The sequence below is a fragment of the Pipistrellus hanaki genome, assembly GCF_964339955.1.
Source record: "Pipistrellus hanaki genome assembly, chromosome: 9".
Taxonomy (NCBI): domain Eukaryota; kingdom Metazoa; phylum Chordata; class Mammalia; order Chiroptera; family Vespertilionidae; genus Pipistrellus; species Pipistrellus hanaki.
The window spans coordinates 64293780-64365868 of NC_140511.1; the positions used below are offsets into that span (position 1 = coordinate 64293780).

The 72089-nt window shown below is 38.6% G+C and overlaps 5 protein-coding genes and 1 pseudogene across 6 annotated transcripts in view; 5 read left to right on the forward strand and 1 right to left on the reverse strand.

Moving 5' to 3' along the window:
* OR10W1 (olfactory receptor family 10 subfamily W member 1) overlaps positions 1-283 on the forward strand; it is a gene marked incomplete at both ends in the record, with an annotated part of 945 nt that extends 662 nt beyond the window's left edge. The window contains one exon of the mRNA XM_084894916.1: positions 1-283. This exon is cut by the window's left edge and continues 662 nt beyond it. Coding sequence (XP_084751042.1) covers positions 1-283 — 283 coding nt within the window.
* Positions 284-21905: 21622 nt separating this feature from the next.
* OR10Q1 (olfactory receptor family 10 subfamily Q member 1) lies at positions 21906-22865 on the forward strand (the record flags this gene model as incomplete). The annotated part of the gene is made up of 1 exon (XM_084894897.1): positions 21906-22865. One exon carries the CDS (start codon positions 21906-21908, stop codon positions 22863-22865), a length of 960 nt encoding a protein of 319 aa, XP_084751023.1.
* A 5250-nt stretch (positions 22866-28115) lies between these two features.
* Positions 28116-28601, forward strand: LOC311628111 (U6 snRNA-associated Sm-like protein LSm7). Its single transcript, XM_084894995.1, has one exon. It carries the CDS (start codon positions 28133-28135, stop codon positions 28433-28435), a length of 303 nt encoding a protein of 100 aa, XP_084751121.1. The 5' UTR covers positions 28116-28132; the 3' UTR covers positions 28436-28601.
* A 4088-nt stretch (positions 28602-32689) lies between these two features.
* LOC311628053 (olfactory receptor 1S1-like) lies at positions 32690-33628 on the forward strand (the record flags this gene model as incomplete). The annotated part of the gene is made up of 1 exon (XM_084894930.1): positions 32690-33628. The coding sequence occupies one exon, from the start codon at positions 32690-32692 to the stop codon at positions 33626-33628; it is 939 nt and encodes a 312-aa protein (XP_084751056.1).
* Positions 33629-38345: 4717 nt separating this feature from the next.
* On the forward strand, positions 38346-38928 carry LOC311628470 (ferritin light chain-like; annotated as a pseudogene). Its single transcript has one exon. The product of its transcript is annotated as a ferritin light chain-like (transcript).
* A 6453-nt stretch (positions 38929-45381) lies between these two features.
* Positions 45382-52585, reverse strand: LOC311628471 (uncharacterized protein; the record flags this gene model as incomplete). Its single annotated transcript, XM_084895691.1, has 4 exons — positions 45382-46367; positions 47242-47278; positions 48718-48907; positions 51660-52585. The coding sequence occupies 4 exons, from the start codon at positions 52583-52585 to the stop codon at positions 45382-45384; spliced, it is 2139 nt and encodes a 712-aa protein (XP_084751817.1).
* Positions 52586-72089: the final 19504 nt, after the last annotated feature.

The window sequence follows — 72089 nt, forward strand, 5'->3', positions numbered from 1 at the left end:
CGTGGCTGCTGTGCTCAGGATCCATTCAGGAGCCGGCCGCCACCGGGCCTTCTCCACCTGCTCCTCTCACCTCACTGTGGTCCTCCTGCAGTATGGCTGTTGCGCCTTCATGTACCTCCGCCCCAGCTCCAGCTACTCCCCCAAACAGGATCAGTTCATCTCACTGGTGTACACATTAGGAACCCCACTGCTCAACCCGCTTATCTATACTCTGAGGAATAGTGAGATGAAGGGAGCCATAGGAAGAGTTCTTACCAGGAGTTGTCTCTCTCAGATAAACTAGGGGAGAGGACAACCTATCAGGCAAGGGTTTGGTTCCAACCCAGCAAATCCCCATACAACTAAGATTTCTCTCAGTTGATGTTAAAACTGACCTTTAAAAATAGGATAGGTTGTCTGTATACTGTTTAGCTATGGGTACCAGAGACCTTTAAAATGTTTCTACCTTTTAGTAGACTCGGTAATTTTTCTTCTAGAAAAAAAAAATTAACAAATGAGCATAACATAATAGAACATGACAAATATAAGACTGCATCTCAGGTATCAACTGGAAGCAGATATGTCATTCAGTAGATTTTAATTTAAAAAATGTAATAAAGAGATTATATACCAAAGTATTAGAGTGGGAACTAATAAGAGGTGGCAGCACTCTTACCTACTACCAATAGCAGGGGGGCCATTATAACCCCTAGACTTCACGGGCAAAAAGAAGGTACAGTATTATTGGAGACCAGTGAAGGCTATATCTATCAAGAGAAAACATTTGGTCAGAACTGTGACTTTAGAACAATAAAAAAGCAACTATGGGCAAAACTATGACCATGCAAAGAGATACAGGGAGATAACTACCCCAACCTCTCTCTGCTTGTTTCCTCCCATCTCTTGCCCTGTCTCCCATTGGCCAGATCCAACTAGAAAAAGAGGGCAGGGGAGACTGAATGATTCAGTTCTCAGAAGCTAGTATTTTTGGACAGGACAGAGAAGAAAAGGACCTTGAGAGTTGTGACAAACAGAGAATAACCAGAAAAAGATATGTTAACAATCTAATTTCCCCAAAATAAGGTATTTGCTAAACAATGATTGCATGAAGGAATTTTTTTCCTCTGTGGCAATTCTTACATTTATTCATTTATTCAGTAAATTTTGAGCATTTAAATATGCCAGGCATTAATCTTCCAAGAAACCATATAAAAGGGTTTATGTCTATGAACTTCCTTCATTCTGGCTCATTCACCTTGGATTTCTTTAGCCTTAAATTTACGTTCTCAAATTTTAGCTGTTTGTAATGACTAGCATTAAGTACTTATTGTGAATCATAAATATATATTTTTTCTAATCTTCAAAAATTTGATGAAGTAGGGTTGATATTATTATATTTTCAAGGATGAAACTAAATGAGAGTTTAAGCAACTGGTGTGAGTTCATGAATATGTTATGGAGTTCAAATTTGGAATTTGAACCCAGAGATTCCCGCTTCTGAGGCAATGTTTATTTATACTTTCTGCATAAAATGGTGATGAGTATCTTTTCATAGACTTACTGGCCATTTAGCTATCTTCAGTGTGAAGTATTATTTTAAGAATTTACCAATTTTGCCCTAGCCAATTTGGCTCAGTGGATAGAGTCTTGGCTGTAGATTAAGGGGTCCCAGGTTCATTTCCAGTCAAGGGCATGTACCTTAGTTGCAGGCTTCTGCCTGGCCAGCCCCGGCTCTGGTTATGGCTCGTGCAGGAGGCAACAAATCAATATGCTTCTCTTACATCAATACTTCTCTCTCTTTCCCTCTCTTTCCCACTTTCTCTAAAAAATCAATGGGAAAACATCCTCAGGTGAGGATTAGCAGCAGCAACAACAGCAGCAACAAAAATAAATTTACCAATTGTAATTGGACTATTTTCTTTTTCTGAGTTTACTGTGTATTCTGGAGATAAATCCTTTGACAAATGTATTTATTGTTACTTTCTTCCTAATTTTGACTTAAACTTCTCATTGGTATCTTTTGTTCAGAAAAAAAAAATTTTAATGAAGTCCACTTTATCATTGTTTTTCTTTTAGGTAAAGACTTTTGGATCCTATTTTAGAAATACCTCCCTTCCCCAAGTCTGTCCAGATGCTTTCTTCTAAAAGCTTCATAGTTTCAGCGAACACATTCATGTCTATGACATATCACATTAATTTTACGTATTTTTCAGAGTACATATAACTATTCCAGTACTGTTTTGTTTTCTTGTTGAATTTTTATACTTTTGTGGAAAATCAACTGAACATGGTCTATGTTGTGCACGTGTGTATGTGTGAGTTTAATTCTGCACCCTCTATTCTTGTCCACTTTTCTTTTTTAAAATGTTTAATATTATTTTATTTGGCCTTTTTGTTTGTTTAAACAAAACATGTTATTGTCATGCCTTCTGTGGTTTCCAAATTTGCTGGAATGATTGAAGAAGTAGATTAAGCTTTCAGGAATAATTTTTAGCCACAGCATTTTACTGCTTCTGCCAAAATCAAAAAGCCACCAGACCAAGAAGCTCCTTACTATAAAAATCTTAATCCCTGAGAGTTGCGACAAACAGAAAATAACCAGAAAAATATATGTTAACAATCTAATTTCCCCAAAATAAGGTATTTGCTAAACAATGACTGCATGAAGGAAATTTCTTTTTCATGATCCTTGCCAGCAAAATAGGTGCCTAACTCCTTTCCTTATTCCCCTCTTTAAATTTTTTATTGAGGTACAATTTAATATTATAACTAATTTATATTACATTTATATTTATACCTTATAAGTATTACAACATTATTTCATTTTAGATGTATACATAATGATTTGATATTTGTTTATATTGCAAAATGATAATTATACCAAGCTTAGTGAACATCGGTCATCATACTAAATTTTTCTTGTGATGAGAATTAAGATTTGCTCTCTTAGCAACCTTTACATATACAATACAGTATTAACTATAGTTGTTATAATGTACATTATATCCTCATGACTTATTTATTTTATAACTGAAAGTTTGCAACTTTTTACTCCCTCTCTTTCTTTCATTTTAATTGTGATAACTCTTAATATGAGATCTGCCCTCTTAAACTTTTTTTTAAATATATTTTTATTTATTTCAGAGAGGAAAGAAGAGGGAAAGATAGAAACTTCAATGATGAGAAAGGATCATTGACCGGCTGCCTCCTGTATCCCCAATACTGGTTATCGAGCCTGCAACCCCAGTATATGCCCTGACCAGGAATTGAACCATGACCTCCTGGTTCATAGGTCAATGCTCAATCACTGAGCCACATCAGCCAGGATTACCCTTTTAAACTTTAAAGTGCAGAGTACGGTATTGTTAACTATAGGCACAATGTTATATAGCAGATCTCTAGAACTCATTCTCTTTATATTACAGAAATTTTATGCCCATTGAATAACAACTTTCCATTTTTTCCTGCCTCTGGACACTGGCAACCAGCAATTTCATTCTCTCTTTCAATGAGTATGACTATTTTAGGAACCTCATATAAGTGGAATCATGCAGTATCTGCCCAAATAAGCAATTGGCTTATTTTACTTAGCATAATATTTTCCAAGCTCCTCCAGGTTGTCACACATGAGAAGATTCCCATCTTTTTAAGGGCTGAATAATATTCCATGATATGTAAATATAGCACATTTCCTTTATCCAATCATCCATTGATGGGCATTTACATTGTTTCCATACCTCTGCTATTGTAAGTAATGCTGCAGTGAACATGGAAGTTTAGATATTTCTCTGAGCTGTTGTTGCAGAAGTCCCCCACTCTCCCCCATTTGCCCACCTCCTCCCAGTCCCCACACCCCCTCTCTTGGCCCTTGCTCCACTATTGGCTGTGTCCATGGGCTACGCATATATGTTCTTTAGCTAATCCTTTCACCTTCTTTTATCCAATCCCTCCACACCACTCCCCTGATATTTGTCAGTCTGTTCCATCAAAATATTCTTTCTATACTTTTTTAAGTACAATATGATAAAAAAAACAAAACACTTAACATGAGATCTATGTTAAGTGTACAATACATTATAATTATCTTCTAAATGATACAAAAATATCCAAGTAAATTAAATATAAGGGCAATAAGAAAGTAGACATTTTTGAAATGTAATATAGAATTACTAACAGAATCAAGTCATCTAAATTAGCTGTATTTTTATCTAAACTCATTTATAATCCCAAATATCCAATGTTAAGGAATAGTTTAATAAATTGTGGGACATTAACACTATGCATATTATGTAGTCACAAAAAGTATAACTATGAACACTACATTTAAAAAGAAAAACATTTGCCCTACCTGCTTTGGCTCAGTAGATAGAGTAACAGCCTGCGGACTGAAGGGTCCCAGGTTCAATTCCGGTCAAGGGCACATGCCAGGCTCAGTCCGTAGTACGGGGTGTGCAGGAGGCAGCTGATCAATGATTCTCTCTCATCATTGATGTTTCTATCTTCCTCTTCCTTCCTCTCTGAAATAAATAAAAATATATTTTTTAGAATTTATTTAAATTTTTAAAAATGTATACCCTAACTGTTACATAGAAATACCATAGTTTCTCATTGCAAGAATGAAAAGTACATTTGTAGAAATGAAGTCATCTGAACAAATAAATATATCTGGGTGAGGGGAAGGAAAATAAGTCTGCATATAGTCTCCATATGCACTTAACCACCCATTCAATTATAAGCACAGACTCTTTTAATTGACCATTGCGAGGAACATAAAAAAGCAAGCTGTCTTCATTCACATGGATTTTAGATATTTTGGACCTTTATGGAAACATCTGCATAAATCTGGATAAATTATATATGTTTATTTTGGCTTCAGAAAAGACATTTTTATGTGCTTCTGCCTCTGCCATAAAACATTTTCTTTCCCCTCTCCTGCCGGCTTGTCAGCTATTAGATCACCATTGGACCATCACCTCAGAGAGGACTTCGCAGAACACAAAACAGCCTCTGCACCTGCTGTATCTGTCACAACACTTCCTCACACTCACTTTCCCAGTGCCCTTACCATGTTCTACCTTTATTTCATAGCACTCACCCCTTTGAACAAATTATTAAATGTTCCTATTCTCATATTATCTTCCCCCCTCCCAGAATATATTCTCTATATGGGCAAAATTATTGTCTGTTTTAAAGTATCTTAAGCATTGGAAATAGATCCTGGCTCATAATAGGAATTCAATATATATTTGTTACTATTGAACAAAGATTTTATTATTGATAATGGACACGAGACAGGGAAACTAAAGATGGCTAAAAATGAATGGCAGCAATGAGGAAAAAGTATGTGATTTTAAGTTTGTGAGGTCTGGAAGGAGTTGGAAAGGTAGAAAGATTAAAAAATATGATTAGGCTAAGAGTTGGGAATATAAATATACATACACACACACACACACACACACACACGCACACACACACACACGCACACATACACACATATGGCTTGTTTTTTATATTCATGGTTATGGTATATATATATAGACCATTACAACCGAACGACTGAAATGACCAGAATGGCCGGTCGACCAGTCACTATGATGTGCACTGACCATGAGGGGGCAGACAGTCAATGCAGGAACTGCCCCCCCTGGTGGTCATATGCTCCCATAGCCAACCTCCTGCAGCCCCTCATCCCTTATCCCCCCACCATCAGCCAGCCCCCCTCCCCTGATTGGCCCCAATCCAGGGGGGGTGGTACGGCCAGCCAACCTCCTACTGTCCCTCTCCCTGGCTGACTGCCCCCCTACCCATAGGCCTCAATCACCGGGCAGACCCAGGGACCCTACCTGTGCATGAATTCGTGCACCAGGCTTCTAGTGTGTGTGTGTGGGGGGGGGGGGGGGGGGTATCAGCAGAAAGAAAATTTGATCAAGAGATAGAAATAAATAGAATAAGGAAAACTGAAACCAGAAATCAGAATGGATAATTATGGAAAATTCTTCTTCTTCTAAAGAAAATAACACAATTCACAGAATTTTATAGCTAGAAGGATCTGTGGAGTCCAGGTAATCAATACCTCATATCACAGATAGCCCACATTAGAGCTTCCCTAGTTACCTGAGGTCAACTGTTACCACATGGCAGAACCATAACTAGACTCCAAATCTCCAGATGCCTAGGCTACTGACGTTTCATGAGCTTAAGCTAAAAATAAATGTTTTCCTCTAACAGCGCTCACTGACAGACTGTCTGGAGCACAAACTAGTAAGTTCCCTGTGCATATAGGAAAGGAATGAGAACATCCCCCTGAAATCTCCAGATAATAATTGTCTATGGTGACCACACAGTAAAGTTGCCCATTAATCCTTATTAGCTGGTCAACTAGGGAAATTTTTCTCAAATATTTTCCTTAGTTGGCTTTAGTTTAAGGGAAATCACTAGGGATATTTCTCCTGTGTGGAGGCCAATTAATTTTAAAGAGATATCATAATCAACATGAAATAATCTGACAAATTCAGGCAAGACTGGACTCTTGGTGGATGTATCAGAGTTTGTTTTCTGTTGTAAAGGAGAAGACAGGTCTCATTCAGGACTTGATTTAGGATTATTCCATAATATCAAATGACATGCCTCTCACCCTGCACCAACCTAACCACACATTTCTAAAAGGTGTCTTTTCTTCTGAATATTAGCTCCCAATGGACACTTCTCCATTCTCATCTGGATATTATGCAGGTATCATATACTGTCTACTTGTCCTTTCCAAGATGGACTGCTCAAAGTGTGTGGATCCTCGTTCCATTTTATCCTATTAGAAGAAGATAGAGGGGTTAGTGAGCTCTCTGGCAGAGCTCCTTGAGTATCTTTGGCAGAAACTCTTAGTATCTCAGCAAAAAGTTAACCTGGTCTTAGGTGGCTGATGGAATGAAGCATATTTTCAAATTGGTAAGAAAATATCTCAATAAACATAAATTGTTTGATTGATTGAATTTTTGTTTTATTTCTAAAAATAATAGTAAGACACATTTCTACAATGCTTTACAATTAGGGATAATATTTTTATATAGCAATATTAAATTGTAGAAAACAAATGAGTTATCAGAGTAGATATTACTATTCACTTTTATGGATATAGAAAATGAAACTTTGACAAATGACTGAATTACCCAGTAGCATATATGTAATGAGTGTAAAGTTAGGATGAAACATTGATCTTATTCCTTTTCTTTGAGTATTCCCTGCACAGAACTAGCTTGAAGAGTATGGTATGGTTCTCACTTTTTTTTCAAGTAGCATTATTAAGTCATAAGTATTTTATAGTGTTATGTGGGGGGGGGGGGATATTCTGTGATGAAATAGACTTGGAATTTTTTTGAAGTAAAATTAAGCTGTTTGTTTTACAACAGGACTTCAGAGAACTTTACTGTGCTCAAGTTCTTGATGCATTGTGAATCTTGAAAAACAAATGTGGATGTTTTCTAATTTGACCATGAAAAATTTCATTTCTGAAGTGTCATGAAGAATTCTGTTCTAAGAAACACAATTTAGGAGTTAGCTTCTCAGATGATGTTTAAATTCTCTTCCTGTGTCATGTTCTTTTATGAGGCTAAAGTCTTATAATTACCTTATATTCCCCCACAGAGCTGAGACCAAGACTTGAGTTCATAAAAGATATTCAATAACTATTTCTCTTCTTGATTTATGGATTGATAAGGAACAGCAGTCTTTTGGTTGAGGTGAGGAGGTTTTCCAAAAGTTTATGGAAGGAATACCTATCCTTAGAGTTTGGGAAAGGTAAGAATCAGAGAAAACTTTCTGGGGGAGATGAAATCTGAATTGATCTATGAAGGAGGAGTAAGATGTAGTTAAGGAATGGGAGGAAACGAGTGTCCAGGGCAGACAGAAGAGATAATGCATAGTCTCAAGAGGAAGAGAGACTGGGGAACTAAAAGTGATTCAGTAGAGCTGGTACAGAGATTGCAATCAGAAACACAGTGAAATCTGGCATTTGATTTTGTTGGAGAAGAGCACTCATGTGGTGCAGAACTCTTCTGAGCCAAAAGGAATCAAACAAAGCTAAAGCCTCTTTTGAGTTTTGTCTATGCTTTGTAAAATAATTTCTGAAAAAATTTAATAATGACCCATGAATACCAGTGACAAGAAAAATCAAATTCCCATGGATTTTGGTACAGTTTATGAATTTATCAATGCTACTGGAATCCACGTTCTGAGCTGACATAATTGATCTTGTGCCAAAACCATCACAAGCTGGAGAAACAAGATTCTCAGTCAGGAAATTGAGAAACCTTTTTAGTCAATAAATTATTGCATTTTCATTATAATATAATAATATTTTTATTATAAAATTAAAAAATCATCATAAGAAATAAATTGCTTCTAAAAAATAATTCATTCATTCACGCAAAAAAGTGAGAAAATATCTACTAAAAGTCAGGCAGAGACTTGATGTAGAGTATTGTAAATTCTCACAATATCCTGTAAGATAATTATAGCATACCATTTATAGCTAAAAATCTGAGATTCATAGAAGTAGGTAACTGTCCATGGTTCTACAACTAGTAAATGGCAGATACAGATCCCATACGCTTGAGAAATTTACTGTCTCTTGAAGGTGAAAATACCTTGGGAATGGTATAGTGGTTACTAGAGGAAACAATTTAGATTAGGAGAAGTTTTGAAGAGTTCTCAAATTATTCTACAAAAGATTTTGCTTCTCTTATCTGTGCACATTAGCACCAGACTAAGTTTGGGTATGTTTCTCAGCAGCACTGCAGAATCAGATGAAATGTTATTTCTGCATAGAACTTTACACTCCCTTAAGACTTTACATAGTCTTTGATGTAAATGAAAAATGCGTGTGTAAACTCCACACTGCTAACTAATCAAATAGAATGTGGATTCTGGCCTCAGGTGTGCACATAATTAGCCATATGCTTTGGACAAGGCTTAACCTTGGTGGACTTCAGGTTTTGCAGGATATGAGAGGATAGGACTAGATGCCTCTTGAGTTCACTTACAATTACTAGATATTGATATTTAATATCTAGGAATTGATTAAATATGATATAAATATGATATAAATATCATATTTAATATGATATTTAATATCATATGTTTTCTAAATGATCACACATTTGACCTATGACTGGGCTTTGCTATTGGTTTCATGGCTCCCTGACATTTTCAAAACTGGTTTGGTTTTATATATGCACTGTGATTATGGGTTAGCACTATGCACATATTACACATTGTAATACTGCTTCATAACTATTAAGGACTAACTACTACCTAGATGAGTATCCCAACATTATCAAACTTATTGCTGCCCACAATCCAATATCAACTGAATCTATTTCACCCACATCTTCCTTTACTGCATTTAGCAGACAAATAGAGTCAAAATAATCATTGGGCTGAGGAATTTCCAATCTATGTGGGGCTAAAGAAATTACAGCATAATGGGGATTTCATTACAAAGTATTCAATCTGTTCAAAACAAATCAATTGTGGTTGGGATATAGTGGTGAACAAGACAGGCTTTCTTGCCTATGTAGAGCTTAGATAGAGCCCTAATTGAAATGTTAATCAAACTGGCATTGCCAAAACTTGAGTGCTTTAAGCATCAGCTCCTCAAGGAAGAAACATGGGAACCCAGAAGTCAAGTGAATTGCATGGGTAGTGATAATAACAGCTTTGAGAAGACTGAGAATAATAAATATAGTTTTTGGCTTTGCGTGGACAGTTAGGTGACACAGAAATGAAGTTTTGAATACGTCACACTATGCAATAGGATGATAAAGACTCAGAACAGAGAAAAGAACTTTTTTAGATGTGAAATAAAGAGCTGGCACTGGGAAGATGTCTAATAATAACTTTTAAAAATGCAATCAACTTCTCACCCATTAGCCAGATGAAAATGTTGAAATGGTCAGACATTCCATTTGTGCCAGTGGACAGGTTATTTCAAGGTCAAAGAATTGAAATTGAATGATGGAATCCGTTATTTAGGGTCGAAAACATGAATATGAAGGAAATTTATACTTTGCCACACATCTTGCTTAATAAACCTAATGACAATGATATTTATGTTTATGTGTCATAAAAGCTGGGGGGGAACATTTTTCATGCTTTTAAAAAATATATATTTTATTGATTTTTTTTTTTTTTTTACAAAGAGGAAGGGAGAGGGGTAGAGAGTTACAGAGGAACATCAATTGGCTGCCTCCTGCACACTTTCTACTGGGTGTGTGCCCACAACCAAGGTACATGCCCTTGACGGGAATCAAACCTGGGACACTTGAGTCTGCAGGCCAACGCTCTATCCACTGAGCCAAACCAGTTAGGGCCATTTTTCATGTTTTTTACAATACAATAATATTAGCCTCACAAACTTCTATTTTGAGCAAAATTTATAGTGAAGAATGTGACCACCTAAATTATTCACTGTATTTCATCTCACTGTACCTTCTTCAATGTTTTGCTACTAGTTTTATGTTCTCCAAGTATGAGCATATATCACAGCTGATGACATTCAAGAAAATGTGCAGAGTCTTTGAAAATAATCCCAGAGGAGCTCCAGATATGATTTGAAAGAAACAACACCATTAAGAATTAAAAAAAAAAAAATTTTACAAGTTTTGAAGTACAAATTCTGTTGCATTTGATTTTTTAAATATGTTATAACCTCACCTTGGGTATATGTGCTAGTTCTTTCTTTGAAATCAACCTTGCTTGCCTGTCCCAGCAGACATCAGATTTCAGTACTACATACCATGTTTTAGCCACAGATTAAGAATGTTTTACACAAAAATTTGGTTGTTCCTAGTTAGGTATAATGCTGCTCATTTGATGTTCATATCTAATAAGATAGAATCACTTTTTAAAGTTTTCCTAAGTCAAGGTCTATTTTATTTGGTTTTGATGATATATAATTAGAATCATTTTCCTGAAATCTCCCTTTAATTTTACTTTTTCTTATTCCCTTCCTCCTTTACTCTTCTAATTATTCAAGGTTCAGCAGAGCAACTGTAAGGCCTCCAAAGAATCAGCTCTAGAGGAGCCTCATTACCTACACTGGAAAAGATAAGGCCTAAAAGGTAAATATCCAGCTGAAACTGGTTTGGCTCAGTAGATAGAGCGTCATCCTGCGGAATGAAAGGTCCCAGGTTCGATTCTGGTCAAGGGCATGTACCTTGGTTGCGGGCACATCCTCAGTAGGGGGTGTGCAGGAGGCAGTTGATCAATGTTTCTCTCTCATTGATGTTTCTAACTATCTCCCTTCCTCTCTATGAAAAATCAATAAAATATATATATATATTTTTTAAAAAGTAAATATCCAAGTGAAACTCACCATTGTGAGGGAAAGAAAGGGGAGGACAATTATGCTCACTGGACACCTGCCATATCTTGGGCACATTATACACCTGACACATTTAATCTTTATAAATTCTTTATAAGGCTCTATATTCACATCCCCAATCATTAAAGAACCAAAGCTCAGCAATTAACATAATTAGTAGGAAAATTAAATTAGCAAATAAGGGGACCAGGTTTCAAACTACAAAAATCCATGTTATTGACATTCTACTATCCTTCCTTCTCAGCATTAGGTTTAAATATCAAAGATAGGGGGCGGAGCTTGAAGATGGCGACCGAACAGATGGACTTGTTCTGACCCCGGTCCCAAAACAGATAGAAGCAACATCTGAGTCGCTCAGGGAATGTTGATTAGCAGCTAAGGGGCAGCGGATCACTCTAGGAAGGTAAGGAAGTGTCCGCTGGACAATTTTTCCTGACCAAGCGGCCAGCACTCCCGACTTCTCCCGGAGCTCCGGGCTCGGCGCAAAGGCGGCGCCACCCTACCAGGAAGGGAGCAGCTTCTCTGAGGCCTGGAAAACCCACAGCCGAGGAGTCCATCGAGCACCTGTGGCGCCCCGATCGGAGCAAGCACGTGGATTCAAGGAAGCTCTTCAACCACCCACAGAAAGGTCAGAGTTTGCGTGGCTAGGCTGAGAGTTCAGGCTGCGATAGCCCCATTGCTCCCGCGAGGCCCCGCCCCCAGTGCGGCCCTGAGCGCCACGGCCCCACCTATTGATATATTGTAGCACCAAAGCGCCGCAAGGCCCTGCCCCCAGTGCGGCCCTGAGCGCTGCGCCCCGGAGCGCCGCGAGGCCCCGCCCCCAGTGCGGCCGCGGCCCCGCCTATATTGTAGCCCAGGAGAGCTGCGAGGGCCCGCCCCCAGAGAGAAAGAAGGCCAGAGCAACCAAAGTCTGGGAGGTCAAACCAGTAACACTGACACCTAAGGGCTGAACTACAAACTGCCTTTTTTTTTTTTTTTTTCTTTTTTCTTTTTCTTTTAATTAATCAAAAATAAATGGACACAAATAACTAAGATATAGCCTACCTAAAATTAAGGACTACCTTACAAAACTGAGGTGCAGTGGAAAGCTGGGAACCGCAAGACTCTCTGATCCAAGAACCAGGCATACCAAATACAATAACAGAGGAAGTGATTGAACTCTACTGGACAATTTTATGCTAATTATACTATTCTTTATTTTATTTTCATTTTTTACATTTTTTATTTAATTTTCATTTTTTACATCTTTTACTTCAGAAACGATTTTTTTTCTTTTTTCCTTACTTGATTTTACCTTTTCAATTATTACATTTTTCAATCTCTATCTTCACTATTACTACTGCTATTTTGCAATTTTTTTTTTCTTTTTCTTTTCCTCCCCAGTACCATTTTACTTCGTCTTTATTTTACATTGGGAGTAACCTTCATTCTATTTTAATCTCTACTATAGCATCATTCAACCCTATCTCAATTCGACCTTTACCCCATCACTCTCTTACTAAACTTTAACCTTTTAGTCTCCAGTTTATCCTATCCCTTTCCGGCTTTAGTTTTTCCTCTATTCTTTCTGTATACCCCCTGCTAAAGCTCTCACTATACTCATAGACCTAAGTTCCAACCCCTGATACAAGTGTATAAATATCACTCTCTGCACTATATTAACTAGTTAAAAAAAAAAAAAAAAAAAACGGTTCTACTTTCTATCCTTTTCTCATTGTTTGAGTGAAGGTTGATTATTGTGAATATTTGTGCTTTTCAGTGAAATTGTTATGCTTATTCCAGTGTTGTTATTGTTGCTTTGTATTTTTTTTTAAATCCTCTGTTTTTGTTTGTTTCTTTGACTTCTGTATATCATAACCTTACTTAATAATAGTGGATATTGTATTGTAGTTTGTATTAATCTCCAAGTATTGTTACCGGCATTGGCTGGGCTCAGTGGTTGATCTATGGCAATTTTCTCCACATATATATAGTTTGTTTCCCATTTTTTTAGTTTGCTTCTTCTCTCTCTCTCTCTCTCTCTCTCTCTCTCTCTCTCTCTCTTTCTCTCTCTCTCTCTTACTCTCTCTTCTTTTTCTCCCTGTTTTCTAACTTCATTTTGTCATTACTTTATTTCTTCTTTGACTTTTTTTTTTTTTTAATTTTTCTTTATTTTATTTTTACCTTCCTTCCTTCCTTCTCTCCTATACCCTAATTTGCCTATCGCTAGGGGTTACCTTTATTAGAGGTTATTAATATTGTAAATACATTCCTGTTAAGTGCCTCTCGTGTTGTACCTGGTAGTGTTGTATTTTGCACCTATAAATTAACGCAAGAGAAAGAACACCACATAACCAGACATCCTGAAAAGAGATACCATGGGAAGACAAAGAAACACCCCACAAATGAAAGAAAAGCAGGCATCACCAGAAAAGGAAGTAAACGAGCCAGAGGCAAGCAGCCTACCAGAGCAAGAGTTCAGAATAATGATTATTGGTTGGCTAAAAAGAATGGAAGAGAAATTTGACAATAACCAAGAAGAAATGAGGAAGAACCATCAGGAATTGAGGAAGAACCAAGAAGAAATGAAAAATGACATCGCTACCATGAAGAACTCAATAGAAAGCATCAAGAGTAGACTAGATGAAGCGGAAGACCGCATCAGTGAGCTAGAAGACAAGATGGAAAAAAATACCCAATTAGAGCAGCTTCTAGAAAAAAAGATTAAAAAGCAGGAGGAGAGCCTACGGGAGCTTTGGGACATTACAAAACAAAATAATATTCGAATAATAGGGGTTCCAGAAGGAAAGGAAACTGAGGTAGACGTGGAAAAAGTATTTCAAGAAATAATGACAGAAAACTTTCCTGAGATAGAGAAGAAAAAACCCACACAAATCCAAGATGCTCGCAGAGTCCCAAGCAAAATGAATCCCAGAAGACAGACGCCAAGGCACATTATAATTAAAGTGGCAAACAACAACGACAAAGTAAGAATCTTAAAAGCAGCCAGAGAGAGACAGAAAGTTACTTACAAAGGAACCCCCATCAGACTAGCAACTGATTTCTCAACAGAAACATATCAGGCCAGAAGGGAATGGGATGAAATATACAAAGTCATGCAAAGGAAGGGTTTGAATCCAAGAATACTGTACCCAGCAAGACTATCAATCAAAATTGAAGGGGAAATCAGGAGCTTCACAGACAAAAAAAGACTGAAGGAATTTATCTCCACCAAACCAGCAATGCAAGAAATGCTAAAGGGTCTACTGTAAAAATAAAGAAATAGGAATTGAAGAAGGAACATGGGTATAGAATAAAAATGCCATCAAATGAGTACCTATCAATAATAACCTTAAATGTAAATGGATTAAATGCTCCAATCAAAAGACATAGGGTGTCAGATTGGATAAGAAAACAAGACCCTTACATCTGTTGCCTACAAGAAACCCACCTCAGAAAAAAAGATGCACACAGACTGAGGGTGAAGGGATGGAAAAAAGTTTTCCAGGCAAATGGAAAGGAAAGAAAAGCTGGGGTAGCAATACTTATATCTGACAAATTAGATCTCAGAGTGAAGGACATAAAAAGAGATAATGAAGGCCACTTCATAATACTAAAGGGTACAATCCAACAAGAAGAAATAACCCTGGTAAATATATATGCACCCAATACAGGAGCACCCAAATACATAAAAAAACTGCTGGAGGACATTAAGGGAGAGATTAATAGCAATACAATCATAGTAGGAGATTTTAATACCCCACTGTCACCCTTCGACAAATCATCTAAACAAAAAATCAGCAAAGAAATATCAATCCTAAACGACTCACTAGACCAGATGGAATTAATTGACATCTTTAGAACATTCCACCCCAAAGCCACAGAATATACATTCTTCTCAAGTGCACATGGGACATTCTCAAAGATAGACCACATTTTGGGACATAGGCAAAGTCTCTTCAAATTCAAGAAGATAGAAATCATATCAAGCATCTTCTCAGACCATAGTGGCATAAAACTGGAAATTAATTACAATAAAAATAATCCAAAGAAATCAAATACATGGAGACTAAACAACATGCTATTAAACAAGGACTGGGTTACCAGAGAAATCAAGGAAGAAATTAAAAACATCCTGGCAACAAATGACAATGAAAACACAACAATCCAAAATCTATGGGACACAGCAAAAGCAGTTTTGAGAGGGAAGTTCATATCCTTACAAGCCTATTGCAAAAAACTAGAAAAAATGGTAACAGATGAACTAACTCTACAACTCAAAGAGTTAGAAAAAGAGCAACAAGAAAAGCCCAGTGTAAGCAGAAGGAAGGAAATAACAAAAATCAGAGCACAGATAAATGACATAGAGACCAAAGAAACAATACATAAGATCAACAAAACCAAGAGCTGGTTCTTCGAAAGGATAAACAAGATTGATGGACCTCTAGCCAGGCTAACCAAGAAACAAAGAGAGAGGACCCAAATAAACAAAATCAGAAATGAAAGAGGTGAAATAACAACAGACCCCACTGAAATACAACAGATTGTTACAAAATACTACGAACAACTCTATTCCAACAAACTAAACAACCTGGAGGAAATGGACATATTCCTAGAAAAATACAAATTGCCAAAACTCAATCAGGAAGAATCTAAAAATCTCAATAGACCAGTGACGTGGGAAGAAATTGAAACCGTCATCAAAAAGCTTCCAGCAAACAAAAGCCCAGGGCCAGATGGCTTCACAGGAGAGTTTTACCAAACATTCAAGGAAGAACTAAAACCTATCCTCCTCAGACTATTCCAAAAAATCCAAGAGGAAGGAACACTTCCGAACTCCTTCTATGAAGCCAACATCACCCTAATACCAAAACCAGATAAAGACAACTCAATGAAAGAGAATTACAGGCCAATATCCCTCATGAACATAGATGCCAAAATCCTCAACAAAATTCTAGCAAATCGACTCCAGAAGAACATCACAAAGATCATACACCATGACCAAGTAGGATTTATTCCAGGAATGCAAGGATGGTACAATATCCGCAAATCAATAAACGTGATACATCACATAAACAAATTGAAAGATAAAAATCATATAGTCATATCAATTGACGCAGAAAAAGCATTTGACAAAATCCAACACCCTTTCCTGTTAAAAACTCTTAAAAAGGTGGGAGTACAAGGATCATACCTCAACATAATAAAAGCTATATATGATAAACCCACAGCCAACATTATACTCAATGGGCAAAAACTAAAACCATTCCCTCTAAGAACAGGAACAAGACAGGGATGCCCACTCTCGCCACTCTTGTTTGACATAGTTCTGGAAGTACTAGCCATTGCAATTAGACAAGAGGAGGAAATAAAAGGCATCCAAATTGGAAAAGAAGAAGTAAAGTTATCCTTATTTGCAGATGACATGATATTGTACATAAAAAACCCAAAAGACTCCATTAAAAAACTAATTGACTTAATAAATGAATTTGGCAACGTAGCAGGATATAAAATTAATGCCAAGAAATCCATGGCATTTCTATACACCAACAGTGAAACTACAGAAACAGAGGCTAAAAAAGCAATTCCATTCACCATCGCACCAAAAAAATTAAGATACCTAGGAATAAATTTAACTAAAGAAATAAAGGACCTATTTGCGGAAAACTACACGACACTGAAAAAAGAGATAGAGGAAGATGTAAGGAGATGGAAGAACATACCATGTTCATGGATTGGTAGAATCAACATCATCAAAATGTCCATACTTCCTAAAGCAATCTATAGGTTCAATGCACTCCCCATTAAAATACCAACGACATATTTCACTGACCTAGAAAGAACTCTCCAAAAGTTCATTTGGAACAATAAAAGACCCCGAATAGCCACAGCAATTCTGAGAAAGAAGAGTAAAGTAGGAGGGATCTCAATACCAGACTTCAAACTATACTACAAAGCCACTGTTCTCAAAACAGCCTGGTACTGGCACAAGAACAGACAAATAGATCAATGGAATAGAATTGAGAACCCAGATATCAACCCAAATCACTATGCTCAATTAATATTTGACAAAGGAGGCACGAATATACAATGGAGTCAAGACAGTCTCTTCAATAAATGGTGTTGGGAAAATTGGACAGACACATGCAAAAGAATGAAACTAGATCACCAACTTACACCATTCACAAGGATAAACTCAAAATGGATACAGGACTTAAACATCAGACGGGAAACCATAAAAATACTAGAAGCATCCACAGGTAGCAAAATCTCAGACGTATGCCAAAATAACTTCTTCACTGATACTGCCCCTAGGGCAATGGAAGCTAAAGAGAAAATAAACAAATGGGACTACTTCAAAATAAAAAGCTTTTTTACAGCAAAAGAAACCATCAATAAAACAACAAGAAAGCCCACGGTGTGGGAGATCATATTTGCAAATATTACCACTGATAAAGGTTTAATCTCCAACATTTACAGACAGCTTATACAACTAAATAAAAGGAAGATGAATGATCCAATTAAAAAATGGGCAATGGACCTAAACAGAATATTTTCAAAAGAAGACAGAAGGAAGGCCAAAAGGCACATGAAAACATGCTCAAAGTCACTAATTATCCGAGAGGTGCAAATCAAAACAACAATGCGGTACCATCTCACACCTGTCAGAATGGCCAACATCAACAAATCAACAAACGACAAGTGTTGGCGAGGTTGCGGAGAAAAAGGAACCCTCGTGCACTGCTGGTGGGAATGCAGACTGGTGCAACCACTGTGGAGAACAGTGTGGAGTTTCCTCAAAAAACTGAAAATGGAACTCCCATTTGACCCAGTAATCCCACTTCTAGGAATATATCCCAAGAAACTAGAAACACCAATCAGAAAGGATATATGCACCCCTATGTTCATAGCAGCACAATCTACAATAGCCAGAATTTGGAAACAGCCTAGGTGCCCGTCAGCAGATGATTGGATCAAAAAACTTTGGTACATCTACACAATGGAATACTATGCTGCCATAAAGAAGAAGGAATTCTCATCATTTGCAGCAACCTGGATGGAATTGGAGAGCATCATGCTGAGTGAAATAAGCCAATCAACGAAAGAGAAACACCACATGACCTCACACATCGGTGGATGATAAAGATCTTTATAAACTGATGAACCAAGAGACAGATATAGAGAAAGTAAAGCAACAGGCAGACTGTCAAATTACAGTGGGGAGGGTAGGGATATCAGGGGGAGATAATAGATCAACCGAAGGACTTGTATAAATGCATATAAGTACAACCAATGGACATAAAACTATGGGGAGGGAGGGGATGTGTGGGAGGGAGGGAGGGGGGCAATAAAAAAAAATCAAGAAAATATGTAAAAAATAAATAAATAAATAAATAAATAAATAAATAAATAAAATTAAAAAAAATAAAAAAAACAAAAAAAACAAAAAAAAAAATAAATAAATAAATAAATATCAAAGATAAAGAAAAACTTAACATTTATTATATGATTGTAAAATTATGTATATTCACTGTAAAACTTTTAAATACAGAAAAACATAGAAATACATAAAGGTCCACAATCCCACCAACTTGGTATGACTCACTATTAACATTTTAAGGTAAGTTTTTTTTATTAATATAATTATTTTTAAATGGAACTATGATATAATACTTATAATCTGCTTTTTCATGAGCCTTCCAAATCTTATTAAATGTTTTTCTATAACATAATTTTTAAATGATTGGAATGTTCATCACTGTACCTTTTGCTACTAGTTTTATGGATAAGCCATAATTAGCATTTTCTTACTATTTATATTTAAGAATTTTTAGCCATTATATTAAAAACTGTGGTGGACATTCCTGTGAATCATTTTATGCATCTACTCGTGGTTGATTTATTTAAAAATTTTCCTTAAAATAATATTGCTGAATTAAATGTTATGCATTTCTTCAAGTCTTTTATTGTATACTAGAGGCCTGTTGCACAAAATTTGTGCACTCAAGTGGGGATCCCCTCAGCCCAGCCTGCATCCTGTCGCAGTCTGGGAGTCCTTAAGGGATGCAGGCCTAAGCCAGCAGTCAGACATCCTTAGCACTGCCACAGCCGCTGCACACACCTGCGTTCTGGCTGAGTGGGGTTCCCCCTGTTGCAGCTCACTGACCACCTGGTGTTGAGCATTTGCTCCCTGGTGGTCAGTGCATGTTATAGCCACCAGTCATTCCACCATTTGGTTGATTTGCATTTTAGCCTTTTATTATATGGATTATCGGTTTGCATTCCACACATTTTTACAGCACTTTATATTTCCAATAGTAATATTTGGGAATATTATCTCTCCTTGCAACTTTAACTACACCAGTATTATCTTTTTCCATTATTCTCAGTATGAAAACGGAAAATAGTACCAAATTTTGTCTAATTTTATATTAATTTGAATACTATTTAAATTGAATTTTTATATACTTGTTAGCCTTTGCATATTTTTTTTTGAATTGCCTATTTTCCTAATGATGGAGTTTATTTTTTTGCTGGGTTAAAATTTTTCATTTTCTCTTCAGTTTGCTTATTGTTTTTTTCCCCACAGACCTTGACTTTTTTTCTGTCAAAATATTTTTATGGACTCTGCTCATTTGGTTATAATTTGGTTACACCCTGAGATCTGAAAAAAAATCTTTTTGTTTTCTTCCATTTATAAAAGTATTTGAATCTAAGTCAATCAAAAATAAATTTTGATGTATAATGTATTGACTTTACTAAATTTTATATTTTATATTATGTATGTTTTCAAGAATTATTTTTGGAGAGTTATTTTGCTTTTAACAATATTTGTATTTAACCATTCAGTATTAAATACATATTTTACTATTTGATCCTTCAAATTCAGTTTTTATACAATTTCCTCAATCTTGAATTATATATTCTAATTAATCACCCAGCAACCAAGAGTCTTTGTTGAGGAATTCTTTTAACTGTGTTTGGAATTAACTGTATTTTTTAAGTGTTTATAAATCTGAGAAATCCTATTCTTTTTAACATAAATCACTAAATCCTGGTTACCAAGTTATTTCACAAGAATTTTTCTTAAAATTCTGTAGACATTTTTCTATTGTTTCTTAAGTTTTTATATTGAAAATAAAGTTGTTTCCAAACCAAAATTGCCTAATTTATAGGTATTTTTCCCTTCCCAGGTGCCTTAAAGCTCTTTCTTATTCATGTAACTATTTTGATGCCTGTTTCAATTCTGCTACTGCATTTATAGTTTTCTTATGGTCTTTTCTTATCTCATGCAACTCCACTCCACCACTCCACTTTCATTTTTACCTGAATCCCTTACCTTTTTCTTTCATTTGAACCTGAGTTATAAAGTTCAAGTTAATTATTAAAAACTTAGAAAAAAAATACTTAAAAGAGAGAAAATAAAGAGTATATATCAAGAAGGATTAGAATGAGAGGTGGTTTGTTTTTAGTTTTTTATGGAATCCAAATAACTGACTGAAAAGTGAACCACCCAGGAATAAATCATTGGATAGCCATAAAATGGGACAACACAAAACCAATGAAAAGAACAAAGTCTTGTTAGAACAGCAAGCAAGAATGACCTTTGCACACATCATGATGAGGCCAGTTACAATACAGTACATGCTTTGTCATTACACATATAAATTGAAACATAAACTAATTTCCAGTCATAACATTCAAAAAAGTAGTTACCTTTGGGAGGAATAATACTGAGAGGAGGTACAAAAGATGCTTGTAGGTTATTAGAATTGTTTTATTTCTTAATTTTGGCAGTGGTTATACTAGTGCTTTTACTGTGTGAAAAAATAAATCAAGCTTTACACTTAAGATCTGTAAAAGTTTCTCTGTGTGTGTCATATTTCAATAATAATTTCCCAAAATAGTTAGCTACACACCCATTTAGCTAATTTTAAAAATATCTACAACTATACAACTTTTTAGGTTTATTAAATGCAAGAAAATAATTAGCCCTTATCAATTTGATTTAAAATGCCAGAGTTAAAAAAAAAAAAAAGGTGAAGTGACTGAGAAATTCAGATTCATAGTTACAAAGTAGTCATGAGGATGTAACATTCAGCATAGGAAATACAGTCAATAATATTGTAATATGGTGCCAGTTGGGTACTGGAAATATCTGAGGATATTTGTAACCTATATGATTGTCCAACCACTATGCTATACACCTGAGACTAATACAAAATAATACTGAATGTAAATTGTAATTGAAAAAAAATATATATCTTTAAAAGACAAGATGGTCATAATAAAATATATCAAAATAAAAAAAAAATTGCACCAGGAATATCTACACATCTTTGTGACCAGAAATGTCTAGAGATGAGTATATATCCCATTCATTAGCTTTCCATGGAAGCACATACCATACTGTCTATGAACCTTTATTCCAAGCATTGATATTGGCAACTGGATGCTAAATAGGTAATTCTAAATCAAAAACTGAAGTTAAAGTCACTTATTTTCCTCAGGCAATAGATGAACTCAGCAGAGGAAGATTCAGCACTTCCTGTTCTTTTTTGCAGGAGACATGTTTGCGAGGAGCCCTGTCCTCAACCAGTCCGGCCCCACTGAGTTTGTGTTCCGAGTATTCACTGCTGTCCCTGAATTCCAGGCTCTCCTCTTCCTCCTCTTCCTCCTCCTCTACCTGATGATCCTCTGTGGCAACACAGCCATCATCTGGGCGGTGTGCACACACAGCTCCCTGCGCACCCCAATGTATTTCTTCCTGTCCAACTTGTCCTTCATAGAGATCAGCTACACCACCGCGGTGGTGCCCTTGATGCTTTCCAACATCTTTGGAGCCCGGAAGCCCATTTCTCTGGCTGGATGTGGGGCCCAAATGTTCTTTTTTGTCACACTTGGTAGCGCTGACTGTTTTCTCTTGGCAATCATGGCATATGATCGCTATGTGGCCATCTGCCACCCACTGCACTACACCCTCATCATGACCCAGAAGCTGTGCATCCAGATGGTGGGCTGTGCCATGGCTCTGGCGCTCTACCTGTCCCTGCAGCTCACATCCTTAATCTTCACCTTGCCCTTCTGTGGCCGCCTCCGGGAAATCAACCACTTCCTCTGTGATGTGCCTCCGGTCCTGAGGCTGGCCTGCGCTGACATCCACGTGCACCAGGCCGTCCTCTATGTCGTGAGCATCCTCGTGCTGATTGTCCCCTTTATCCTTATTTCTGTCTCCTACCTGTTCATCACCTTGGCCATCCTGCGCATCCGTTCTGCTGAGGGCCGCCGCCGGGCCTTCTCAACCTGCTCCTCCCACCTCACCGTGGTCTTGCTGCAGTATGGCTTCTGTGCCTTGGTCTACCTGCGTCCCCAGTCTAGCTCTTCCGTGGATGAGGACCGCCAATTTGCCCTCATTTACACCTTTGTCACCCCCTTACTCAATCCCCTGATTTACACCCTTAGGAACAAGGATGTCAAAGGTGCCCTCAGGAGTGCCATCATCAGCAAAGCAGCCTCGCGCAATGATTGAAAGCTTAGGGAAACTAGGGTGGGTGTCTGTAGGTCTCCATGACAATGAACTGTAAACAACAAATATAAAATTATAACGCTGACTTACTCACACTTTGCAGTTAACATTTCTCTTTTGCCATATTTGCTCCATGTCTATAATCCACATTTTCTTGAAAACTTGGACAAACCTTTCTATGGAGGAGCTGTAGTCTGCTAGTCTTAACTGAAAGATTCTCAGCTCAGACATGGCATTAGCTCTATCAGGGAACCCTCACCCCATACACGCTGTGAGTAAAGGTTACTACCTCTAGATGATCTGTCTCCTGAGGAGGCAATGATATTAACTTATCCTCAAATAAGGACTATTCACTAAGACATTTATTTCGCTCAAATAAATACATTTTATTATTGCTTTAGTTATGAGTATAATTAATTTAATGCATCCATATCCTTTACATCATGCATCCCAACTGGTCACCTTCATTTCCTTTCATTCTTCCATGCAGGGAGCTGTCAGAATTAGCATTCACTGACAAGGCTCTCACACTATGTGTCGTCTATGCGAGAGTATGAAAGACAGCTTGGTGTTGATGCCAGCACTGCTTTCATGAGCTGCCTATGCTGGTGGATTCAGGTAGCCTTGTTCTTACCCCTTTGTCACCTTTTCCTGTGCCCTCATAATGGCTGCTGTTTAGATATCCACTCAGCAGGTGGCACTACTGTTCCTCCCTCCTCAGCAAGGTCCTGCTGCAGGATGGTTGCTACACCTTCCTGTCCCTGTACCCCAACCACAGGAAAACCCTCAAGTAGAATGGGCTTCCCTCTCTGGTGTTCCTTGCTGGTACCATACTGTTCAACTCATTTACACCCTGAGGAACAAAGAGGTGAAGAGGACTCTAGGAATAGTTTTCAATAGGAATGTCCTCGCCCAGAGCAACTATCAGGCAGGGGTCTGGATCCAGCCCCTGAAGCTGATGTTATTGAGCAGCAACTCCAGGAGGAAGAGTGAGAGTGCCCTCCAGTGAATATTAAAAGTGGTGGAAGGAATTGGTGTAACCCCTCCTGAAAGTAATACAACTAGGTATACCAAAGCCTAGAAAGGTTCTATTCTTTGATTCAATGATTCCTTTTCTAAAATCATAACTTCAAAAAAGTAAGGATCAAAGTTGAAAATATACAGTGGTTTCTCATTTTTATAAACTGAAAAGCTATTAAAATCTAACTTGCATCCCTGAAGAGTGTGTTGTTATCTGTGGTTTGTAGAATTATAAATACTTTTCTTCTTTATTAATTTATTCATTTTTCATGTTTTTAATAATAAGACTGTTTCTCTTATAATAAAAAAATAATGATTTCTAAAAAGAATCTGACATGCATATAGATTTATTGGGCACATAAACTTCCCATCATCACAGCACCATGATCCTTCTCCACTTGTCACACTTTTCCTAGATTAGCACTTCTTTTTTTTTTTTTTTTGTTACTTCTTTTTTCCTTCAAATCTACTGTTGATGCTTTAAATTTTTTTAAGCTGATAATATGAGGATAAGGAAAATTAATTACAAAGTATTACTTATTCTGGAAAGAGTTATGGATTTAACAATATATTAGAAATGTCTTTGTTTCCAAATGTAGGAAAAGAACAAAACTCTCTGGTTGGCAGTTTGCTTATTATCAAATGCAGACCAAGTCACATCAGACTATATGAATCAATTAAATGTACATAGTGTGCTAGGCATTGTCTGGAATGCCAATAAAAGGTAAGTTTGGCTCTGACCGATTTGACTCAGTGGATAGAGCATCAGCCTGTGGACTGAAGGGTCCTGAGTTTGATACTGGTCAAGTGCATGTACCTTGGTTGTGGGCTCAATCCCCAGTAGGGGGTGTACATGAGGCAGTTGATGGACGTTCCTTTGTCATCAATGTTTCTCTCTATCCCTCTCCCTTCCTCTCCATAAAAAATCAATAAAAAATATTTTTTAAATGTAAGCTTGCACGCATTTCCATGCCTCCTTTCATTTCTATTTAATGCCACAAATCATTTAGAAGATTAACTTGGAACTCAAAAAGAAGAGGGTGAAATATTATTCTATTGGGAAGAAAGCCCTGAAGGGTCTATCAGTACTTTCAAATGAATTACTGGGCTCCCTTAGTTACTTTCCTGTACCTATTTTAGCTAAATAAAAATAGCTTCTCTTTCTTAATGAAAAATTGGCCCTTTAATATAATATTGTCCCCATGAAATTGTTAGATCCTGGAATTAGAACATTGAGTGGAGTATATCAGGAGACAAATGATGGAAATGTCAATCAAAGATGTTTCCCTTGAGAACATGATGATCTCCCTGGTTTCCCTAACTGGTAGCTTTCTGGTAGCATAAGTGGAAGTCAGAACTTGTAAAACTGTTTTATGTTTCCTCCACTTTTCCTCTCCTGCATCTTTAGCACTTCTTTTAAAATTCTATTCCTCCTTTCAAAACTCTGCTCATCCCCTTCATGAAGCCTTTTGGGTTTGTTTGTTCTTTGTATTAACTGACTTACAGAGAAGTACTTGCCCAGGAAGTAACCTCTCCATCAATGAACATTCTCTATTTACACCACTCTTGTTGAAATTTATTAAAATACATTTTATCATGTAGGGTAATTAATCGAGTATATGTCTCCCTACAAATCAATAAGCAACTTGAGTCCAGACAAGTTGGCAAAATCATCACTGGTATGATATATTGTCATAGTGGATTTCTCCAACTCTTTCCTTAGAATTTAATTGGTGGATGATAGGAAGGGTTAGTCACAGTGATGGGAGTAGTACTTCTATGTGGAAATTTCTTCCCAGCATTTCCCCAAAATATATTTATTTATTATTTATTTGTATGTTTGTTTGTTTATTATTTTTAAACACAAAATCTGAGAAAAAGTAGTTGAGATATCAAGAAAAAGGGGGGAAATATTATAATTACCCTGCATGAATTACAGCATAATGATCAACACAAAGAAGCAACAGGTTCAGAGGAGTCATGTCAAGGGGAAAGCAAGAAACATGGCCACAGTCAGAGGTTAAGTCTGCATTTCTGGAATCTGGACAAGAAGCATTGGAAGAGGAGCAGTCACGATCTAATAAGTCACTCTTGCTAATAGCTGCTTCTGAGTAAGTCTACATGGTCCAATCTGCTGCCAACATGAGTTATTCTTGCAAGTAAAATTAACATTTGTAAGTTTATATGCATAGTATATTATACAAATCCTATGAGTGATGTTCCAAGAAATAAATTTTGGAAGCAAATTTAACTCCTTAAATTGGAAATTTTGACATGTGGTTTTGTGTAGTGCTATTCATCTTACTGGGAGATCTAAATGCTTAGTTATTAAAATATCACCTAATAATACTCATGGGCATATTCCAGTATTTGGCTATTCACTGTAGTCTACATACGTGATCTATATTAATACACCTAGTATTTATAGTTATTAAACAAATTTAGATACTTATAATAATAAGTAAAGTGTATAAAGAATGTTGAAGAGAAACCAAGATGGCAGCATAGGTAAACACCTAAACAGCTGCCTCACACAACAATTTTAAAACTACAACTAAAAGACAAAATGGACATCATCCAGAACCACAGGAAGGCTGGCTGAGTGGAAGTTCTACAACTAGAAGGATAGAGAAAAGCACACTGAGACTTACAGGAGTTGCAGAAGGCAGAGGTACAGAAGCGCAGCAAGGAGAGGGATAGAAACTGAGTACGCAGCTGGCTTTCTCAAGTGGGAGGGAGACACAAGCTCCCGATTGCTCTGAACTCCAGTTCCAGGGGAGACTCTGGGGACCCAGATTCATACAGGGAGAAACTGGATTGTCTGGCAGCGAGCAAAACTCAAGGGCAGCTTTCTCTCAGAGGTGCTTGCAGCGATTACCACAGAACACTGTGATCCGAGGGCCTCATAGGGCAGGGCTGACAGGAAGCCATCACTGTTTTCTCTGCCCTGAGATTCCACCCCAGGAAGCCATTGTTGATTGCTCCACCCTGAAACTCAGTCCCATCCAAGCTGAGTGCAGAGGCTTTTGCATATGAATGGCCTGGTCCTTTGAATTTTACAAACTGCAGTTGAGTCAGTGAGACACAGAGCATCCAAAAGAAGGCCCAAGGCCCTGCAGCAACTTGCATTGCTTCACAGCTGAGCCTAATCTGGGCACCTCCAAAACCCAAACAAAGAAGAGAAATTTGCAGATCTCTCTGTAACTCCTACTGGTTGGCCTCAGGCATAGGCTAAATTAGCACATTCTTGGAGATCCAAGAGCCAGTGTACCCAGGAGTCAGAATGGGACCATCCAGATTACAACTCCTCAGATCCATAAGGAATACATAAGGGGGCAGATTCAGTGAGAACCAAAGCCCCACTGAAGCAAGTCTTGTCTCATAAGGGTGTCTCCAGCACAGAAGTTTTCCCAATGTAGACACAGCTGATCATCACAGCCAATTGGCGTGGAGGTCAATTCCTCCCAGTGATACCGACAACAATCAAGGTTTAACTACAACAAGACTGTCCACACAGCAAACAAAAGGGTGCACGAAGAGTGTCCACCTAAGGTAACTTGGGAGGCTGAGCCACTGGGCACTATAGGATACCTAGCACATAAAGCCACTCTGTCAACTCAGGGAAGCAGCCAAAATGCAGAGGCAAAGAAAAAGTTCATAAATGACAGAAATAGAGGAAAGCAAACAACTGGATGTAGAGTTCAAAACCACGGTTATAATGTTTTTCAAGAATTTTTTAGAAAAGGCCGATAAATTTAGCGCGATCCTCAAGGATATGAAAAAGGATCAACTAGAAATTAAGCATACACTGACTAAAATTAAAAATAATATACAGAGACCCAACAACAGAGTAGAGGATCGTAAGAATCAAGTCAAAGATTTAAAATACAAAGAAGCAAAAAACACCCAACTGGAAAAGAAAAAAGAAAAAAGAATCCAAAAAGTTGAAGATAGTGTAAAGAGCCTCTGGGACAACTTCAAGCATACCAACATCAGAATTATGGGGGTACCAGAAGAAGAGATGGAGCAAGATGCTGAAAACCTATTTGAAGAAATAATTACAGAAAACTTCCCCTACCTGGTGGAAAAAAAAAAATAGCATTACAAGTCCAGGAAGCTCAGAGAACCCCAAACAAAAGGAATCCAAAGAGGACCACACCAAGACACATCATAATTAAAATGCCAAGAGCAAAAGACAAAGAGAGAATATTAAAAGCAGCAAGAGAGGCGGAGCGGCGCGGCACGGCAAGATGGTGGACAAAGAGAAGAAGAAGAAGGAGAGCATCTTGGACTTGTCCAAGTACATCGACAAGATGATCCGGGTGAAGTTTCAGGGGGGCCATGAAGCCAGTGGAATCCTGAAAGGGTTTGACCCACTCCTCACCCTTGTGCTTGATGGCACCACCGAATACATGAGAGACCCCGATGACCAATACAAGCTCACAGAGGACACCCGCCAGCTGGGCCTGGTGGTGTGCAGGGGCACCTCAGTGGTGCTCATCTGCCCGCAGGACAGCATGGAGGCCATTCCCAGCCCCCTCATCCAGCAGTAGGAGGCCTAGCAGGCGGAGGGCGTGGACCAGGATGCCGGCAGCCTGGATCTGTCCCCCTGCCTTAAGTGCTGCCCGCAGAAATGGAGCTTTCCTTTTTGTATAGGTTATTTTTTGTTTTCTTAATAAAATTGCAAATCTCTCAACAAAAAAAATAAATAAAATAAAAGCAGCAAGAGAAAAAGTTAGTTACCTACAAGGGAGCACCCATATGACTGTCAGCTGATTTCTCAACAGAAACTATGGAGGCCAGATGGGAGTGGCAAGAAATATTCAAAGTGATGAATAGCAAGAATCTACAACCAAGATTACTCTACCCAGCAAAGCTATCATTCAGAATTGAAGGTCAGATAAAGAGTTTCACAGATAAGAAAAAGTTAAGAGTTCATCACCACCAAATCAGTATTATATGAAATGCTGAAGGGTAATCTTTAAGAAGAGGAAGAAGAAGAAAAAGGTAAAGATAAAAATTATGAACAACAAATACATATCTATCAACAAGTGAATCTAAAAATCAAGTGAATAAAAAATCTGATGAACAGAATAAACTGGTGAACATAATAGAATCAGGGGCATAGAAAGAAAGTGGACTGACAATTCTCAAGGGAAAAGGTGTGGGTGGTGCGGGAAGAGACTGGACAAAAATCGTACACCTATGGATGAGGACAGTGCGGGGGGGCGGGTTGCCAGTAAGGGCAGAGGGTGGGGTGGGAACCGGGTGGAGGGGAGCTATGGGAGGAAAAAAGAGGAACAATTGTAATAATCTGAACAATAAAGATTTATTTTAAATAAGAATGTTGAAATATTTTCAGAATCACATAAGTTTATGCATTCCTAAAAATTCCTAGGGATTTCAATTTCTCACTCTCACATGTTGAATTCCAAGGAAAACATATAGGAAGTGTGTGTTTGTTCATGTCTGTGTTGTCTAATTACAACTAATAATTGTAGTTAGAGAGATGGCTAGATAAGGAAATGATTGAATGAAATAGATTAGACAACACATCCTGGGCAGTCAACTTGTCTTATGGATATGGGATGGATCAGAATTACCCAGAGTACCACATCATCAAGAATCTCAAAATGTGAAGGGGGCAGGAATTTAGGATAAGAAGAATATTGAGATACAGTGACTCGGAGATGAAGGGAACATTTTATGTGTCAGACTTGAATTTATAGACAGAAACACAAGATATTTGTTTTCAAAGAGTTCAGACTATTGGGAAAGTGAACATACAATTATGAGTCTTTTTTTTTTTAATCTAGAGTAGAAGAGAACAACATATGCCAGATGACAATAGTGTCACATAGGCCAGTGTCTTCCTCAACATAAGTTTTGGTAAGTTTTCTCCAAGAAGGATTTACTTATTTTTTTTTCCCCATGACTAAGGAGTTCTCAGAAGCCCTAGCTTCAAAATGTCTAAATCGACAGCTCCCTTCTACCTGCCTTTATGAGGACAGCAAATCCATGTAATTATACATAAGTGCCTCCCACTTACTTGTTCTATCTGGGTCTTATTTCTGAGTAAATGCCACATACCTGGTCTTTCCCTCTTGCCTAATGTGGATTAACTTCCTATGCAACTAGGAGGATGACTCTTCATTCTGAATATTATCATATGTAGGAGCATCCTTGGCTCCACTCTGTCTCCCAGAATCTGCTTCCAGAATTCCAGCAAAGATTTAACATCTCCACCTCTGCTTATCCGGGAGAAAAGATAAGGCAAGAAAATATTTTTCCATTGATTCTGGTGTGATAATAGATTCAAATTCCATTTGAAGCAAAAAGAAAAAGTGGGAGCTTATTTTGCTCCTATTATAATGTAATCAAAGTGTAAATGGCATACAATAAAATACATAGATCTCAACTGGTTCAGGTTGATGTGTTTGGACAATTGTACTCAGTAATGAAATATTTTTATCACCCCAGAAAGTACTCTTGTGCCCCTTTCCAATCAAGTCCTCCCCAGCCCAATAAACCACTGCACTGTTTTGGCTTCTATCACTCATATTTCCCTCCTAGATGTGGGTAGATATATAAATGATAGATAGATAGATAGATAGATAGATAGATAGATGATAGATAGATAGATGATGGATATATGACAGAAAAACTTGCTTTTGCTCTTTTTTCCCATTGCCCATTATTTTAAATATTAGTCATGAATAACTATACAGTTAGTCCATAGATGAATTTTCTTCCTGCTGAGGAGGGGGAGAGTGCTCTTGGTTTGAGTGAGAAACAACTGTACTATAAGGCATATATAAACATTAGAAGAAGGAATGTACTGATTTGGACTATGTCTCTGGTTATACATCCTCCCTTACTCCTATCCATTTCAGGGTCTGTTTTATGTTGTGTTTTGTTTTTTTTGTTTTTTTTGTTTTGTTTTTCAGCTTTCCCAATATATCTGTAATACACTCAATATTATTTCAATATGTTTCTTTTCAATGTTAAAAACCCAGAGTTTATTTCTTTTATTTCCAACTAAGAGTACTGAGTGCTAAATCAAGGGGTCCCTGGATCCCCTTTCTATGCTGACTTTCATTCAAGTGATACAGAGGCCGTAGCCTATCCTTTCCACTAGAGATAGCATCTCTTGGGACTCATTGCCCCTCTTGCAGGAATTAAGGCAATTCTTGAGATATTTACTAATTGTTCTTCCTCTACTAGGCAGTAGAGGGTAAACACAGAAGAAATTCTCAAATTGCTTATTATTGTCTCACTGGGAACATGAGACCACAACAAACAATTCACTCTCTATGAAAAGCAGTAACCAACTAAGTTACAAACAGGAAATCACAGGTAGGAAAAGGTACCAAAAGATGAACAAATAAAAAAAAAGCAGAGTTAACTGTCTAATCCCCATTTACCTCATAGAGACTGGGATGTGAAAACAACTGTTTGTCTTGAGGAAAACACCTTTGGGATACAATCTCAAAGGACTTAGAAGGTGCTAATGTCCTATGTGAGCCCAGCAGGATGACTATTAACTCCTGTTCTTGGGGAAATAGTCTGATTCTGAAAAACACATAAGAGCTGCTCTTAGTCACTCCACTGCTACCCTGCCAACAAGTTAAACTATTGAGTCTAGAGTCCAATCACTTTCTGAGATCCTACCATCTTTCAAAGGTGAGCTTTTTTAATTTTAGTGCTGCTCTTAACCAGTGAGGCAGATGCCTTGGGAACTCAGCAAAATTTGTACAGTGTGGCTGGTTGGTGGGATAGGCAGAACAGGAAGGTGAGATTAGAGATTGTCCTTCAAAAATATACAGTTCTACATTCTGGTTAAGCCCAAGCCATTTTGGCATAGTGAATTTTCATCCTCTTCTTCCTATGACTTTTTTCCCTAAAAGACCCACTCCATGACCTCCTACTGCTATAATCTCCTCTACTCCAGCAGGCTGCTTCTTGGTTAGAGTCCCAGTAACATGGTTTGAATCCAATAACCTCCTGCAGCATCTACTTGGTCTATAAGAAAATCACATATTCATTCTACGCCATGAATGAGGAAGCATTGTCCTACAATGCTTTTCCCTGCCTTACCGGGCTGATCCAGTGAGTCTTCTCATTTAGAAGTGAGAGGCAAACACAAGTCTTTAGATCTTTATGTGTCCTCCAAACTGTCTTTGTTCACCCAACATCTAGCCATGAGTAAAGTAAAATTCTGGTCTCCCTTCTTGTACACATTCTCCAAGAGCAGTTCTTTTGGAGTCCCCCCTAAGTTGAGGAGCAATGAGTATATACCCATAAGTATTCTTAACCCTCAATTGTTTCTCCTTCCCCAACTATTCCCTTTAATGACTCTTCAAAATTCTATCTTTTTCAATTTAAAGGATGAGGATGGATGGTGGGAAAAGTCTTAGAACTAAGTTATTCATTTTTGAATAATTCCTTCAGAGAGGGGTATCTAGCATCTTTAGAATATGGCAAATACCTCAAATATTATCTTAATTTGGGGCATTTGACTATAGTTGGAGCCCACTCTAAAAATCACAGTCAGAATCATGTTGGAGTTTAAAACATGTTCATTGAGAAATATCTGTCAGGACGTATCTTTTCTTTGTGAGGCATTTATTGGAGCTCTGCACTGCTGACACAGTTCCTTATTAAGTAATCTTTCTCCATCCTTCATTGCCCTTCAGCCTAAAGGAAGTGCCCACCTCCCTGCAATGGCTGTAACTAATTGGTACTATATTGAGGTTCCTTGTGGGGATAAGAAGACCTTGTGTTCCTTTCTTCAGATCAACAGAAATATGCATCAAGTAAACCAAACCAGCATCTCTGAATTCCTCCTCCTGGGACTCTCCAATGAAACTGAGAAGCAGAATCTCCTCTATGTGCTTTTCCTTGGAATGTACCTGGTCACTGTGGTGGGAAATGGCCTCATCATTCTGGCCATCAGCTTGGACTCTTACCTTCACACCCCAATGTATCTCTTTCTTGCTAATCTATCCTTTGCTGATATTTCCTCCATTTCCACCTCAGTCCCCAAAATGCTGATGAATATCCAGACCAAGAGTCAATCCATCTCCTATGAGAGCTGCATCACACAGATGTACTTTTCTATTGTGTTTGTTGTCATTGACAATTTCCTCTTGGGAGTCATGGCCTATGACCGTTTTGTGGCTATCTGCCACCCTCTGAACTATGCGACCATCATGCAACCCAGGCTCTGCATTTTACTGACAATTATTCCATGGGTCCTCAGTAATATTGTTGCCCTGACACACACTCTTCTGCTCCTTGAATTGTGCTTCTGTGACAACAACACTCTTTCACACTTCTTCTGTGACTTGGCCTCTCTGCTCAAACTATCCTGCTCAGACACAATGATCAATGAGCTTGTGTTATTCATCGTGGGCTTATCAGTCATCACATTCCCTTTTGCCCTTATCCTCTTCTCCTACATCTGCATTGTCAGGGCTATCCTGATAATCTCATCCACAGAGGGAAAGTGGAAAGCCTTCTCCACCTGTGCCTCTCACCTGACAGTTGTATTGCTCTTCTATGGGACCATTGTAGGGGTTTATTTCTTCCCCTCATCCGCTCACCCTGATGACAGAGATAAAATTGGTGCAGTACTATTCACTGTGGTGACACCCATGATGAACCCCTTCATCTATAGCCTGAGGAATAAGGATATAAAAGGCACCCTGAAGAAGCTCATCAATAGGAAAAGTTCCTGCCTTTGATGTCCCAGGTATCTGAATTCCTTTTATTCCCATAACCAGATGGATGATTCTGTCCAAAGTTGGTGGTGTAGTTGTGATAGTTCAGCTTTTAATAAGCTTTAGGGTATCTGCCTTCTATTCTAACCTCTGAAGAGTTGGGGCTTTTTCATGTTTCTCTGATCTTGGAAACAAACCCCTTAATTCCCTTAAGTCACAACCATAAATCACATCTGATTATAATGTGTATTACTATAAACTTTGACACAAATTGTACATAACTTAGATAATAAGCTCGTGCATGTGGTACCTACAGTCTAGCTTTTGCAGCTTTGAATATGTTTATTAGTAATTCCTTTATTCAACCTGGTTTTCTCTGTATTGCCTTTCCTGTTTTGCCAAGTTACCATTCAGTGAGATGTTTAATAGCTGTAAAAAGAAGGGTCCATGTTCAAACAATTTTGGACCACTCAGAGTCAAGTAAAACAAAATGTTTTAATTAGACAACTTCTCAAAGCTTTTAGTATAGAATATAATAAATCTCCAGAAGGGTGATATGGTTTGCAGTATTTCTCAAAACTAAACATGTTCAATCATACAGGACCTGATTCATCACAGACTAGTTCATAGGTCTAGTGTTGTGCAAAATACACTTTGGGAAATGTATTTAGATGGAAAACCAGAGAGTGTGCACATAGAAGCCATCAATTCTTATCCTGACTCTGTGCCCAAGTAGCTGTGAGATTTTAGGCATATCAGTTCACTTTATTGAGCCTATTTTCTCATCTATAAAATGAGGCTATTGGTCCCAGTTGTTTCCAACTGTATGTGTACATCAGAATTACTTGGGGTACTCATCTTTATCTGTAAAATGAAAATAATAATCACAACATCTTAAAGCTGTTTGTTGCTAAATGAACATGTATATTATACAACTACCATTCTTTTTTAATGTATTTTATTGATTTTTTACAGAGGAAGGGAGAGGGATAAAGCATTATAAACATCGACCAGCTGCCTTCTGATCGCAACCAATGTACATGCCCTTGACCGAAAACGAACCTGGGACCTTCAGTCTACAGACCAACGCTCTAGCCACTGAGCCAAACCGGTTTCTGCAAAACTACCATTCTATTTAGTATACCATAGACACTAAAATAAAATTTTAAAGGTATTTCTTTTTTTATTACTGTCCCATGGCTTCCAACTTTAATATGCCTTCTCTCCTAAATTAGGTTTTTCTGTCTACAGTCTAAGCTGAATTCTATTTTGTCTAAACATAAAATCCAACTTTAAGAGAAACTATAATATCATCCACCTGCTTTTCTCTGTGGCACCTCTTAAACTTTTATGTTTCATGTGCATTTTCATTATAAATGTAAAACCACCTGTTTTTATATGGGTTACCAACTAGCCTCTTCACTTTCTTTCACTAGCTTTCTTCAAGTGCCTCAACATCTACTGTATTCTACCCATAGCTTCAACATGAAGCATCACAGAGCTCCGCTTTCATTTTTCCACTTAGAATAGCAGAGAGTCCTAGATTTGTAATCAAGAGACATGGAATCTGGCCCAACTTCGCAGCTAACTCATCATATGACAAGCCATGTTACTAATCTCAGTTTCTTTTTCTATAATAAGATCACTGGTCTAATATAACAGCAGGTTCTATAAGAGCATGTTTCACGAAAACCCATTTACATAAAATAGAAAGAAATGCCTAGGAGGAGAGTCAATAAAATATTAACAGTAGTTGTGGCAGATTATATTGTCCAAAGATGCTCACAACATTTTCCATTCCACATGCTCTTGAAGAACTTGGCCATTTCCCCATATGAAATGGAGGTTGTGTTCCTCCCCTTTCAACCTGGAGGGTTTGGGGGACTCCTTTCACAAATAGAGTACCCCAGAAGTGGTACTGCATGGTTTTCAAGAACCATCTAAGAAAAGTCAACACAGCTTCCACCTGGCACTTTATGAACATGCACCTCTGGAACCATGAGTTACCATGTAAAAGGTCCCACTGCTCTGGAGCCACCATGCTGGAAAGGACATGTGGAGAGACCACAAAGACTTAGAGAGATGCCCAAGGAGCCCTAGCTGTTTCAGACTACAAGTCTCTGAGTCCCCCTAGTCAGTCATCCAACTTATGAGCAAGTGAAACTTAAGCTGATCTGTCTCTGCTCTGTCTCCAAGTGAAAACTGCCTACCAAAATCCAGCCAACTTCTAGAACTGTGAGAGATAGCAATAAAATGATTATTACTGTTTTTAAGTCACTCCATTTGGGGCTGATTTGTAATATAGCAATATGTAATCAAAACAGTGGGTTTTATTTCAAAGAATAGAGTGATTCATATTATACCCTGTTATTGCTTTAAATTTTTAGAATAACTATCACATTAGGAAGAAAATAACTTGTTGTTGTTGTTAATCCTCACCCGAGGATATTTTTCCCATTGATTTTTAGAGAAAGTATACAGGGAGAGACAGAGAGAGAGAAACATTGATAGGTTGCCTCCTGCACACACCCTGATCAGGGCTGGGGATCAAACCTGCAACCCAGGTCCATGCTCTTGAATTGAACCTGAGACGCTTCTGTCTGTGGCTGACACTCTAACTACTGTGCAGCAAAACCAACTAGGGTGAAAATAACTTTTTTTATTTTAAGGAAAATAAACTCTCTTGCCTATTAAATCTATTAAACCAGCATGTACCAGAATCTTCTCAGTTACATAAACATCAGTTGGGCCAATATGCAATTTGCACTGTTTATTCTGGTTTCATCTAGCCCATATTTGATATAAGAAGCAGCAGGTTAAACCAAAGTCATTTAATTTAATTTGGTTGCCATCCCTGTGGACCTGTCCTGGCCCTCTATTACTTCCAACTTGTAGAGTCTATAAGAGGCTGTATCCATACTGAGTTATAGCTCCATCTGCAGTGAGTAATGGGAAGTTGATTTGGCTAGGAATAGACTTGTATGCAAATTGGGAGTTTGCCTGACAAAGTGAATTAGGATTAAGTTTGGGACACAAAGAGCAACTGATTAAGAAAATGAGGGATCACAAACTTTTATAAAAACCTTGATAAGTTTTCACAGAAGAGAAGCATAAATCTGTACCTAGATGCTTGTACTTCCCTAAATCCTTCTCCTATTTGTCATTTTCAACAAACATCTATTGTAAACCTTCACTTTACTAGGCTCTGAGTCTGGCCCTGAGACTAAAAGGGTGAATGATTCACATTCCATGCCCTCAATGCACTCACAAACTAGAGAGAAACTGACACAAAAATAATTTTTAAGACCAGATAATCAAAAGACAATATTTAACATGAAATTTAGAAAGCATAAAATGTGCAAGACACATTCAACTGAGTTTTATGCTATCCTTGTTCTTTTGTGTTAACCAACTTGTGATCTTATAAGTAAATGAGCAGAAACCCTTGTCATCTTAGCATAGGTAACTTAAATTCAAAAGAAATGCCTAGAAAAACAAACCAAAAATACACTATGCACTGGGTAGAATTTACTTGTTCAACCTAACATATAAAATATGTCAGTAAAATATCCACTTATTTATTCACTAAACAAATCTTTTTTGAGAACCTAGTGAGAGTTAAAATGAAAGATCCTGGCTCTTCTATCACAGTGCAGAGCACAGACAATGAACATATAGATAGATAAATAAATAAGCAATGGCCACAAATATGAAGGAGCAAGAAGGTTATGATTTAAAAAAAAAAAATCAAGCAAGGTCAGAGTACAGACGATAACATAGGGTGGATAGCTATTGTAGGTAGGAGGGTTTAGCAGTTGCGAAGGCCTCTCAGTTATTTGACTGAGAACTGAATAAAATAAGGAAGTGAGCCATGAGAAGATCTGGGGAAACACACCCCAAGAAAATGAAAAGCAGGTGTAAAGATCCTAATATGGGAACTGGTTGGCTTGAACTAGACGGAAGTAGAGGACGAGATAATCAAGAAGGCAGTTGGGAACCCAAACTGGCTAAATATCATAGTTGATGGCAAGAACTTTGAATTTTATATAGATACTTTAAGTAAATATTTAAACCCATGGGACTGGATGAAATTAGCCTAAGGAATGACTTCATAGGGAAAGACCTATGACTAAGCCCTGGGTAACTCACATTTAGAAATAAGAACCCAACATGGAAGTCTGAGAAGCTGCAATGAAAGAGGGAGGAAACTAGAACAATTGGTGTCTAGAAGGTGGAGGAAGAAACTGAAAAGTCTGCCGATGAAAAGAAGGTACCAACTGTTTTAAATACCACTGGAGCCAAATCATCACTCCTGAAATCACGATTTCTAATCTGCCCTCTTTAAATCTTGCAGCTATCACTCCTAGTAATTTCTCAACCAGTCCTTCATCCTCAGGGTTAAATTCTAAGTAAAATTGTCTAATTCAGAACATATTTCTTAGAAGATTAAAATATCCTTAATTTCCTTTTTCCCTCCATCTTCCTTTTACTGACTCCCTCTTATTCTCTTTTTAATAGAGAAATTTAGAGGACTCAAAACTACAAATCCAGTGCCCTCAGTAGTCTCGGATCTGACTCTTGCTTCAACCATGTTTGGAATGAACAGACCCAGGGACACCCCTTCTTCCAGCCTCTGACCACTCTCCTGTGTCTTATCCAGTCACCACCTTCAGAACCACCTCCCGGATCAGTCAACACACCAGGGTTTTTTTCTACCTTAACTTCTTATTGCCGAACAACCATGAGCTCCCAAATTCGTCAGGATTATTCCAGGTGTAGGCTGCGGTCAACCGCCTGGCCAACCTGCATCTGCAGGCCCTGGCACCTACCTCTCTCAGGGCTTCTATGGATGATGTGGCTCTCGAGGGTGTGGGCTACTTCTGTGAGTTGGCAGAGAAGAAGCAAGAGAGCGCTGAGCATCTCTCAAAGCTGCAAAACCAGCGCGATGGCCGCATTCTCTTTCAGGACGTACTGAGGCCTCCCAGGATGAGTGGGCAAAACTCAGGACGCCAGGGAAGCCGCCCTGGCCTTGGAAAGGAACCTGAACCAGGCCCTTCTGGAGCTGCGAGCCCCGGGTTCTACCCGCGCAGACACTCAGCTCTGTGACTTCCGGGAGAACCACTTCCTGGGTGAGGAGGTGAAACTCATCAAGAAGATGGGCGACACCTGACTCACCTCTGCAGGCTGCCGGCCCACAGGCTGGGCTGGACGAGTATCTCTTCAAAAGGCTCACCCTCAACAGGACTAGGAGCCTTTGGAGCCCAGAAGCCTTTGAGGGAGTCCTCTGTCTCCCCTGTCTCCCCTGGTGTCTGGCTTTTTCCTGAGCCTCTCCCTGAAACTACTAGCCATTCTTTTAACCACCCTGAAGGCCACTCCCATGCATTGAAACAATAAAACTTTTTACAACAAAAAAAAACTACAAACCCCTTTTAAAATTGGCATATGGTGTTAGAAAATACCATCTGTGACTTTAACCAACCAAGAAGTCTCAGGAACATCTTCTACTTTCTTTGATAATAAAAAGAACACTAGACAGCCTGACGGACCTAGAAAATATTATGCTAAATATTTCATTTAGTATAATATTTTCCAGGTCCATCATGCTGTCTAGCCAAACTGAGAAAGACAAACATCACATGATCTCACCTGTTTGTGGAATCTAATGAACAAAATGAATTGATAACAAAATAAGACCAGAAGCATGAAGAGATAAACCAAAGAACTTATATATTTATATGCATAGTCCATAGGCACAAGCAATAGGATAGTGAAGACCTGGGACAGAGGTTAGGAGAGGGGGATAAGGAGTGGTGGACATGGGAGATATCTGTAATATTATCAACAATAAAATATATTTAAAAAATAAAATAAAATAAAATAAAAAGAATATGGTACTACATGAAACTAAGCGTGGTTTATCCTGGGATAAACCAATCATCCAAGAGATGCAAATCAAAGCAATAAAGTACCACCTCACACCTGTCAGAATGACTATCATCAACAAATAAACAAATGTCTCTCCCCTTCCCTTCCACTCTCTCTAAAGATCAATGGAAAAAATATCCTCAGGAGAGGATTAACAAAAGAAAAGAAGAAAGAATAGATGTGACAAAAACTTGAAAAGCTACATACACTGAAAAACACAAAGCAATGATGAGATAACTTAAAGAAGACCTAAATAAAAAAAGAGAAATATTCAATACATTAAGTATACATTAAGTTCATGGATCAAAAAAGTCAATTTGTCAGTTTTCCCCAAATAGATCAATAAAAATCAATACAATCCCAACCAAAATATAATAAACATTCTTATGGACATTGGAAAATTGTATTTTTTAATTATATAAAAATTTAAAGGGCCTTAAGTAATAAAAATGGGTGAAGTTGAAGTACTAGCCCTACCTGATCTCTAGACTTATTCGTATTCAAGACTGTGTGGTATTGGCATAACAGCAGACAAATAGAGCATTGAGATCGAATTGAGTTCAGAAATAGGCCCAAATATATGGAAAATATATTTCCAACATATCTGGATAATTAATTTTCAACAAAGATGCGAAGACAACTTAGTGGAAAAAAAGATAATCTTTTCAACAAATGGTGCTGAAATAATTGGATATGCATGTGCAAAAATATTTATTTTGACCCATACCTGGTTCCATCTATAAAACACAACTCAAAATAGTTCCTAAACTTAAATGTAAAAACCTAAAACTATAAACTTCTAGATGAAAACAGAGGAGAAAATCTTTGTGAACATGAGGATAAGCAAAGATTTCTTAAATATAACAATAAAAGCACAAGCCATAAATGGCAAAATTGATAAGTAGGACTTTATCAAAATTAAAATATTTGTTCTTTGAAGGACACTGCTAAGAGCAACAGAAGACAGTGCAAGAACTGGGAGGAAATATTTGCAGATCACATATCTGATAAAGAACTTGTATTCAGAAATATAAAGAACTTTCAATATGTTAATTATAAGAAAATACAAAGTCCACTTAAATTTGAGCAACAGATTTAAACAGACACTTCATCAAAGATTTACTAGTGGCAGCTGAGCACATTAAAAGATTAAGTATCAACATTATTACAAACTAAAACCACAGTGAGGTAGCTATTAGAATGCTAACATTAAAAAGGTTGGCCATAACAAGTGTTGACGGGGATGTGGAAGACCTAAAATGTTCATGTGTTGCTGGTGGAAATGTTAAGTAATACAACCACTTTGCAGAACAGTTTAGTAGTTTCTTTAAAAATTAATCATATACTTACTATATGATCCAACCATACTACCCCTAGATAGTTAACTAAGAGAAATGGAAGTATAAATTCATACAAAGATTTCAGGAATGTCTATAGCAGCATTATTTAAAATAACCAAAAACTAGAAACTACCCAAATTCCAATTGACATGTGAATGAATAAACAAATTATGGTATATCCATTAAATGAAAAAACACCCAGCAATAAGCAATCAACTACTGATAACTGCAATAACATGAATGAACCTCAGAATCATTATGCTAAGTGAAAGAAGTCAGATGTAATTCTATTTGTATAAAATTTATATTAAATTCTAACTAACGTATAGTAAAAATCAGATTAGTGTTCTGAAGGGGAGGGTGGTGGAAGGGGCATGTAGGAGAAAATACAGTAGAATAAAGGAAACTTTTGGAAGTGATGTATATGTTATTATCCTGATTGTGGTGATGGTTTCATGGGTGTGTGCATATGTTAAAACTTACCAAATAGTGCATTTAAATGTGTGCAGTTTATGCATGTCAATTGTACTTCAGTGAAGCTGTTTTTTTGAAAGAGAAGAGATTTCAGACACATCCTTTGAGTAATCTTATGATAGGTTATAGATGACATATGATTAGATAGATAGATAGATAGATAGATAGATAGATAATAGATAGATAGATAGATAGATAGATAGATAGATAGATAGATAGATAGATAGAACAAAATAATGTTATGTATATTTTTAAAGGTAACAAAGTCTGAAAAAGAATCTTGACTTCTCAGGCAATCGCTGAAAGTTGAAAAAGAAGATACAAAGGCAAGGTTGGTGACTGCTTGGAGGCACCTTATGGATGAAATATTTATTGGAGGGAGCTTTGACTCAGAGATAGATGCTCTTGAAGGACTTCAGAAGGCAATAGTTCATCTGAGTAACCCTGCTCTTCCTGATGGAGTTGTAAATTCCCTCATATCCTCCTCATTGACCTACAAGAGGGCAAAGGTAAATTCCATGAACTTCACATTTATGTCTGGCCATAAGATGCACCCAACCCAGCCTAGACCTATCAAATATTTAGACCAAGAATACAGTTGAAATCCAGACACTTCCAAGGCAGACTTCAACTGAGAATTGGGACTCGGTAGAGAAGGGAGAAAATGCAGAAGGGCAGATAGCAGGTAAAAATATATACTTCTACTAGAATTATGGGGGGACTGCTCCCTAAGGCATATAAATGTCTAATCACGGTGTAGTCCACCTGAAACTAACATAATATTGTATACCAACTGCAATTTAAAAATTTTGTAATTTTTAAAAAGAGTACATACTTTGGAGTAAGAAAGGCGAGATCGGATCCTCCCTGGACTGCCATTTTCTTGATGAATAAACTTGGGCAAGTTACGTAACTTCTTTGGGTCTTATTTCTTCCTTTCGCTAAAAGAGGTCAATAATAATTACTTTCTGTTAAAGTTGTTAGGAGAGCTAAAATAAATGATTCATGTAAAGCTTTTAGCATAGTGATTAATATTTATTTAAGTGTTTATTTAGGTGTGCATGAGTTTAAGAATTAAGTTTAAATTATTAGCGAACTCTCCATTTCTGGAGATGTCTGGATTCAAGGCTGATCTCAGTCCTGGAGAGATAATTCCAAAAGTTCTGAAGTGAAGAGGTCCACTGATCAGCTGTGGGTCCCTATGCCTATCAATGCTTATTTGGTGTGGATCCTGAGATAGTTACCATAACAACACTAATTAATGTTTGCGTAATTCACCCAGCATCTTCCCATTCTCCATGGTCACCAAGCTGTTGTGAGAATAAATGAGATACATATAAAACCTGGTCCAGAGTAAATGCTCTATAACTTTTTTATTTCACTGTTGAGAAAGCAGGCTGAAAGGCACTAACCAACTTGAAGCTCTATAGCTGAGAAGCAATAAACTGCACACTTTGGTGTCAAATTCTGAGCTGGTTCTACAACACAAATGCCTCTATCGCCTGCTACAGAAGTTGATGTTGTATTAGAAGGACATTTGCATGGCAGTTACTATTTGTAAAATGGCCCCCAGATGTACTCTTTAGAGTTTATTGTTCCACCCATATTCTGCACTTTTTAAGTGATTTGTGCAAAAACAATAATAAAAGTTGATGTGTGGACCCAAATCTCTTTGGCCACCAGTGCAGTTTTTTCCATGAATCTTTTTGTAGACATGCTCACCCAATTCTTTCCTAAATTTTTGTCATATGTCCTTAAAAAGAAAGTTCCTAGAGTCCAGAAACTGCCATTTATTGAATCTACACACATTAGCTTCTCATATACAACTACATGCACACATACATACACACACATACACACAAACCAACATGCTCTGTCACATTACACAATACTAGCACACATACGGAAGTGATTGTTTTTTACTGCCTCAGACCTCTACAGATTGGACTTTTACCATTAGAGCATAGAGAATATAGTCAATAATAATGTAATAACTATATATGGTATCAGATGGGTACTAGACTTATTGGGGTGATCACTTTATACGGTGCATAAATGTCTGATCATTATGTTGTACACCTGAAACTAATATAATAGTGTATGTCAACTTTAAATGAGACATAAATTACTTTTTTTTAAGTTTGAACTTTTGCCTTTTCTTCGCCAGGTAAAAGGAATAAAAGAAATGCAATAACAATGAATTCCAAAGGAGTGACTGCACAGAGTAGACAGTAGATCATAGCAGGAGATTGTGCGTATGGCAATTAAGTGCTCAGGCTCTGATTGGGTGGAAACTCCACTCTACCACTTACATGTTTGCTGACCTTGGGAAAATTGCTGGACCTTTCTAAGTCTCAGGTGCCTCATCTACCAATGAAGCAGGGATAATAGAACAGACTTCATAAGGTTATGGTGAGAATTAAATCAGATAATTCCTCTAGCAAACATCACAATTCCTGGAAGGTGATAACTGCCTAGTAAATGTTAGTTTCTATATGTCATCATCATCATTGTCATTCAAAACCACAGAAACAATAAGAAAGAAAACAATTAAAGAATAAATGAAGAATTAAAGAATAAATATTTTCCAAATATTAAAAAAACTTTGGAAAAAGAGTAGTTGTTGCATTTGTAGATAACTTTTGTATTTTCCAAAATATTTTTGCTCAGTTCATCTAGTATTTGTTGTGCCATGCAATGTATTGTACTTCATTCAACAGACACTAATGAATAAGACAGATGTCACCCCTTCCCATTTATGCACTGAATCCCCCAAACATAGTCCTATAAAGTAGATAAACTCACTTGGCAGATTAAAAAAAAAAATGAGGACTGAAGAAGTTAGAACTCAAAAGTAGACACTGGAACCTGATGTTAATTTATTCATTCAACAAATACTGGAGCCTTTATGTGCTAAGTGCTTTGCTAGGCACTGGCATACAAAAATGAATTGCACAGGTAAAAATGCTTACTCATGTAATTTACACAATATTAAATACGTAAAACATAGTACATCCAATGGTGAAAAGCATTACATAGATTAATAAATTAATAAGTGGAAGTGGGAAGTTTGGATGCAATTTTAAGTACGGCTGGGAAAGTCTTCCCATGTAGGTGATATTTGAAGAAAAACAGAGGATGGGGAAACTAAGGAATGACATATTTGCTAAGGATCCACAGGGCAAGCATGTCAAACTCAAAGGCTAACACGGGCCAAATAAATAAGATTTGAGTTTATGTGGGCCGTTAAAAAAAAAAAAACCTTCAAATTTTCATGGAAGCATAGGTTTATTTCAATAGACATGCTGAATACAAAGGGATGAAATAAATGTATATTCATTAACATAAAATAATAGAACATTTTAATAAAAATTAATATTTTTCTTAAATATTAACTTATCAGACACTGAATAACTGCACAAATTAATAAGTATAACACAAATAAACCTATTTTTCTTGTTCTCCAAAAGCAAAATATTTCCTGTGCACACATCAAACAAGTCAATCCAAGACTAATGACATGGCAATTGGCTACTAAAATATTTGCTGCTATGCCGAAACCAGTTTGGCTCAGTGGATAGAGCGTCGGTCTGTGGACTGAAAGGTCCCAGGTTCGATTCCGGTCAAGGGCATGTACATTGGTTGTGGGCACATCCCCAGTGGGTGGTGTGCAGGAGGCAGCTGGTCGATGTTTCTCTCTCATCGATGTTTCTAGCTCTCTATCCCTCTCCCTTCCTCTCTGTGGAAAATCAATAAAAAAAATTTTTTTTAAATATTCACTGCTAGAATTAGTGGAGAGAAATGGTGCACCTACGGGTAAAGCACCTAAGGGAAATGAATACAACATGATTATAGTAACCAGTCATTAGTGACTGTTGTAGTTCGTTATTAATAATTATGTATAACAGGATATTGAACAAATTAAGTTACAAAATTTTTATTAAAACATTTCTTACATATCATTATGTTGGCTGGGCTGCAAAAATATTCATTATGGGCCACATGCAGCCTGCAGGCCATCAGTTTGACATGCTTGATCTAGGGCCTTCCAGGAGCCTCTGATCTGCTCAGGGCTTTCCTGACAGCTGCCTTTACCTCCTTATTCCTCAGGCTGTATATGAAGGGGTTCAGCATTGGGGTCACCACTGTGTAGAGTACAGACACCACTCGGTCCCCCTCTGAGGACTGGCCTGAGTTATCCCGCAGATACATGAAGATGAGGGTGCCAAAGAACAGTGACACAGCCATGAGGTGGGAAGCACAGGTAGAGAAGGTCTTGGCCCGACCCCCAGCAGAGCGGATCTGCATGATGGCCACGATGATAAACAGATAGGACACCAAGATCACCACTATACAAGCAGGCATGACAAAAATGGCAAACACTATAATCACCACCTCCTGAGTGAAGCTTTCCCCACAAGTGAGTTTTAACAGAGGAGGGAGGTCACAGAAAATAAAGTCGATCTCATTGTTTCCACAAAAGGAGAGCGTGAAGGCTGTGACCGTTCGCACAAAGGCACTGGAAAAACCAGCAATGTAGGCCCCAGCTACTGAGCCCCAGCGGGCCTTCTCAGTCATGATGGTGACATAAAGCAGAGGTTGGCAAACGGCCACATAGCGATCATAGGCCATGATGGCCAGGAAGTAACAGTCGATGGACGCAAAGAAGGTGAAGAGGAAGAACTGAGCTGCACAGCGAGCCTGTGAGATGGCTGTGCCGTGGTCCAGCAGCACAGCCAGCAGCTGAGGGACGATGACAGAGGAGTAGCACATGTCCACGAAGGAAAGGTGACCGAGGAAGAAGTACATGGGGGTGTGGAGCTGGTGATCTTTGTGGATCAGGATGATCATCCCCGCGTTCCCCAGCAGAGTGACAAAATAGAAACTCAGAAATAATAGGAAGAGAGGCAGTCCCCACTGGGGATGTTCGGTGAATGCAATAAGGAGGAATTCGGTCACTACGGTTCGATTCCTCCCAGCCATCCATTCGGCGGTGTATGTGAGAGGGCTAAGACAAGGGCCAGCTGGAGGGGAACATTCAAGTCATTGCAAGTAGTAAAGCTCTAAATTGGGTGACATGTAGGTAGTACTTGACTTCAACAAGCTGCAGTCTGATGTGGAAGTAGGTGAATATAGATCTCACTGTAACATAAGGTAAAAAGTGGTGAATGCTTCTCTTAATGCTAAGAATGGAAGGCCAATGATTCCCTGCCTTACAAGTCGGCCCTTGTTTTTGCAAATCTGACCCCAATTAGCTGTTTGATCTTACATAAGGCACTTAACCTCTCTGAACTTCAATTTCCTCCTCTGCCAAAAGGGAATCATAACATCCGCTCTGCTCTATGAGATAAGGTTAATGACTAGATTAAAACAGATGAGAAAATGCTTTAGAAAGCTAAAGGCACTCCACATAGATATGGTGGCTATTTAAATTTTTAAATGAACATTTTAAAGAAGGAAAATGTATATGCTATGAACAAAAGAGCATGAACCCCCCCCCAAAAAAAAAAAAAAAAAAACATTAGCAATCAGCAATGGGCTCTGCTTTTAGAAATATTTCTATTTTCAATCAACATGAATGTTTAACAAACAGCTGTTATACTAATTAGAGCTGGCTGGCTTGTGTTTGTTTTTTTGTTTTTTGAAAATTCTAGCATTAACCTTGAAATCAAGAGCAAACATTAGCTCATTTTAGCCCCTAACAAAGCTCCATAATCATAGCCTGGGTGTCCTCGCAGAATTAATAAAAGCAGTAGTATGATGAGAAATGGCATCTGAATTTGAAAGCAGAGATAGCTCTGGTGGTGTTTTTGGAGGAACCTGAGCTAATGGATCTGTAGGTCCTAATAGAGTTCTATAATAGGCTGTAAAAAAAATGTTTTGATCAAGTTTCATTACCTGATAGAACATCAGTCAGATCAATACCAGCTAACACCTTAAGGGTAACAAATAAAAGAAATTAGATCTGGAAGCCATGAGCTGGGCATGAACCATCCTCACCTGGATTTCACTTTGTTAGTGGTTTCCTCGTTTGTTTAGCGTTTCTTCTGCTGGTGACCTGCTGACCCAGGGGAGACCTGGATTCTATATCACCCACACTAGACGTGTGAGCCTGGACAAATCACTTTTCCTCTCTGGACTTCAGCTGCGTTATCTCTGTTCCCTTTCAATAAAGAACAATGCAGCATGAGATGTTCATCATAGCAATCTGCTTGAGATGGGGTCACTCCCAGAACCTCTATGTTCTATTCTCACTTCATGGAGTCCCTCTCTTTCTTCTCACCCTTCACAAAACAGTACATCCCTGACACTAGAGTTCCCTGGGATCTTTTTTTCTTTCTATTTTTTTTTCCAGACTCAGCCCAGGATCATAGGGCTAGGGACCCAGCTTCTTTCACTGAGCTTCTGATTCAGCACTAGACCTTGCTGGTGGTGCTTCTTATAGTAACTGCACCAGCACTGCTCACTAATTGGTTCCTAAGGTGAGTCTCCAAGGACAGGCAATTTATCTTCATGTGACTTCCAAACAAGTCATCTAATATCTTTGGATTTTATACTCTTTTATTTCAAACTCCCAAAGCCCCCATCCCATGTCCTGTCATCACTCAGCAGGGCCTCATGGGGCTAGTTCCTACTTTTGGCTTATCTCTGCCTTGTGCCAAAAGAAATGAATTTCTTTGATGTTTTCTATATCTTGCTTGGAAATTTAGTCAACGGTTTTGCACAATGGTGCCCTGGCTGGCACAAATGGATCCCAAAAGGAGGCTGTTTTATTGGCAGAAGCTTTTGCTTCTCATTATTGAGACACACTGTAATGGGTAATTCCAAAAGTTCACCATTTGGCAGAAACATGATGGTGCAAGTGCAGGAGTCATGAGATGAAATGATGGAAAGGCAGGTGTGAGCAGGTAATGAACAGACTTCTACCAGGCAAACTGCCCAAATTCTTTTTTTGTTTTGTTCGTATGTGTCCTTATTCCCCTATTACCTCCCTACCCCCCCCCTCATACTCTCACACACCCCTTCCCACCCCCCCACCCCCGTTGTCTTTGTCCATGGTTAGGCTTATATGCATGCATACAAGTCCTTTGGTTGATCTCTTCCCCTTATCCCCACCCTTCCCTACCTTCCTTCTGAGTTTAATGGTCTAGTTGATGTTTCTCTGCCTCTGGATCTATTTTTGTTCATCAGTTTATGTTGTTCCTTATATTCCATAAATGAGTGAGATCATGTGATATTTATTTTTCTCTGCCTGGCTTATTTCACTTAGTATAATGCTCTCCAGTTCCATCCAGATTCTTAATAGTGACCAACCTCCCCCAGAGCACTGACTCTCAAACTTTACTGTGTATAAGAATCACCCAAAGAATTTACTGAAAAGTCGAATATTATCATCCCACTCCCATAAATTCTGATGCAGTGTCTGCTATGGGACAAGGCATCTAGATTAATGGCCATCCCAGATGGTTCTGGCACAGCTAATGCCAAGAAATTATATCTTGAGACAATGCCTTGGGAAGTGTTCTCAGGAGCTCTAACTCTGTTTGACCTCCTGTGCATTGTACTGTAAACAAAAATATTAAAGGTGTGTTCTTGAAGAGCATGATTCCTTCTAAGTCCCATTAGCACCTCCCTTCCTCACAAGAGACAATTTAGTCAGGGTAGGCTTGATGGTTCTCTGTATTATAAATTTTAAAATGTAAATACAGAGCAGGTTATGCAGCTACTTGTTGGTAAAACAATGACTTGAACTAGGTCAACTAAGTCTATTCAGAGAATGACACAAGACAAGAAGAGTCAAGGGCAGTTGTTCTCAACTTTGATGCAAATCAGAATGACCTGGGCTGTGGAGCTTTGAAAATCCAAGGCCCAAAACCGGTTTGCTCAGTGGATAGAGTGTCAGCCTGTGGACCAAATGGTCCGGGTTCAATTTCAGTCAAGAGCATGTATCTTGGTTGCAGGCTCTTCCCCGACCTCGGCCCTGGTCAGGGCACATGCTGGGGGCAACCAATTGATGTGTTTCTCTCAGAACAATATTTCTCTCTGTCTTTTCCCCTCTATTTCACTCTCTCTAAAAATCAATGGGAAAATATCCTCAAGTGAGAATTTAAAAAAAAAAATCCCAAGGCTCAGAATGTACTCCATAACAATTAAGTCAGAATGAGTGTAGAAGCCAGACATAAGAATTTTTTAGTCCCCAGATAATTGCAATGTGCAGTAAGGTTTGAGTACCACCACAAATGGCTCCTACCTTGCAAAGTCTTATTTCCTCCAGGTGTCTTAGATAGATAATAAATTTATTGTTCTCATAAGTTCGAATATCACTGCATGTTATATTCCCACATGGAAAATCATGTTTCATTTAATCATTTTAAAGGGTCTATAAAGTGCTATTCTGAAGAAACCTTATTAACTTTCTTTAACCCACTATTTATCAAAAATACTTTACCAAATGTACTCTTTTTTCACTGAAAGTAGATTAGCATGCTGCAGAAATAAAGTTCCTAAGGAAGAATGCCACTTAGGCAGCACAGCTCTAAAAAATCTCAGCAATTGTCCAAATGCCAAAGAGCAAAGCAGTAACCCTTCCAAGAAAAGACATCTCCTGATGACTCATCTCAGAATCTGGCTCCTTTAAGTCTCTGTCAGACTGGCTGCCCCAAGAACAGTGGTTCCTACTGGGAAAGGAGCTGGGAGGCAGCCAGGAGGGGAGCACCATCCATCCAGATGGATCCCCTGGGAATTATAAAGAACGACTTTTCCTTCAGTTGTAAAGTGAGTCCAATGGCTGAGCCTGGCAGTCCAATGGCTGAATCTACCTTACCTCATCCCCAGATGAAATAAGCTGCTGGGGGGTTTATATCATTCATGTACCTGGGATCATGTGTTTTGCTAATGCAAGGAACAGGAAGAAAAGGAATTTGAGTTCTGGGAATAAGGATAAAAGAAAGAACAGAACATAATGAGTAGATGAGACCTGTTCCTTCCAGTACCTTGAGTTTAATTGAGGCACCTACAGTTAGAGAAGTGAGCCATCAGATTCTGGGAGGCTTTGGCCACAGGCTGAGCCCTTGCAGAGTACAGTGACACTGTGCAGGGCAGGATTCCCTCCTGCCCACCTCTGTGTGGAATGAAGCAATGTTCTGCCTCCCAAGAACAAAAGCTAAGAATATAGTGTGTTGATATCTACAGTACAGACACTGCAGATACTATTATAAGCAGTGGTAATGGTATAAATTGACCAAATGGACATTCAGGCAAAGCATGTGATGAGTGGGAGATAGAACAGATGGAGAAGAAGAAAGAACAGAGATATTTCTATCCAGATAGTAATTCACAGGCATGTTATTGTGGACATTTTTTTTTTTTTTTTTTTTTTTTTTTTTACTGATTCAAAGGAGGCATCACTGGTGAACTAGCACAAGAGTCTGAAAAATACTTTGATCAGGGTGAGCTTTATTAACTGGACCATCAGAATGCTACCTTTATTTAATCATTAAAAATAAATGTAATCTAAATGTTGAATTCTAATTGATATTATACTGTAGTATATAGGGGTGAAGAGTACTAATACCAATATCTGCAATTCATTTTCAAATGTATCAAAAAGTAAAGCATATTGATGGATAATTTGTTGGCTTGATAAATGAATAAATAGATTATATATATATATGTGGTAAGGCAAATATGACAAAATATTAGGAGTTGTGAATCTAAGTATTGAGTTTAGGAGATACACTCTACATTATTTTCAATATTTTTAAATATATTTTATTGATTTCAGAAAGGAAGGGAGAGGGAGAGCAAAATATCAATGATGAGAGAGAATCATTGATCAGCTGCCTCCTGCAAGCCCAACAATGGGGACTGAACCTGCAACCCAGTCATGTGCCCTGATAGGAATCGAACCATGACCTCCTGGTTCATAGGTTGACGCTCAACCACTGAGCCACACCAGTTGGGCTTATTTCAATATGTCTATTGTGGAAATATTTCATAGGAAATTTTTCCAAAAAAATGTAGTTGTGTTTTATAGTCATAGACCTGTGAAGTATGTCACAACTAGATGACATAGGATTTAAGTTCAGATGCTTTTGACATTTTTCCTGGGAGTTAAAACTCTCATCATAATCTCTCTTCTGAGGCTGCCTCTTCCTTTTCTCCCTTTCTCTCACTGAAACTAAAATTTCTGTTCCTTTTACCAAGGCACATTCATTTAAACATTGAGTGTGCTATAAACAATGTAACCAGAATGCTGGCACTTATAGAGGAGGTGATTCTCAGGACTGCCCAAGGTAGGGGATAGTTAGAACAACTTGGCTCTGTTGAGAATTTTCCTCAGGGCCTCCTTCACTTCCTTGTTCCTCAGGCTGTAAATGAGGGGGTTCAACATAGGGATGACAGTTGTATAGAACACAGACACCACCCGATCCTCCTCTGAGGACTGGCCTGAGTTATCCCGCAGGTACATGAAGATGAGGGTGCCAAAGAAGAGTGACACAGCCATGAGGTGGGAGGTACAAGTAGAGAAGGTTTTGGCCCTGCCTCCAGCTGAGGGGATCCTCATTATGGCCACGATGATAAACAGGTAGGACACCAAAATCACCACCAGGCAGGCAGGGATAACAAAGATAGCAAATACAATGATGACCACTTCCTGGTTGTAACTATCCCCACAGGTCAGCTTTAAAAGAGGAGGGAGGTCACAGAAAATAAAGTCGATCTCATTGGTTCCGCAGAATGAGAGAGTGAAAGCTGAGACTGTCCGCACCAAGGCGCTGAGGAGACCAGCAAGGTAAGCCCCAGCCACAAAACCCAAACGGGCCTTCTGCGTCATGATGGTGACATACAGTAGGGGTTGGCACACGGCCACATAGCAGTCATAAGCCATGAGGGCCAGAAGATAGCAGTCAATGGAGCCAAAGAAGGTGAAGAGGAAGAACTGAGCACCACAGCGTGTGTAGGATAAGGCTGACCCCAGCTCCAGCAGCACAGCCATCATCTGAGGAACGGTGACAGATGAATAGCAGATGTCCATGAAAGAGAGGTGACTCAAAAGGAAGTACATTGGGGTGTGGAGCCGGTGGTCCACATGGATCAGGATAATCATGCCCAAGTTCCCCAATAAGGTGGTAAGATATATAAATAGAAAGAGGAGAAAGAGAGGTAATGCCCGTTCAGGACGGTCAGTGAACGCTATAAGGAGGAATTCGGTCACTAAAGTGAGGTTCTTCTTTGCCATGAAGCCAAAGGTACCTGAGAGGGCTAGGATGAGAAGCAAGTTAGGAAGCTATCAATAGGACTTAACTGCATTTCTAGTTTATATTTTATTAAACATGTATTATGGACAAAATATGCCAGATGCTGTGTGGGGCTTCAGAGATGACTGGGCTTAGCTCATACCTTTAAGGATATTCTCTGACATAAAGTCATTTTAGTATATCAAGAAAACCAATACAGGTAGACATTTTTAGAATAAGAATACATATTTTCCCACCCTTATTACTCACTGTGTGATCCCTTGTGACTCAGATAACCACTCTTTTTTTAAATTAAATTTATTGAGGTGACACGGGGCTACCGAGTCAAAGAAAGAAATCCCCAGACAGAAGATGGTATAGCAAAGATGGAAATTTATTGAAGACCAAGTACAGATTCCCACATGGGGAGGGGAAAGAGTCTCACAGCACAGACTCCCACATGGGAAGGGGGAAAGAGTCCCACCCAGTTCCTTTTCCCCCCGGTCTATAAAGGCTGCAGTTTTTGTGCCTCGCTATCCCCTGTGATTAGCCACTATTCCCTTTGATTTGTTCACTGTAGTAACTCCTGATCTCAGGTCAAACCTCACAAGGGTCTGTAAGGCCCTCCTTCTTTATTTTGTAAATATAGACATTTGGCTACTCCCAGTTCCCCTGTCTTTCAGAAATGCAACTGCTGCCTCTCCCAACTTCCTTGTCTTATGGAAATGTACACTTTTGCAGCTCTGTAGCCCTCTGTTGTTGTTTTTTCCCATGGACCACCTTAATTTTAAAAAATTCCCTAAATCTGCCTATTTCACCCCTAGAAATTCCTATTTCATTTAGTTTGATATTTCCATTCTCAACTTACCAATGGCCTTACTTAACAGAAAGCAGATGTCTTAATTATAGTCTCTTAGTTTGCAAAAAAAAAAAAAATTCTATAAGAACTAGTATTGTACTAAATAACAGAAACACATAGAACAAAACTATTTTAAGTGATCTACGTATTCACTCATTTAATCCCCAAAACCACTTTTTTTAGGTAAAAACTTTTATTATCCTCATTTTATAGATAAGGAAACTGAGACAATAAGAGTTTAAGTAATCGGACCAACATTGTACCAGTACATGGCAGAGCTGTCATTAGGAGCAAAACTACCACAGAAGCACTATTCATCTTATAAAAGAATTTCACATTCATCATGTATCTACTCCAGCAGCCCAGCAGGACTTAGAAAATGTCTACCTTTAAATAAACAGCTCTGCCCGGTCTATTCATACCTGAAAGCTGATGGAGATATCTGTGCTAATGGACAGAAGTCCTTTGGCAGAGTTGCAGTGTTGCAGGATAAAGAAGATATTTGATCATCTTAAAGCATTATTGGCAGCTATTCCAGTGTTGGACTGACATATTGGGGAAGATGATAAATAAAAAAAATTGGATCTGGTGATCCATACTGAGCTTAAATCAGAAGAACTGGATCAGTATTCTCACCTGAATTCCACTTCACCTTCGCCCGGCAAGTCCTCTTCTCTCTTTGTCCACTAATTTTCCTCTATCTCTAAAGGTCATTTCTCTTTCACTACTTGGAGAAGCATCCTAAGTGTGTAGGGGAGAACCGTAGTTTGAGTGGTTCTCACCTTCCCATACCTGCTCAGTTACAATGATAAGCAAGTTACCTAATCTCTTGAGGCCTTCGTGCCCTTCCACCTCCTCCTACAGTCTCCTCAGTGAGTCAACATGGGGACAATAATGTCAAAGCTGCTTGAATGTTGGTCCCTGTACCATATCTTTCTCAATACTAATCTGTCAAACACTTAATATTTCTGTTTCCAAGACCTGGTCTATCTGGTTAATACGCAGTCCTCACTGTGGGTTTTGTGCAGGTGCAGGATGGAATAGCAGAAGTTGGAAAACAGCCTCTTCCTATGGGCTCCTGGCCCCAACACAATTCCCTTATGAAGAAGACACTAATAGTTGCTACAAAAGATCTGAAGTCCCCAATTGATGCTAAAGTGGTCTCTAAGGAAAGGCAATTATTGCATATGGTAATCTCAACTCCCAGTCCCAACTCCCAAAGCCCTAAGACACACTGAGTATAGTCTAAAAGCCCTGAGCCCCAGTTCTGCACAGTCCCTTGAGGAGTGAGATACCTCTGCTTTAACTTCTCCTAACAGAACAACGTCAGAAATGGTGCCTGTTGCCATTCTCATCAGCCTAGCCATATCCTAGAAGAGGGGTATTTTGCAAACACAAGGCTTTGCTGGTGGACATTCTGGGGACTCTACAGAGACCTCAATAAGACCCAGCATATCTTCTAACTTTGCCCTCCATGTGGGTCAGGTGTTTTACTAGGTTTACCCCTTTTTTTCTCCTTAAAAGCAAATTAAATTATAGGGAAAACAATAGTCTGGGATGTTTCCCAGAGGAGAAATTGGCAAGCTCTTGTTGGCATGACCTTTGCCAGCTCTCTGCATCTTTGACACTGAAGTATTTTTAGCCCCAAATTCATAGGTATTTTGCTAAGTCACTGAATTTCAACATGTCCCAATTTAGAAAAGGAAATGAGAAACAAGAGAAAGTAAGACCACATAGTTCATTGATTCATCATTGTATTAAGAGTTCTAAACAAAGAGCAAGAGATACAAAATGAAACAGAGCCCTCAAAAAAAAAAAAAAAAAAAAAAAAAAAAAAAAAAAAAAAAAAAAAAACACCCACAATGCCTGTCTATAAGGAATGTGCAGCCTAATAGATAAGTATACATTCTATAATATAACAAGGCCTAAACTCCAAAGCAAGATGTAGATAAGATGCCATGGGGATTCGATGTAGACAACATAACTTACATGGGGTGAATCAAGAGTGACTTCCCAGCCGAAACCGGTTTGGCTCAGTGGATAGAGCGTCAGTCTGTGGACTGAAAGGTCCCAGGTTCAATTCCGGTTAAGGGCATGTACCTTGGTTGCGGGCACATCCCCGATAGGGGGTGTACAAGAGGCAGCTGGTAGATGTTTCTCTCTCATCGATGTTTCTAGCTCTCTATCCCTCTCTCTTCCTCTCTGTAAAAACTCAATAAAATATATATTTTTTTTTAAAGAGTGACTTCCCAGAAGAGGTGACAGTTAGTTTAGACAGAGGTTGGGGTGGAAAGGTGATGGGAACACTCTTCAGGAAAGGGGACCAGTGTGAGCAAATTCACAGGGTAGGACATCCCAGGGAATATTCCTGGGATGATGAGTGCAAAGAACTTTGGCAACAGAACAGGTTGTCACTAGGCAAGTCCAGAGCTAGGGCAAGGTGAGTGAGCCGCTCTCCTTAGGTACAAAAGTTAAGGAGGCACCAAAATCATTAGTAAACAAGGTAAATAATATCATTTAAAAATCAATGCAAAAATTTTACTATGAACAAAATATCATTTTAAACAAACATAGCAAGTATCATTGATTTTTCATTTTGCCTCAGTCTCTAATATGTCTTAGCATAGCACTGGTATTATGCTTTAAAAGGGAGGGCAAGACTAAATGGCTTTCAGGCAGCTGGCTTTTTAAAAATGCCTTTTAATCATCTAGGAATATTCCACTTCTTTCCTCTCTTTCCTCCACATAAGAAAGAAAAGAAAATATAGAAAGGTCAACTTCATGAGATTGAATGCTTGCAGAGTATTTTCACCATTTCAAAGCACTCTCTTCATCTACTTTCACAAGAGCCCTAATTATTCAGAGAGATAATGGGACTCCTCATTTGTCTTGATGTAAAAACAAAACAAGAAGAGCCCAAGGGCCGAAACCGGTTTGGCTCAGTGGATAGAGTGTTGGCCTGCGGACTGAAGGGTCCTGGGTTCGATTCAGGTCAAGGGCACATACCTTGGTTGCGGGTACATCCCCAGTAGGGGGTGTGCAAGAGGCAACTGATCGATGATTCTCTCTCATCGATGTTTCTAACTCTCTATCCCTCTCTCTTCCTCTCTGTAAAAAATCAATAAAATATATTTTTTTTTTAAAAAGAGCCCAAGGACATATAGTTAGTTACTTGTTAAGTGGACTAGAAATTCTGCCTATCCTATACACATTGCTAATGGACTCTGCCTAAGCCAGAGCCCTCAGTGCCCAAAGAGACATTTATTTATGACCACATGCACACACTGTATATGCATGCCAGAGTTCATTAGGTGAAGAGGTGAATCCTCTGGGCTATGCTATATTAACACATTACCTTAAAACTATAGTGACCCTAATTATCCGAGAGATGCAAATCAAAACAACAATGTGGTACCATCTCACACCTGTCAGAATGGCCAACATCAACAAATCAACAAACGACAAGTGTTGGCGAGGTTGCAGAGAAAAGGAACCCTCTGGCACTGCTGGTGGGAATGCAAACTGGTGCAACCACTGTGGAGAACAGTATGGAGTTTCCTCAAAAAACTGAAAATGGAACTCCCATTTGACCCAGTAATCCCACTCCTAGGATTATATCCCAAGAAACTAGAAACACCAATCAGAAAGGATAGATGCACCCCTATGTTCATAGCAGTACAATTTACAATAGCTAGGATTTGAAAACAGCCTAGGTGCCCGTCAGCAGATGATTGGATCAAAAAACTATGGTCCATCTACACAATGGAATACTTTGCTGCCATAAAAAAGAAGGAATTCTTATCACTTGCAGCGATCTGGATGGAATTGAAGAACATCATGCTGAGTGAAATAAGCCAGTCAATGAAAGAGAAACACCACATGATCTCACTCATTTATGGATAATAAGAACATTATAAACTGATGAACCAAAAGATAGATATAGAGATAGTAAAGCAACAAGCAGACTGTCAAATTACAGTGGGGAGGGGAGGGAGATATGGGGGAGATAAAAGATCAACCGAAGGACTTGTATACATGCATATAAGTACAACTAATGGACACAAAACTCTGGGGTGGGAGGGTATATATGGGGAGGGGGGGGCAATGTTAAATAATAAATAAATAAATAATAAAGAAAGAAAGGAAAAAAAAAAAGAGAGAGATCAACCGAAGGATGCATATAAGTATAACCAATGGACATAAAACTCTGGGGAGAAAGGGCATGTATGGGAGTGGGGTGGGGGCAATAGTAAGACATGTACACATATAATAATTTAATAAATATTTTTAAAAATTAAAATTAAAAAGGAAGCACAAGATCTGTGAAATGCAATAAAGTAAACTTCAATTTTTTAAAAAAACTATAGTGACCTTATACAATAAAATTTTTACCCATGAAAAATCTAGTGTGCTGAAAACACTATGCAATATATACACTATGTATTATAGAATTGTACACTTGAAACTTATATAATCTTATTAACCTCAACAAATCTCAACAATTTAATAAAATTAAAAATAATACAATTATTTGCCACAGGAAAAAAAATCTAGCATGAGTTAGGTAATTCTCTTCCATCTTGTAGCTATGCCATTTAGAACAAGTGGCCTTTAAGACTACTAGTACAAGAGAAGAGCAGGTGATGGTCAGGTAAAATATCGCTAAGGACCAGGCCTGAAAGTGTTCTACTTCACTTTTTCCTACATCCCAGTGACCAGAATACAATCACATGGTCTCTACACCACTACAGGGGATCTAGAAAATGTACAGGCACATGTTAATATCTGTGCAAACAAATATTGGGGCTAAAATCTCTGCCACATCACTCTTTCTTTGTTGAGTTTAATTTCTGGAACCCACCGCAAAATTTTCGAGGACACTCAAGGGCTCACTATTGCATTCATATGGCTCTCCATTTTTCCTTTTCCACTAAAGCATTACTTACATTGTACCCCCTTCCCATGACTACTCACCCTACCCAGTATCACATTGTGCAGATCAGAAAAATTGTATTTTTTCTGTTGTTTTTTTTCTTCATTCTTTAAAACAAAATTAACACAGTGCTTGTTTGGGTAACAGAATTATAATAAAGATATTATAGAAAACCTACAGGTTAGCTAGGATGTGACTCATCTGGATTGAGGTTGGTTTACTTGGCCAAACTGGAGCTCAATTCCTGATTTGTTTCATTATCTCTCATCAACTTTGGGTCAGCAAAATACTCAGTACATCTTCTTTTTCTAACAATGGCAGAAGCACAGGTGGGCAAAGTCCAATGACCAAGACACAATTAATCGGGTCTGCTAAAGTCCATCTGCCAAAGAAAGTCCCATTGTCAAGTTTAACATCCTAAAGCAGTGAGAGAAGACTGGAGTAAATATTCTCTGAGTAATAATCCAGTCTTTCCTATCATCCATAAATACTCATGCCCAACCACCCCAATCACATGCAAAATTGATTCATCACCATCCTGAGACCCCCACTCACAAGCTCCAACAAATTACATCATTGGAATCAAAGTCTAGGATCTTGTAATCTCTATCAGTCTAAATGCAGCTCCCCTTGCTGTAGAGAACCATGAACTAAAAAGACACGTTATATCCCTGCCCTACAAACACCCACCATGCATTGGTGAACCAGGCAGGATAACCTCCGTAAACAAACGCACTAGAAAAGGGGAAGAGTGACAGTCACGTGGTAATTACTGGTCCACAGCAATTCTGAACTCCTACTGGGCAAATATTGCCATGTTCCTCTTTCCTCAGAATAAGTGCCTTGTTAGGCCATTAACCTGCTCCCTAGTGAAGGTAGAGCACCCCACTGGGTATTCCTCGTGGGTCTTAGAAAAATATCATGACCATTAGGCATTTTTTATACTCAAACATACTTTAATCCTAAATGCAGATAACTTCTATTTTAGCCTTTTCTCTTGCCATTAGCATTCTCTAAGCACTTAGAGTTTACCAGAAAGAAGACATTATAAGTTTTGGTTAAGAGTATGAATTCTGGTATTGGGCTGCTCTGGCTTGAATCCTGGATCCATCTTTTTCTAGCAGTATGATTTTGGAATATATGCATAATTTCACTTCTTCAACTTCCTCATCTGCAAATTCAAATAACAGTACCAACCTCAAAAAGTTATGAAAGGAACCAAATGAAATAGAAATGAAAGAGAGAAAGTAAAGCCATGCTTCAGTAATGTATCCTGATCTTCACCATCAGAAGAGTGTTCCCCAGACCACTATCCAAATTCAATCTTTCTTCAACTTCTTATCTGAATCTTTACACATTCAATGACATTGTAGAGTTCAAACCAACGGGTAACTTCAAAATAGCAATAAAACTTCCTATCTGAGATACAGAGTCAGAGAAGCATCGAACAGACTGTCAAATTACAGCGGGAAGGCTAGGTAGGGGGTGAAGTAAAAGATCAAATGAAGGACTTGTATGCATGCATATAAGCATAACCAATGGACGCAAGACACTGGGGGGCTGGGGGTGAGGGCATGTGCGGGGGCGGGGGGGAAGCTGTGGGAAAGTCAATTGGGGGGAAAAGGAGACTATTTGTAATATTTTAGATAATAATAATAATAATAATAATTTTTAAAACTTCCTATCTGGGTTATAATGAATGTAGATGCTACTAATAATAATTCTGAGGTCCACAGAAATAGCCAACATTCCCAAATGTCCACTGTGTGCCAGGCAACATGCCAAGCACTTCACATGTAACTTAAAAATTAAACACAAATAATTAGAACAAAATGTAACATTTCTAATCATATGTGGAAATATCCTCCTCAAAGATAAAACATTCTTATGGTAGTAGTCCTCATAAATCCATTATGCAACTGTCATCTCATCCCCTCCCTATTTCATTTTGCTCTTCCCTAGCTCAATATTCATGTTACTGCTGATGTCACCTTCCTTGTTGTTGCCATTACATAATTTAATTTCAAATCTTTATCATTATTTCTCCCCATTAAATGTGGGATTTCCTTCGTTGACATTTTGTCTTTCATGGGTTTCTCTGGAGACAGGCTTCATAGAAAACTCCTTACCTGAGGATTCTCTGCCCCTGGGGCCTGATTCCATGCTGTTATGTGCTGCAAACACTTGCAAATGATAATGACAACCCAGATGGGTAGTACAACAGAGGAGGCTTTTGATGAGCATTTTGCAGAGCTGTAAAGATAATTAGTACAACCTGGTTTATTAAGCGCTTTCCTCTGGGCCTCCTTCTCTTCCTTGTTCGTCAGGCTATAAAATCAGAAAGTTCAGCCTGGGACTCACGAGTAGGTAGAACATGGTCACAGCTTTTTTCCCTTCCAGGGCCTTCCTAAACCATCGCATGCATAGATTAAAGCTCGGCTTCCCAAGCGCAACCAAAACTGCAGTTATATATGAGGCAAAGGTAGAGCAGGTCTTAGCCTGGCAACCTGAGTTGCAGATGTTTAGATGGCCTTGTTGATGAACAGGATCACAGATAGTCTGGTCAGAATTATATATAGAACAAATCATATGGAGTAGCAGAAATCACATAGCAGCAGCTGCTGCAGGAAGCAATCCACCCAGGTCAGTGCCAGCAGCAATGGGAGGTCACAGAAAATGAAATCAATTGATGAGGGCCCTGGAAGGAGAGAGAGAGACAGTGAACTGTGTACACAGGCTTAATTACATTTGTCAAACCTCCTAAAAGATGAAGTCGCCAGCTTCTGCCATGGAGTTATGGTGATGACATAAAGCAGGGGCTGACAATGGCTGAAAGATAATCATACACATCTGAAAACCTAACTATTATTTCCAAAGATGAGACCTTAATTTCACTCAAGTATTATTTTAGAATATTAAGCAGCTTCCCTCCTCCACCATCAATTCTCCCAACCCAATGTCCTATGTTCCTTACAGCCCTGGTTTTACCTCCAGGACTCAGGAAGCAGGGATTACTTGTCATGCACTTTCCCTTTAAGAGCAAGCATATTTCCAGACTAAAGGGTAAAATATGTATACTACACACTAATGGGGAGAAAAAAAATGAACAAGTGATCTATAAAGGGGACAAGAGACAAACTGCCATCAATTTTTCACCTACTGTACTGAACACTAAAAGTCAAAGGAAAGAAAATTGCCCATAAAGATCAGACAAAATGATTTTGAATTTAAAATTTAATTCCCAATCAAACTATCATTCAAATGTTCATTAATCATACAAGACATTTTCTGACCACAGTGTAAGGCATACAGCATTTAACAAAGGTCTATCCAAAAAGGATATCAACGATTTGACATGTTGAAATAGCTGGTTCAGTTACACTCAGGATAAAGTGGCACTCATCCTGAAATTTCAAGTTATTTAGAAATAACTAACAAAAGGGATCCAGAAGTCATGAAGCCATGGGAGGTGATAGTAAATGATCAGGATACTTTTAAATAGAACCCTCGGAAGAAACAAGGTGTGTCTTCTTGCATGCCACAGACATGGAGCCTGTGTTCGGTGCCAGGAACAGTGAGGTGTGTGTTCAACCTGAAGGAGTGCATTCATGCACTTGTCACAACGTCCACGTATGTTTACTGGGTACTTGCTACATGCCAGACTGTATTAGGCACTGAACACACAGCAGAGAATTTACATAACTGTGGGGCGACAGCAAAGCACAAAAGGAAAACATATTATGTCAGATAGTAACAAGAGCTACACATGGAATTATAGCAGGAAAGGATGTTAGGGAGGTTGTTTGCCATTTTAAATAGGATGATCATGAAAACCTCATCAGGAGATATTTGAACGATGGTTTGGAGGAAGTGAGTTAGACAATAACTAGAGGAATGAGATTCTAGTAGAGGAAACAGCAAGTGTAAAGGTCCTAAAGTGAGATGATGTCTACTATGTTCGAAGGTCAGCAAGGAGTTCAGAGTCTAGGAGAAGAAACAATCATTCAAAAAAGGAACTATTTAATAATTCAATGTGACAAGTAATGATGCTGGGAATTTTGTTAATTAATTATGGGGAGCTGTGCCAGAATTCTGGTGTGAGACTGAGGAACGAGAATGTCTGATATTGCTGGCAGCAGTGGGCAGCAAGGTCAATGTTAAACTAAACCTTTGTGCACATGACAAGTGGGGGGGAAAATACGATTTGGCAGCTTTGAGATGGGTGTGGACCAAGTAAACCTGATCCGTTTCCTCACCTGAACCCCACTTCACCTTTCTCTGGACACTCATTCCCTCCTTGTTTATTGTTCTTTCATTGCTCATGACCTTGTGCTCTTCCGCTGATTGTAATCTCCAGCTGAGGGTTTAGAAAAACAGCACCATATGGGGTGGTCAGTCACCTGGATCCTCATCCCCACCCCCAGCCCCATCCTCACCACTCTCCTTGACTAGCTGTTCATTTCCTGACTGTGTCCTATAAGCTCTCTAAGCTTCCACTTCCTCAGCTGTTCATTATGCACTCCCCCCAAAAAAAATATATGATAGTCATGACTTAGCCACCTGTAGACAGGAAGCTGGAGGTACTCTAACTTGGTAACTAACTTTTCTTCCTATTTCCCTTTCCATGAATTCCTACCTGTGGTTACTGTATGTCCACCCCTAACCCCATGCGAGCACAGGGAAGAATGGGGAATAGAAATACTCTTCATCTTGGGCTCCTGGCTCCAGCATAAGACTCTAGTAGTATATTCTTTTTTTATATATATATATTTTATTGATTTTTTACAGAGAGGAAGGGAGAGAGACAGAGAGCTAGAAACGTTGATGAGAGAGAAACATCGACCAGCTGCCTCTTGCACACTCCCTACTGGGGATGTGCCCAAAACCAATGTACATGCCCTTGACCGGTCAAGGGCATGTACATTGGTTTTGGGCACATCCTCGGGAAAAAAAAAAAAATCGAACCTGGGACCTTTCAGTCCGCAGATCAACGCTCTACCACTGAGCCAAACCCGCCTCGGCAGTATGTTCTAGTAGAATACACTGTTGTATTCTATCAGTGGCTGACCTGGGTCCCCAAGAAAAGATTATTACTATATTTTGGGATTCCTTGCATGAAATGGCACCCTTAATGTGTGAATAGAAAGGGCCTCTTCTCTCCCCATTTCTAAAAAGCATTTGCCCATTTGGACCATCTCTAACAATGGTTGAGGGAGTCTGAATTCTGGTTCTGATTTGTTCCATGAGGAGTCACTTGTCTTCCAAGGTCGGATTCCCTCGTTTGGAATAATGACGAATCACAGACTCTGCCCCCCTCACCGACTGTGACTAAAAGAAAGACATTTTGTAAACATAGCCACCCCCACCCCCCACCCCGCCTCTATGCTTTACCCAAAGATGGTATAATGGGAACCTATTCACCCGGGGAAAGACAAGGCCTATTGTAGCCACAGTTTGCCCTCCTGGGGTTAGGTGCTTCATCAGGTTTCTCCCTTTAATCTTTAACACAAGAGAAACTTCAGGGGGGAAAATAAGTAGGACAAGTACATTGCCCAGAGAAGCAACTGGCACAGTCTGCAGGTTGGCATGACCTTTGCCAGCTCTATGCAGCTGAGAAATTGTGGCAATTATTCTTAGCATCTGATGCACAAGCATTTTTTATTAGTCTCAAAATGTCCAGGTAAGAAAAAGGAAAGGCACAAGGTCAGGAAGAAATCCTTTGATAAAAATGGGACCAGGAAGGGGACAGGTGGTAGCCACCTGCACATTCAGTCATATTGTCATTGTTTAATGTGGAAGGTGCTCTACAGACCATGAGAATGAAACTTGCATACACACACACCTATTTCCTGCTTTCAAGAATTTTATAGGCTCTCCTGTAATCAATCACTTGATTGTAATTGTCATATATGTAATCAATCATTTCCACACCAGGAAAGAAATTCAGGGAGATGATTCCCAAGGAAGTGGCATTTGGACTGAAGCTTGTCACATAAAATTTCAAACTCCCTATTCTTATTGCCATCTTATCTTTCTCCAGAGAAATTCCAACTTTCTAAAATAAGATATAATTCACTTATTACATTTATCGTCTATCTCCCTCACCCCTATGCTAACTCTCACCAAGGCTGCTCCTTCACTTTTTTTCCCAGTGCATTGCTCCTAGTTGAGAAAAATGCAAAGAAAGAAAAATGAATGAGCTCTTATATTTGGAGAGTACCTTTGACTTTTCAGAGCAATGTCTCATCTCAGATGAGCTCTGTGAAGAACAGATATCATGTGAGCCTTCTATTCTGCTGGAGCAGTAATATAGGCAGGGGGGTGGGGAAGAAGGACGGAAGGTTACTCAAGGTCATTCGCCTAATACCCACCAACAAAATAGAGATGTCACTAGAATTTCTCCTGGCGTATAGGAAGCTCTCAAACTACAGAAGTCATTATTTCATTTTTCTTATATCCCATTTTGTAAGGGGGGAAAGGTATTAAATTACATTCTTAGTACTACCATCTGGAACTGTGAATATTTTTCTGACCCCTTTGCCTTTCCTGCCTCCTTACAGAAAATAAAACCATCCTTCACTTCAGTGCCCTAGCTTTCACAAAGACCCAGGAAGACTTTTTTCCAACTAACAGAGGATGGTAAAGGCAGCTTCACTAATGCAAGGCTGCTGCCTGTTCCTCGCTTCTTAAAAAAATTGTAATAGTGATTATAATGTATTCATGAACCACATTCTTAGAGTCACAAATCAGAGATCCTGCGTTTTACCACCCTGACAGCTCATTGTTAAAATGACATTCTTTCTATGTATCATCACATAAAACAGATGCAAACATACAATATTTCTAAAAGATGAAAAATGAGTTTCTCAGGAATGTTTGGACATTTCCACTTATGCCTTATACTGGTAACTAGTAATAATAATGACTTGTTAACATATTACACAGTTATGAAGAAGGTGAGAATAACTGTTGAGAGCATTCCTCAAGCACTGCTTCTTTTTCTTGGGTCACTAGACTATAAATCAAAAAGTTCCATGTAAGAACTGAAAGCTCCATTGCAATGATCACATCAATTCCTTATTCAGAAGACAGGCTAAACCCTAAAAGACAACAAAAGACTGCTCTTAAATAGTATCTTTTTAATTAGGCTATTAATTTGTAGCCCCCTGTAATGCCTGTGTTATTTTTGTCTCTTCTAGTAGAGGCCACATCATTCTGAAAGTCAGTTACATAAAGGAGGATTATTTCATATTTCTTACGGAACTTCCCTTTGCCAAAGCTCAGCATGCCTTCCGTCAAATGTCACTTTATGCATCAGTGCCATTGGCCTCAGAATGAAATTTAACTTTAAGGTCATTCTTATTTTTACAAGAACACAGGCCAAGTGTTCACCATTCTCATTAGTACTTGGAAGTTCTCTTTGCCTCAAGTTCTGTACCTATATTAGTCTGCGGGGGCTGCCATAACAAAATGCCATGGACTGTGTGGCTTAAACGATGGGAATTTATTTTCTCACAGTTCGGGAGTCTGTAATCCAAGACCAGATTGTCAACATGGTTACATTCTTGTGGGAGCTCTCTTTCTGGCTTCCTTATTGTAGATGACCGCCTTCCTGCTGTGCCCTCACATGGTGGAGAGAGATGTCTCTGTTGTCTCCTCTTACAAGGACACTGATCCCATCAGGTTAGGGCCCCAACCTTATGACCCCATTTAGCCTTAATTATTTCCTTACTCCAAATGCAATCACACTGAGGATTAGGTTCCACCGTATGAATTGGGAGGAATAAAATTCAGTTCATAATAGTATCCAATAACCATAGTCAGGCCTTATCTATCTGGAAAAATTGAATCGTGATACAATAAGAATTCAATAGTCTGACAATTTATAGGGACTTGCCCTTAGAAGGCCTGAAATTAAGTAGTTTATATAAAGTAAACTCTAATTATGGAGAACTTTTCCTTTGTTTCCCCATAAATAAACATAAGCCCCGCCTTTATTTATGTTCTTGATTGAAAAATTTGGCTGTATAAGTGTGTGTTTGTTTTTCTGAGATAAAGGCACATAGCTATTATCAAGTTATCAAAGTCTTGGGGGGCAAGAAACCCCTCTAAAATTAAAAACCCTGGGGATTATAGATAAATATTATATATTGAGAATAAAAAGCTCTCTCTCAAGAAACCAGCAATAAATATCTGAAGATAGATGTTTGCCTTCATTCCTAACTGGCCACAGCATCTGATACCCAGTAGACGTCAACAAATTAATTAATTCAATTGAATTACAAAAGTCCTGAACTACTACTCAAATAGTACCTTCAAGAAATAGACCATGTTGCTATACACAAGTCATATCAAGATGGAATTGAGACCTCATACCAGAGAGAGGCTAGATGGTGAGTCTGACCTCACTTCCATAATTCCTTCTCCAGAAAGAATGGTCAGGAGGTTAGTGAAGAAATTCTCTCTTTTGAGCCATACATGCCATGTGAAGAAAAACCATCTCTCCTTGGCAGTGCATTTAGCCTACCCAATAATGGATAAAAAGATGTGCTAGCATCATGTTGGGTTGAGAAACATGACAACTCCCACTCCTTTTAGGCTCTCTCAGCTTCATCACAGAATAAAAAATTCATAGCATCGATTTTTATTACTAAGCCAAACACGACACCTTTATAGTGAATAATGCAATCTGCGGAAGACTCTGTGTCTCCAAGACACACTCGCTCTCTCTCTCTCTCTCTCTCTCTCTCTCTCTCTCTCTCTCTCTCCTCCACATCTCTCCCTATCTCTTCATTGCCACTTAAAATGTTTCCTGACTCTCTCTTATTAAGACTTGCTTGTATAACTTCCTTACACTCAATTATTACCAGCAATTAATATTTACTGTCATAAAATGATAATTGGTTATACATAACAGACTAATCCCAGAGACCCCCTACCCTCCATCAAACCCTAGTTATTTCTTCTGTCCACTTTTCTTGTATGCTGAGACATACTCTAATGATACACTGACACTATTAATAATCCCTCATATTTATATAGCTCAGGAAACCGGAGAGGCAAGGGTAGAAGAATTTTGAAAAGTTATCTAATCTAGACACTGATACTCTATATAAAATCTCTCTTCTATCTGAAGCAGGGGCTGCAAACTGGTGGGCCAGAAGAGAAATCCAGCCAGATAAATTTGGTTTGGCACATTTTTTTAAAGTGTTTAAAAAAAAACAAGAAACTTCACATTTAAAATTTAATTTTAAACTTTTCTTGTGAAAAAAGTCTTGTTTTAGGGTAACACTTGGCTAGAGCTGAGAAGTGTTTGCTGCTTTAGGCAGGACAGAGCCCATCGGAAACACAATTCCCCACCCCTCCCTATAGAGTTATCTTCAACCCATATTGCTCTGTTGTTTGACTCTTTGTTGGGGAAATCAGTCCCTTATGTTTTACTCTTCTACAACAATCCCCAAGAATCCCATAGTGTATGCTTGAGCACCCTGGGGAAAAAGAATTCACCACCTGCAAACACAATCCATTCCCTCTTTGAGCAGTTCATTCCCAGCTCTTCCTTCAACTCTGAAAGCTGAAGCATCCCCCGCTGGCTCTAGCCCTTCTTTTTATTACTGGGCAAAGGAAGAGCTCCCCAGTGAGTTTTCTCCATGACAGCATCCCAGCTCCTTGTCTAGCTTGTTTTCAAGTTCCTTCACCATCTTGGTTTTCATTTCCTGGACATGGTCCACTCTGTTTTTATTCCTTTTAAAGTATAAAATCCAGAGATGAAGGATTTCCTTCTGATAGATTCAGCTCATCCCTTTATCTTTTAGAATTGCATTCAAGTACAAATTAAAGGAGTGTGTATTAAACCCTTATGAGGTGCCAGGCAATGGCATCACACTGACAAGCAGTGACAGCTCAGTGCCTTCCTGAAGCTCACGTTCCAGTAAGGAGACAGTGTTACTGAGCGATCTCCCATACAAATACAAAATAAATTCCAGATGCATCCAAGAATTCGGGCATGGAAAGAAAATGAAAATTAAACAAATTTATGGGTAAAGGTGGGTGAATAATATGATAATCTTAGCCCTAGCTGGTTTGGCTCAGTGGATAGCACGTTGGTCTGGTGACTGGAGGGACCCAGGTTCAATTTTGGCCAAGGGCACATGCAGGACTTGCAGGCTCAGTCCCCATTAGGGAGAGTGCAGGAGGCAGCCAATAGATGATTCTCTTATCATTGATGCTTCTAGCTATCTCTTCCTCTCCCTTTCTCTCTGAAATCAATAAAAATATATTTTAACAATATAATAATCTTAGAGAGGTCTTTCTAATCACAAAAGGAAACTTTGAAGCTAAAAAGGGAAAAAATGGATAAATCTAACTTCATCAAATTTTAACTTTTTTTTTTTTTTAAGGCTAACCGCACCACAAGCAAAGACAAAAGATAAACCTGGGAAAAGATTTGCAACACAAATGACTGACGAAGGACTGATTTCCCCATTATACAAATTACTCTTACAAATCAATCGACAAAGCACATAAAAAATTTACAAAAGGAATATAAATGATGCAAACAAATGAGACCATTCTAAACTTCATTAATAATGAAATAAATACAAGTTAAAACAAAGAGATGTTTTCCAAGTAAATATTGGCCATGATATTTTACTATTTTTTTATTTTTTTATTGATTTCAGAGAGGAAGGGAGAGGGAGAGAGATAGAAACATCAATGATGAGAGAGAATCATTGATTGGATGCCTCCTTCATGCCCCCCACTGGGGATCAAGCCCACAACCTATGTATATGCCCTTAACCGGAATCAAACCTGGGATGCTTTAGTCCATAGACTGATGCTCTATCCACTGAGCCAAACCAGCTAGGGCTTGGCCATGATATTTTAAATTTGAACTCCCTGCTGCTGTCAATGTGTCTGGCATTTGGCTGCCCCATTCAGTACATGTAGAAACAGCCCCTCTGCAGAGAATTCATCAGAGTAATAAAATCAGCATCACACCAGGCTGTTGTTGCTCAGTGATTGAGCATCAACCTATGAACCAGGAGGTCATGGTCAATTCCCCGTCTGGCACATGCCAAGGTTGTGGGCTTGATCACCTATAGGGGATATGTATGAGGCAGCCGATCAATGGTTCTCTCTCATCATCGATGTTTCTATCTCTCCCTCTCCCTTCCTCTATGAAATCAATAAAAATATGTTTTTCAAAGGAAAGAAAATCAACATCAGTAATCATTAGAGTAATGAAAATCAAAACTACAATTATATACCACCTCACACTGATTGGAATGGCTATCAAAGAAGAAGAAAAAAAAAACAGAAAATAACAAGAGTCAGTGAGGATATGGCAAAATTAGAGCCTTAGTGCATTGCTAATGGGAATGCAAAATGGTGCAGCCACTGTGCAAAACAGTAAGTCATTCCTTAAAATGTTAAGCAAAGATTTACCGTATGATCCAGTAATTCCACGTCTAGGCATTCCACCCAAAAGAGTGGAAAACGGGGACTTGACAGATAAATGTACACCAATATTCATAACAGCATTATTCTCAATAGCCAAGATATGGAAACAACCAAAATGGCCATCAAAGGATAAATGAATAAAGAAAATGTGTCATATACATGCAGTAAAATATTATTCAGCCTTAAAAAAGAAGGAAATTCTGACATTTAGTGAAATAAGCCAGTCACAGAAGGACAAATATTGCATGATTCTACTTATATGAGGTATCTGAAATAGTCAACCTCATAGCAGCAGAGAATGCAATAGTGGTTTTCAAGGACTGGAGAGTAGACAAAATGAGGAGTAGCTATTCAATGGATATGGTTGAGATTGTGTTCATCCTAGAAAGGAAATAACTACCTCCTAGCTCTTCATCCAATATCTCTGACACAGGGAATTACTCACTCAGGTTATAAAAGTTATGCCTCCATTTTTTTCTATTACATTTAACACATTTTAACATACTATACTACTTTCTAAATCATTTATGTATTTATTATATTCAGTTTATTGCCTATAAACTTCACTAGGATGCATGTTCCACAAGGGAAGAGATTTTTGCCTATTTTCTTCATTGATAGAGCACTGTGCCCCACATACATTATCCTCTTAGAAAATAGTTAATTTATTGAATTAATAAACATTTTAGACTATGTCTATAGTGAAAATATAAGTAACAGGTGCAGGCAGGCTATTTATACAATATCTTTTTGGGGGAAGGGGGTGTCAATCCCAAAAAAGCACATTTACTAAGGGCAAAATCAGAAAGATTTCAGATGTCCATTCTATTACAGGGGGCAAAGCACTTCTACTGTAGCTGTCACTGTCATTTTTTTGAGCATTTGCAATATTATGTTTTATATAAGGATAAAGGTAAGTTGTAGAAAAGACACAATGTTCTTTTCAACAGTTTTCAAAACAGATCCTGTTTTTTGAAGAGAGAAGAGTGAAAACAGCTGAGGCCTTCTTCCCTGAGAGGATTAAAGGAAGGTTTGTATAGTGTCCTTGAAGCATCTTGGGCTCCATGCACAGGCTGGCAGATGCACCCCCGGGGAGGCAGGCAGCCTTCTTTCCTTTCAACTTCAGTCAGCTTTCCCCAGTTTCCCAAGTGATTCATCCTCCTACACTCCCTACCTAAGATTTAGGAGAAAATACTGTTGGGGATTTGATGAGGCAAAATGAGATTCAGAGTCTAGAGTTATCACTTGAAACTTATATAATCCTATAATCCTATTGACCAATGCCACCCCAATAAATTTGAAGGAAAAGAACCTAGAGCTATCTTATCTTCTTTGAACTCCATCACCACACAAAAACAAACAAAAAACCTTTTAACCATAACGCTTTATTTTCTTTTTACCTTCTACTACTATTGCTGCCAAAAAAGATATGGAAGATCCATGAGGTGAGAATGGGGATTGATGCTGGGGCCTGAGCAGCTTATGGTCATTTGCACAAGGCTATGATGGTATTATCCCTTCTCTTTAGGTTATACAAACAGGTTGTGAGCAAGGGGGGCAGAAAAAGAAATCTAAGCAGTATTTCTATATGTACTGTATAAATCTCCATGACAAAATCTTATAGAATAAAGAGGTGATATGCAAATTGACCCTCAAGCCCTCATGTCACAAGATGGCCACTCCCATGTTGTCACAAGAATGCTGCCCCATGTCATCACAAAATGGGCACCCCATTTCATCACAAGATGGCCTCCCCCACGTTGTCACAAGATGGCTGGCAGGGAAGGGTAGTTGGGAATGATCAGGCCTGCAAGGGAGGGCAGTTGGGGGGTGGGGGGAGGAAGGACCAGGCCTGCAGGGGAGGGCAGTTGGGGATGATCAGGCCCACCGGGGAGCAGTTAGGTATCAATCAGGCTGGCAGGGGAGCGGAGGCAATCAGGCAGGCAGGCAGGCGAGTTGTTAGGAGCCAGCAGTCCCAGATTGTGAGAGAAGTATCTAACTGCTAGTAGTATGACATCCCCCGAGGGGTCCCAGATTGGAGAGAGTGCAGGCTGGGCTGAGGGACACCCCCCACAGTGCATGAATTTTGTGCACCTGGCCTCTAGTAATAAGAATAATTTATTTGTGGTTGTTGATTTTAATAAAGCATTATGACTCTCCCTGATGATAGTCATATCCATATACAAAAATAAATATATATACACCCTAACCAAAGACCAAATATATGTATTGTGTGAGTTATACATCATTC

Excerpts from the sequence above, each read along its gene's own strand:
- LOC311628111 (XM_084894995.1), top strand. The coding sequence starts at position 28,133 with ATGGTGGACAAAGAGAAGAAGAAGAAGGAGAGCATCTTGGACTTGTCC.